The sequence below is a fragment of the Dendrobates tinctorius genome, unplaced genomic scaffold (assembly GCF_039654945.1).
Source record: "Dendrobates tinctorius isolate UK_male_01 unplaced genomic scaffold, ASM3965494v1 ptg000152l, whole genome shotgun sequence".
NCBI lineage: Eukaryota > Metazoa > Chordata > Amphibia > Anura > Dendrobatidae > Dendrobates > Dendrobates tinctorius.
The window spans coordinates 5,288,918-5,361,006 of NW_027361819.1; the positions used below are offsets into that span (position 1 = coordinate 5,288,918).

Here is a 72,089-nt window from a genome sequence, read left to right on the forward strand (position 1 = left end):
TGCCCGCGTCGTCCACCGACTCTAGGGTGGCAGACTGGGCGGAGGAGGCACGTGACATTTGGGATCGCACGCAGGATGCTATCCAGGCCTCCAAGGAGAGAATGAGGGTCTCCGCTGACGTACACAGGCATCCTGCTCTGACCTTCGCCCCTGGCGACTTAGTGTGGCTTTCTGCCCGAAACATCAGGTTGCGGGTTGTATCCGCTAAGTTCGCACCGCGCTATATTGGCCCTTTCAAAGTCCTCGAGCAGATCAACCCTGTGGCCTACCGCCTGGCCCTTCCACCACACTTGGCTATGCAGGCTACTCAGCAGCGAGATTCTCCAGGGACTAAGTCCTCATGTTGGGCCACTGAGCATGCCCGTGGAGTGATCTCCCATTGGAGATCGAAAGTCACGTGCTCAGGTCCTGCTCCTGTTCGGATTGGCCCATCCGGGAAGCCAGGAAGGTCCCTGACGCTCGCGGCTAGTGGCCATGCGCTAGGATAGACTGTATTTTCAGACTATGAGGAGTGAGTGGTGTATGCACGTATGAATGTCTCTGGTGACTGACTCATTATGAAACCCCTACCCTTGGTATGCATGTGTTGTGCAACCTAGCCTGCTAGCGCCCAGGCTTAGGTAGGTCAGAGTTTGAGTCAGGCATTAGCCATCATCAGTGACTCGGCACAACTCCGTGCCCGTGCTCCACACTCCATAGCCAGCGTCTATAGCGGCGCTCGTGGCAGCGACGGACTCTAACCCTGTGTCCTTGGGGTAGAGTTCTGTGGCCGCTTGCTGTGCACTCTTTGGCCGGGCTCTGTGAGTTTAACAGGCTCCGGCATCCACGTTCAGCGGCTGTGGGGCTCTGTGAATTAGCAGAGTCCGCTCCTGTTCCCATTGGGTGATGTAACCCACGTTTGACTGTTTTTATGCCGCTCTATTCTTCCGCCATTACCTAGCAGCAGTGTACCACCTCTGCATGGTGGACCTCGGGCTGCGAACGCACCTACTATTATTTTATAATTTGGTGCGTTCCGCCAGCCCTAACATATAGTTGCCTGGGCCCACCTTCCCCTTTTTGAAGATAGGAACAACATTTGCTCTTCTCCAGTCTTCTGTTCTTCAAGAATTTTCAAAGATTATGGAGAGGGGTTCAAAAAAAATTTCTGCTGTCTCCTTCAATACTCTGGGGTGTAATTCATCTGGGCCTGGAGACTTGAATTCATTTAGGTTAGCTAAATGTTTCCTCACTATCTTTCAGTTTATAGACATCCTGGATTCTTCTATTCCCTTAATCGGACAGTGAACAGCTGATGTTACATTTCCTTTCTGAGAAAAAACAGATGCAAAATAGGAATTTAAAAGTTCGGCCTTCTCAACATCCTGTCTTACCATTTCATCATTTTCATCCTGTAAAAATCCTATAGCATCTTTGACTTTTACTTTTGACATATCCTAAAAATGCTTTTTTATTGCTTTTGACGTCTCTTGCAAGCCTCAATTCATTGTCAGCTTTAGTAATCTGATTTGTGCCCTGCAGGTTCTGCTGACAGCATTATATTCTTCTTTAGATATGCCTCCCTCTTTCCATTTGATAAACACATGCTAAAAAGGAAGAAAGAAATGTTTAAGTTCTGTGTTCATCCATCCTGGTTTCCTTAAACGCTTTCTATTCTTCCTTCTTTTCGGAATGGTTAACAATTGTGCTTTGAGAATTTCACTTTTCAAGATTTCCCATCCTTCCTGGACATTTTTGTCCTTAAGGATATCCAGCCATTGGATCTCTCCAATTCTCTTTCTGAATCCCTTAAAATCTGCCTTTCTGAAATCTAACCTTGACGTCTGAGACTTCACAGGTCTTCCTCCTCTAGTTATCAAAAAATTCTAAAATAGCATGGGCGCTACCTCCTAGGGTCCCAGCCACTTTTACCTCCTCAACCATTTCCTCCCTGTTTATAAGGATTAGATCCAAGGTAGCAGTTCCCCTTGTTTTCTCCCCTACCTTTTGGAAGATAAAGTTGTCAGCAAGAGAGGATAAGAATTTCCTTGACCTGTTAGTTTTGCCTGAGAGAGATTCCCGACAAATGTCTGGATAGTTGAAATCTCCCATGACAACTATGTCATATTTTTTGGAGAACTTGGCCATTTGATGCATAAAGAGTTCATCCATATCTTCAGCTTGCACAGGCGGCCTGTAGTAAATGCCTACAATGGTGTCCTTTCCATTGTTCTGTCCTTGTATTCTTACCCAAACAGTTTCCACAGAACTCCCAGTCTCTGAAGCTTGGATCTCTGTGCAGATATACGCGTTTCTAACATACAATGCGACACCTCCTCGTTTATCAAGTCTGTTTCTCACAAATAAGTTGTATCCTTCTAGCCTTGTATTCCAATCATGTGTATTGTCCCACCAAGTCTCAGTGATTCCAATGACATCATATTTCTTTTCCTGTGTTAGTAGTTCCAATTCTCCTTGTTTGTTGCCCATGCTTTGTGCATTAGTATAGAAACATTTTAGTTTGTGATTGGTTTCTCTTTCTCCAATATTTTTTTTAATTAGATTCTTTCGTCTTTGTTCTTCCTTTCCACTTCTAACTTCCTTTCTCCCTTCTGTCGGGCAGCGCCTTGGAGTGGGCCACCCCGCTGTGGGAGCGTGGGGATCCCCTGGTACTGAGTGCCACCCATTTTCTGGTCACTTTGAAGCAGATGTTCCTGGGGCCTCAGGTCACGCACGACACCGCACTGCAGTTGCTGGCCCTAACCCAGGGTTCGTCTCTGGTCAGTCAGTATGCCATCCTCTTCAGAACTCTGGCCTCAGAGCTTGAGTGGACAGATAAGGTTCTCATACCTATATTCTGGAGAGGCCTGGCTGATCATGTCAAAGACGCCCTGGCCACCAGTGAGGTGCCCACCACTTTGGAGAAGCTCATTATGGTCTCCACCCAAATTAACATTCGCTTCACTGAGCGAGGGCTGGAGCCCTCCAAGTCCCGCCAACAATATAGATTGGCTCCAAACTTTGCTAGAACGCTGGAACCTCTCGGTCAGCCGCCTGAGCCTCCAGAGGCCATGGAGGTGTCTCGCACGGGGTCCAGTCCGCGCGGGTATCTTCAGTCTGTTTCTGTTGTCGGCAGACTGGGCACCTAGCTAACCAGTGCCCACAGCGCCTGGGAAACGCTCCCTTCTAGTGGTTATCGGAGGGGGCCTACTAGACACAGCGACTTTCTCCTCCAAGCTCCTGTTTAAAGGGGCGTTAGAATTTAATTCTTCCACTCTGGTAGTGGAGGTTTGTGTGGACTCTGGATCGGAGGGCAATTTCATGTCGTCTGCATTCGCCCTAGAACACGCAATCCCCCTGGTCCTGCTACCTCAGCCAGTCACTATCAGAGTGGTGAATGGTGCGACACTTCCGTCCCAAATCACCCACCAGATGGCTCCACTGAGACTCTCACTGTCTCCTTCCCCTCAGGAGATGCTGTCTCTTCTTGTCTTGCCCGAAGGTATCGACCAGGTCCTCGTAGGAGTTCCCTGGTTACGAGCTCACTCTCCTCACATAAGAGTGGTCCTCGGGAAAAATCCTCGGTTGGAGCAAGTCCTGCGAGGGTAGGTGTCTGAGGGACTGCGTACAGGTTGCTATCTCTGAGGTTCCCGCAGATCTCCTCGCTTCCCAAGCCGTACTATCAGTATGCAGACGTTTTCTCCAAGAAGGCGGCGGAGACCCTTCCGCCGCACCGCCCTTACGACTGTCCTATTGACCTCTTGCCCGGTGCTGAGCTTCCCCGGTGTCGAGTCTGCCCCCTATCTCTCCCAGAGACAGAAGCCATGTCTCAGTATATCAGGGAGAATCTGGCAAGAGGATTCATTAGGAAGTCGGTGTCTCCGGCGGGAGCGGGATTCTTCTTTGTCCAAAAGAATGGAGAATTACGTCCGTGCATCGATTACAGGGGTCTTAACGCCATAACCGTTAAGAACAAGTATCCTCTGCCCCTGATATCGGAACTGTTTGATAGGCTACGGGGAGCAAGAGTGTTTACTAAGCTTGATCTGCAAGGAGCCTATAACCTGATTCGCATCCGTGAGGGGGACGAATGGAAGACGGCATTTAACACCAGAGAAGGGCACTATAAATACCTGTTGATGCCCTTCGGGCTATGTAATGCGCCAGCCGTCTTCCAAGACTTTGTGAACGATATCTTCCGGGATATGCTTACCACCTCGGTAGTAGTCTATCTGGACGATATTCTCATTTACTCTCCAGATATTGACTCCCACCGGAGAGATGTTCGCAAAGTTTTCGATCTGCGGGCAAACTCCCTTTTCGCCAAGTTGGAGAAATGTGTGTTTGAGCAGGAGTCCTTGCCTTTCCTGGGCTATATCATCTCGGCCCAGGGGTTGGCCATGGATCCTGCCAAACTACAGGCGGTGATGGATTGGCAGGAGCCCCATTCTCTCAAAGCAGTGCAGCGCTTTATGGGGTTCACAAATTACTATCGCCAATTCATCCCCCATTTCTCAACCTTGGTAGCCCTCACCAAGAAGGGTGCAAACCCCAAACTGTGGTCGGAAACTATCTCCAAGGCCTTCGCCGCTATTAAATCCCACTTCGCTAGCGCTCCCATTCTACATCGCCCCGATGTAGATAAGCCCTTCATTCTGGAGGTGGATGCCTCTTCCGTCGGTGTTGGAGCGGTCCAGTTCCAGAATGACTCGCAAGGCCGGAAGCACCCATTATTCTTCTCTAAGACCTTCACACCGGCGGAGAGGAATTATTCCATCGGGGACAGGGAGTTGCTAGCAATGAAGCTGGCCTTCTCAGAGTGGAGACACCTCCTGGAGGGGGCTCGCCATCCTTTCCAGGTGTTCACCGACCTCAAAAATTTGGTCTATCTACAGACTGCCCAGCGGCTGAATTCTCGCCAGGCCAGATGGTCCTTGTTATCCTGATTCCATTTCACCCTGCATTTTCTCTGCGGGGAGAAGAACGTCCGGGCCGACGCTCTTTCTCGCTCCGTGGTGTCATCGGAGGAGCCTCGGCTGATAGTTCCATCGGAGAGTCTGAGGACCGTGGCTCCGGTTGCTCTCAAGTCGGTACCTCCGGGCAAGACTTTTGTCCCTGCCCATCTGCGACCGGAGGTCCTCTCTTGGGCTCATTCGTCCAGGGTGGGGGGACATTTTGGGACCGAACGAACCTCTGATCTCCTGGCGAAGACGTATTGGTGGCCGCATATGGCTCGTGATGTCAGGGACTATATTCAGGCATGCGTCTCTTGTGCCCAGAATCGGTCCTCTCGGCAGCGGCCCGCTGGGTTACTCTATCCCCTGCCGGTAGCGGACAGGCCCTGGGAGATGGTCGGTATGGACTTTGTGGTGGGTCTGCCCAAGTCCAGTGGCAGCACCGTCATTTGGGTGGTCACCGATCATTTCTCCAAGATGGTGCATCTGGTACCACTCTCGCGGCTACCTTCTGCATGGGGCCTGGCAGCGTTGTTTATTAAACATGTTTTCCGCCTGCACGGCATGCCGGATAAGATTGTCAGCGACCGGAGTCCTCAGTTTGCGTCTCAGTTCTGGAGAGAGCTCTGTTCTCTGCTCAGCATTGAGCTAAATCTCTCCTTGGCCTATCATCCTGAGACGAACGGGTTGGTTGAGAGAGCCAAACAGACCCTGGTGACATATCTGCGACATTTTGTCTCGACCAGGCAGGATCATTGGGCATTCTTGCTGCCGTGGGCGGAGTTCGCTTTGAACAACGCTGTGGCCGATTCCACCAGTCAGACCCCATTCCTCTTAAATTACGGCCAGCATCCGCGCGTCCCCGTGCCCATGCCCGCGTCGTCCACCGACTCTAGGGTGGCAGACTGGGCGGAGGAGGCACGTGACATTTGGGATCGCACGCAGGATGCTATCCAGGCCTCCAAGGAGAGAATGAGGGTCTCCGCTGACGTACACAGGCATCCTGCTCTGACCTTCGCCCCTGGCGACTTAGTGTGGCTTTCTGCCCGAAACATCAGGTTGCGGGTTGTATCCGCTAAGTTCGCACCGCGCTATATTGGCCCTTTCAAAGTCCTCGAGCAGATCAACCCTGTGGCCTACCGCCTGGCCCTTCCACCACACTTGGCTATGCAGGCTACTCAGCAGCGAGATTCTCCAGGGACTAAGTCCTCATGTTGGGCCACTGAGCATGCCCGTGGAGTGATCTCCCATTGGAGATCGAAAGTCACGTGCTCAGGTCCTGCTCCTGTTCGGATTGGCCCATCCGGGAAGCCAGGAAGGTCCCTGACGCTCGCGGCTAGTGGCCATGCGCTAGGATAGACTGTATTTTCAGACTATGAGGAGTGAGTGGTGTATGCACGTATGAATGTCTCTGGTGACTGACTCATTATGAAACCCCTACCCTTGGTATGCATGTGTTGTGCAACCTAGCCTGCTAGCGCCCAGGCTTAGGTAGGTCAGAGTTTGAGTCAGGCATTAGCCATCATCAGTGACTCGGCACAACTCCGTGCCCGTGCTCCACACTCCATAGCCAGCGTCTATAGCGGCGCTCGTGGCAGCGACGGACTCTAACCCTGTGTCCTTGGGGTAGAGTTCTGTGGCCGCTTGCTGTGCACTCTTTGGCCGGGCTCTGTGAGTTTAACAGGCTCCGGCATCCACGTTCAGCGGCTGTGGGGCTCTGTGAATTAGCAGAGTCCGCTCCTGTTCCCATTGGGTGATGTAACCCACGTTTGACTGTTTTTATGCCGCTCTATTCTTCCGCCATTACCTAGCAGCAGTGTACCACCTCTGCATGGTGGACCTCGGGCTGCGAACGCACCTACTATTATTTTATAATTTGGTGCGTTCCGCCAGCCCTAACATATAGTTGCCTGGGCCCACCTTCCCCTTTTTGAAGATAGGAACAACATTTGCTCTTCTCCAGTCTTCTGTTCTTCAAGAATTTTCAAAGATTATGGAGAGGGGTTCAAAAAAAATTTCTGCTGTCTCCTTCAATACTCTGGGGTGTAATTCATCTGGGCCTGGAGACTTGAATTCATTTAGGTTAGCTAAATGTTTCCTCACTATCTTTCAGTTTATAGACATCCTGGATTCTTCTATTCCCTTAATCGGACAGTGAACAGCTGATGTTACATTTCCTTTCTGAGAAAAAACAGATGCAAAATAGGAATTTAAAAGTTCGGCCTTCTCAACATCCTGTCTTACCATTTCATCATTTTCATCCTGTAACAATCCTATAGCATCTTTGACTTTTACTTTTGACATATCCTAAAAATGCTTTTTTATTGCTTTTGACGTCTCTTGCAAGCCTCAATTCATTGTCAGCTTTAGTAATCTGATTTGTGCCCTGCAGGTTCTGCTGACAGCATTATATTCTTCTTTAGATATGCCTCCCTCTTTCCATTTGATAAACACATGCTAAAAAGGAAGAAAGAAATGTTTAAGTTCTGTGTTCATCCATCCTGGTTTCCTTAAACGCTTTCTATTCTTCCTTCTTTTCGGAATGGTTAACAATTGTGCTTTGAGAATTTCACTTTTCAAGATTTCCCATCCTTCCTGGACATTTTTGTCCTTAAGGATATCCAGCCATTGGATCTCTCCAATTCTCTTTCTGAATCCCTTAAAATCTGCCTTTCTGAAATCTAACCTTGACGTCTGAGACTTCACAGGTCTTCCTCCTCTAGTTATCAAAAAATTCTAAAATAGCATGGGCGCTACCTCCTAGGGTCCCAGCCACTTTTACCTCCTCAACCATTTCCTCCCTGTTTATAAGGATTAGATCCAAGGTAGCAGTTCCCCTTGTTTTCTCCCCTACCTTTTGGAAGATAAAGTTGTCAGCAAGAGAGGATAAGAATTTCCTTGACCTGTTAGTTTTGCCTGAGAGAGATTCCTGACAAATGTCTGGATAGTTGAAATCTCCCATGACAACTATGTCATATTTTTTGGAGAACTTGGCCATTTGATGCATAAAGAGTTCATCCATATCTTCAGCTTGCACAGGCGGCCTGTAGTAAATGCCTACAATGGTGTCCTTTCCATTGTTCTGTCCTTGTATTCTTACCCAAACAGTTTCCACAGAACTCCCAGTCTCTGAAGCTTGGATCTCTGTGCAGATATACGCGTTTCTAACATACAATGCGACACCTCCTCGTTTATCAAGTCTGTTTCTCACAAATAAGTTGTATCCTTCTAGCCTTGTATTCCAATCATGTGTATTGTCCCACCAAGTCTCAGTGATTCCAATGACATCATATTTCTTTTCCTGTATTAGTAGTTCCAGTTCTTGTTTGTTGCCCATGCTTTGTGCATTAGTATAGAAACATTTTAGTTTGGGATTGGTTTCTCTTTCTCCAATATTTTAATTATTTAGATTTTTTGTCTTTGTTCTTTCCTCCCACTTCTAATAGCAGAGTTCTCAACAGCATTTGTCAGCCTTGCAGCGCTGGGGTCCTGGGTTCAAATCCCACCAAGGACAACATCTGCAAGGAGTTTGTGTGTTCTCCCCGTGTTTGCGTGGGTTTTCTCCGGGTACTACGGTTTCCTCCCACACTCCAAAGACATACTGATAGGGAATCTAGATTGTGAGCCCCATCGGGGACAGTGATGATAATGTGTGCAAACTGTAAAGCGCTGCGGAATATGTTAACGCTATATAAAGATTATTATTATAGGTGTGTGGCTTTTTCTGGCCTTTTGCTTCCCTTCCCACATTGTTCTGGTTTAAAGCTCTCCTTACAAGTGTAGCAAGGCGACTTCCAAATACATGTTTTCCAGTCTTCGTAAGGTGCACCCCATCTCTAGCAAGTAGTCCATCGTATAGGTAATTCACTCTGTGATCCAGAAATCCAAATCCTTGCTGACGGCACCATCGATGTAGCCATTTGTTCACCTGCAGAATCTTATTCCACCTCCTTGTTCCATGGCCATCCACTGGGAGGATGGAAGAGAAGACCACCTGCGCTCCCCGTCCTTTCACTTTCTTGCCTAAGTTTTCAAAGTCACTGCAGATGGTTTCCAGGTCGTTTCTTGCGGTGTCATTGGTCCCCACATGTATTAGCAGGAATGGGTGGTCATCTGTAGGTCTGAAGAGTCCTGATATCCTGTCAGACACATCTATAATTTTTGCACCTGGAAGACGGCACATTTCTCTTGAGGTTATATCCGGTCTGCAGATAGCGGCCTCTGTTCCTCTCAGCAGGGAATCCCTCCTGACCACCACTCTCCGTTTCTTCTTCACAGCTTTTTTCTTTCTCAATACAGAACGACTCTCAAGGCGTACAAGGTTGTTGTTTGTGGGCAAAGTCTTATCCTGATGTGATGATGAGATCTACCTCTCTGGCACAGACATCACCTCTCTACTCTCCAGAATCCCGGAGTGTCTATCATCCATATCCTCCTTCTTCTCCTACAGCTTCCTCAAACTGAATGTAGACAAATCTGAACTGATCATCTTTCCTCCATCTCACAGATCTTCCTTACCCGACCTAGCTATAACAATGACATCACGCTTTCCCCAGTACTGGACGTCCGCTGCCTCGGAGTAACCTTTGACTCTGCCCTGTCCTTCAAACCTCACATCCAAGCTCTTTCTACCTCCTGCCGCCTCCAGCTCAAAAATATTTCCAGAATCCGTCCTTTCCTCATCCCTCACTCTAAAATGCTTATGCATGCCCTCATCATCTCCCGTCTCGACTACTGTAACCTTTTCTGTGGCCTCGCTGCTAACACCCTCGCACCTCTCCAGTCCATCCTTAACTCTGCCGCCCAACTAATTCATCTCCTCGCTACTCCCCTCTGCAAATCTCTTCACTGGCTCCCACTCCCTCAGCGTATCCAGTTCAAATTACTAATACTGACCTACAAGGCCATCTATAACCTGTCTCCTCCATATATCTCTGAACTAATCTCCCGATACCTTCCCCCACGTAATCTCCGGTCCTCCCAAGACCTCCTTCTCTCCTCCACACTTTTTCGCTCCTCACCCAACCGCCTCCAAGACTTCTAATAATAATAATAATCTTTATTTATATAGCGCCAACATATTCCACAGCGCTTTACAGTTGAACAGTTTCAAACACAACAGTCATAAGTAATAACGTTAACAATACAATAATTAAAGCGAAATAAGACGACCCTGCTCGTGGGAGCTTACCATCTACAATGAGGTGGGGGCGATACAAAGCACAGGTTTGTATTTACAATGATGGTCCAGCCATCTTCAGGGGGTGGGGGATAGATGGAGATAGTGAATGGGCTACACACACTCAAGCATAAAATGACTGATTACTGAACGTGATAGGCCGCTCTGAACAAATGTGTTTTGAGCGAGCGCCTAAAACTGCAAATTGTGGATGGTCCTAATATCTTGGGGTAGAGCATTCTAGAGGATTGGCGCAGCACGGGAGAAGTCTTGGAGTCGGGAGTGGGAGGCACAGATTAGGGCAGAGGTTAGTCGAAAGTCATTTGCAGAGCGCAGTGGTCGGTTAGGCCGATAGAAATGAGGGAGGAGATGTAAGGGGGTGCCGCACTGTGGATAGCTTTGTGGGTGAGAACAAGTACTTTGAATTGTATCCTGTAATGAATGGGCAGCCAGTGTAACGACTGGCGAAGAGTGGACGCGTCCGAGAAACGATTAGCCAGATGGACAACCCTGGCTGCTGCACTAAGGATGGACTGGAGAGGGGAGAGTCGAGTGAGGGGGAGGCCAATTAATAGAGCATTACAGTAGTCCAGGCGGGAGTGGATCAGGGCAACAGTGAGGGTTTTTGTTGTTTCCATGGTGAGAAAAGGGCGGATTCTAGAGATGTTCTTTAGGTGTAAGCGGCACGAGCGGGCAAGAGATTGTATATGGGAGGTGAAGGAGAGATCGGAGTCAAACATAACGCCTGCTGTCGGGGTGTTATTATGGTGTCACGCACGGAGAGGGAAATGTCAGATTTAGGGAGGTTAGTAGATGGCGGGAGCAGAAGTAGTTCAGTTTTGGAGAGGTTGAGTTTCAGATAGAGAGCAGACATGATTGTTGGAGACTGCAGACAGTCAGTGGCGTTCTGTAGTACAGCGGGGGTAAGGTCAGGGGATGATGTGTATAGTTGTGTGTAATCAGCATAAAGATGGTACTGAAAGCCAAATCTGCTGATGGTCTGTCCAATTGGGGCTGTTTAGAGAGAGAAGAGAAGGGGGCCAAGGACTGAGCCCTGAGGTACCCCGACAGCAAGAGGAAGAGATGAAGTGGAGCCAGAGAACAGAACACTGAAGGAGCGGTCAGAAAGATAGGAGAGCCAGGAGAGAGCAGTGTCCTTAATGCCTAGTGACTGGAGCCTAGAGAGTAGGAGAGGGTGGTCAACAGTGTCGAAAGCTGCAGAAAGGTCGAGAAGAATGAGCAGATAGTGGTCACCGTTACGTTTTGCTGTCAGAAGGTCATTGGTCACTTTGATGAGTGCAGTTTCTGTCGAATGTAGGGGGCGGAAACCGGACTTCTCCCGAATATCCCCCATCCTCTGGAATTCCATGCGTCAACACGTCCGACTATCAACCACACCCGGATCCTTCAGACGGAACCTGAAAACCCACCTCTTCAGGAAAGGCTACAGCGTGCAATGATCACCGCTGCCTGCTCAAAACTACCGGAGATATCACCTCAACCAACACCGGAACTGCTGCAACCCCCCAACCTACTGTCTCCTTCCCCACCATCCTGTAGCATGTAAGCCCGAAAGGGCAGGGTCTTCTCCCCTCTGTATCAGTCTGTCATTGTTAGTTTACTGTAAGTGACATCTGTAATTTGTATGTAACCCCTTCTCATGTACAGCACCATGGAACCAATGGTACTTTATAAAATAATAATAATCCTTATATAGCGCCATCATATTCCGCAGCGCTTTACAGTCTAACAGTTTCAAAACACAAGTCATGAGTAACAATGATAACAATACAATCATTAACACCTTAACCCTCGAGGGTGGTTTTCAAGTTAATGACCGGGCCAATTTTTACAATTCTGACCACTGTCCCTTTATGAGGTAATAACTCTGGAACGCTTCAACGGATCTCAGCGATTCTGAGATTGTTTTTTTTCGTGACATATTGTACTTCGGCACTCTGAAAACGAGAAGTAGGTGCCCAAGTCAGGTATCCAACCAAACGTTCAGTAACTTAAATCAACTTGGCACTCGGTCCATGAAGCAATTTGACAGTTCCTTTATTTATGTGCATCCAGCCAACAAACAACTTGAACATGTGAGTCTTCCTATGTGGTATATGTCATCAAATGCCCTTGTGGTCTGGCATATGTGGGAGAGACCACACAGTCCGTGAGAGATAGGATCTCACAACATAAGTCCAACCTCAGGTGTAAAAAAAAAAACAAAAAACCTTATCTCCCATTACCATAATAAAAATCACAAGATTTCGCAGTTGAGATTCCAGGTCCTTGAACAGGTTGAGTTCAATAGGAGAGGCCTAAAATAGGGTTAAAATTTTGAAAAAGAGGGAAGCTTACTGGATATTCAACTTACAGACACTGGAACCCAGGGGCCTTAATAGGGACTATGATGTCGCCGCTTTTCTATAAAAAATTGTATGATTTTTGAATGTATTGTTCTTCAGGGTTGTCACTCTTTTTTTCTTGTTCCGTAGAACCGCTAATGTCACCACCTCACTATGCACTGGGCACGGCCGGCCTTGTTTATGGTACAAGTATGCACTCATCTTTCTATTCCACTAGTAAATTTCATTTCTGCTACAATGGTATCCCACATTGCTTACTCGACATTATTTTAACTCCTCATAATCAAATATTTTTTTTCTTTATTTTATTGCAATAGGGTTCAACCACACACCAGTACCCCCTTCTTTTGCCTTTCTTTATAAAAATCCCTTCAAGGGATATATACTTATAACTACATATAATAGCAACAGAATTATATAATGACCACATTGGCAAGGCCTACATTATAGAGGCGCGCATCCCCTTCCTTTGTTTGTACTAAGTTGCTCTGAGTTGCATTATTGCAGCCACATATGGACGTCATCGCATAAGCGCATGCGCGTTTTGCTTCGTTTTCTCGCCACCATGTCACATGACCGCGGTCACGCGTCAGCGACGAGGCTTCCTTCGCCACATAGACACGCACAGAACCAATTGCGCATGCGCCACCCCCCCCTTGTCCCATATTCCAATCACATGACCGCAATACAGCGGCGGTGATTGGATCAGCTCCCCTTATACCCGGAAGTGCTTTACGGGCAGGCAGCGTCACATTCTTCCCTGGACCCAAAAAGGTAAACAGGAGACGAGGCAGTTTACTGTACTCCTACCATCTCAGTGCTCTTACCTGACCCGTTTTCCCTTGCAGCGCTGTTCTTATGCAACACGGTTGCTACTCATATAAGTGCCGGCTCACAAAGTGGGGTTCCACGGGATCCGGTTAGGCTCATTCCACATGCAAATGGTCTCTATTAACCCCGTATAGCCTCTTTACATCATTGGCATACGATTCGCACACTATTTACCATCCATTCTCATTATACAGTGCCTTATTCACTTCAATGGGCCATTAGCTGCCATGCGCCCTGCGTATCAGATTGGAAATGTTGCCATATCCAGGTACAATATGGTTGCGCCTCTATATTTCATTTAGCATTTTCTCCACACCTACCAATTGACAATACGTGTACCTATAAAAGGATGTATTCACTTGTACGTACCCTCTTTCAGCACCATAGGATACCCATCTTGGGATACCCAGCGCACCAGTATATGGGCTTTTTTTCCCAGCTCCTTTCTCTAGGTATTCACGTTATCCCCCGGTTGTCACTGCTCCTCGTATGGTGTTTCGGATCTATAGCGCCATTCATCTCAGATGATCCACTATCTTATTGATTACTTTGATATATGAACCTCATAATGGTATCCTATACCGTACACAATATTGTTGTTCTTTTCCCTTAACTACCATCACAGCACGGACTCTATCTCGCTGCCCATGGAATCCGCTGCCCATGGAATCCTCAGAGTCTCACTGGGCACACTTAGACCAGAGTTCCGGATTCTCTAGTCTTCACGTGTATCACCATCAATTCTTTTTTTCAATGTCAAACTCTATACAGCACACTTATACATCTTGTGACATACGTTCTGTATAAAAATAATTTTTCCAATTTTCGTTAATGGTAACATTGTTTTTTTTATTTTTGAATATATGTTCTAGTCATCACCTATGAAACTGATGTTCTGATGAAGGTCCAGTGTAGGACCGAAAACGTTCAAGTTATTTGTTGTCTGGATACACAAAGGAATTTGGCGAAAATTAGGAAAATTTAGCAATTTTCAAACTTTGAAATTTTATGCCTTTAAAACAAAGAAACGTCACAAAATAGTTAAGAAATAACATTTCCCACATGTCTACTTTATGTCAGCACAATTTTGGAATCAAAATTTTTATTTTTCGTTAGGAAGTGATAAGGGTTAAAAGGTGACCAGCGATTTCTTTTTTTTTTTACAAACTTTACAAAACCATTTTTTTCTTTTTTTTTTAGGGACCCCCTCACATTTGAAGTCACTTTGAGGGGTCTATATGGCAGAAAATATCCCAAAGTGACACCATTCTAAAAACTGCACCCCTCAAGCTGATCAAAATCACATTCAAAAAGTTTATTAACCCTTCAGGTGCTTCACAGGAGCAGAAGCAACGTGGAAGGAAAAAATGAACATTTAACGTTTTAGTCACAAAAATGATCTTTTAGCAACAATATTTTTATCTTCACAAGGTTAAAAGGAGAAAATGCACACACAAAGTTGTTGTACAATTTCTCCTGAGTACGCTAATATCCTATATGTGGGGGGGCAACCACTGTTTGGGCCCACAGCAGAGCTCGGAAGGGAAGGAGTGCCGGGTAACCTTTTTCAATCCAAAATTGGCTGGAATTGAGATCAGACGCCATGTTGCATTTGGAGAGCCCCTGATGTGCCTAAACAGTGGAAACCCCCACCAGTGACCCTATTTTGGAAACTAGACCCCCTAAGAAACTTATCTAGATGTGTGGTGAGCACTTTGAACCCCCCAGTGCTTCACAGAAGTTTATAACGCCCGGGCGTGAAAATAAAAAAAAAATCATTTTTTCCACAAACATGGGCTTCTAGTCCCCAATTTTTTTTATTTTCCCAAGGATAACAGGAGAAATTGGACCCCAAAAGTTGTCAATTGTCTTGAGTACGCTGACACCCCATATGTGGGAGAAAACTACTGTATGGGGACACGTCGGGGCTCAGAAGGGAAGTAGTGACGTTTTGGAATGCAGACTTTGATAGAATGGTCCGCGGGCGTCATGTTCCGCTTGCAGAGCCCCTGTTGTGCCTAAAAGAGTAGAAACCCTCCACATGTGACACCATTTTGGAAACTAGACCCCCTAAGAAACTTATCTAGGTGTGTGCTGAGAACTTTGATCCCCCAAGTGTTTCACTAAAGTTTATAATGCCCAGGCATGAAAATCAAAAATCCTATTTTTTGCCCACAAAAATGATTTTAGTCCCCAATTTTTAATTTTCCCAAGGGTAACAGGATAAATTGGACCCCAAAAGTTGTTGTCCAATTTGTCCCGAGTACGCTGGTACCCCATATGTTGGAGAAAACTACTGTTTGGGCACACCTCGGGGCTCGGAAGGGAAGTAGTGACTTTTTGGAATGCAGACTTTGGTGGAATGGTCTGCGGGCGTCATGTTCCATTTGCAGAGCCCCTGATGTGCCTAAACAGTAAAAAAAAAAAAAACCCCACAAGTGACATCATTTTGGAAACTAGACCCCCCCAAGGAACTTATCTAGATTTGCCCCCTTTTTGGAACTAATTTGTTTCCTGTAAAGTAAATTAGTAGTGCATGGAGGTGTGGTACAATTTGAAGCAATCCTTCATACACAGGCCAGGTTTTTCGGGGCAGGTGTCGCATTGATAAATGATGTCCTTGCATATTCCCCTTTTGTAACACACTCGGCACCTTTTTTGCGACTTAGCTCTTTTTCCAGTTTGCAGGACCTCCCACGGGAAATACTGACCTGGTACGATAAGAGCACCTTCAGTTCCAGAAGTACTAGGGCCCACTCCTTCCTGAGCGCCAAATATCAGGGCCTTAACCACTACCTCCAGGAACTAAAGGTACGACGTATCGTTGTGGCGTGCACATCGTGACAGCAGGAAAGTTTTGAGCATTGCCATTTGTACGAAGTGCATGGGCAGCTTTTTGTACCACACCCTGGCTTTTCTCAAAGCATTGTACGGTGGGAGGAGTTGATCAGAGAGATCGACACCGCCATGATTTTTTTTTGAACCCCACTACAGAGTCCGGTTTCCAGACCTGTGTAGAGGTACCCCGTACAGTGCTGAGGGCCCTGCCATCACCATGTGGGGTGGTCAAGAGAAGGACATCCCTCTTGTCCTTGACCTCCAGCAGGTGGTCGCTACATTGAGGCTCTGCGCTCACCTTTTCTAAGCATCTGCCCAAGTAGCGTTTTCGGGAGGCACCTAGTGCAGAGAGGGATTTGTAGAGTGGGATGCTGGTATAAAAGTTAATGGTGTAGAGGTGATAACCTTTATCCAGCAGTGGGTGCACCAAATCCCACACAATTTTCCCACTCACTCCCAAGGACAGGACACTCGGGGGGGGGGGGTTCAATCCTGGTGTCCTTCCCTTCGTAAACTCTAAACCTGTGAGTGTACCCTGAGGTACGCTCACAGTTTGTAGAGTTTGATTCCGTACCTGGCCCTCTTGCTGGGCAGGTACTGACAGAATCCGGACCTTCCCTTAAAAAGAATTAAGGACTCATCCACGCAGATGTCCCTTGGGGGCACGTACACTTCAGAAAACTTTTTGTTCAAGTGTTCGATGACCGGCCAAACTTTGACCAGTCAAAGTTGGGGTCATCTTGTGGGGGACACTGTGCAGTATCAGTATAATGCAGGAATTTGTGGGTGGCCTCAAAACACGTCCGGGCCATGACCATTCGGAACACAGGAGCGTTATATAAAATATCAACACTCCAATATTGCTGAATTTGGCTTCTTCAGGATCCCCATGTGAAGGACCAGACACCAAAACTGCATAATTTCAACTGCACCTACAGGAGACCAGCTAGAATATGATGAACTGGAGTTTTGTTCCAGAAAACTGACGAGTGTACAAATTAGTTTGCTCCACCATGAGGTTAAGAAAATCCTCAGAGAAAAACTTTGAAAAGTCTCTGTGAGGCCCGTGGTGTCAAACTTGATTCCTGATTCTGCCACAAAATCAGGCATCAGTGGCTCGTAATTTTTGGGGGGCGAGGTCCATACTGGGCCCGCAGTGGGGTGCGCTGGTTCGTCATCATCTGGAATGGTGGGTGCTGCCTCATCCTGTCCTGGGGCGTCTGGATGGCGGTTCCGCAGGACCCGAGGAGGAAGAGGATGAAGAATCTGAAACGTTGGATCCTCTCCCTCGCTATCAGTGTCAAAGGTAAGGAAAGAATATTGATGAAGAGAGATTGGGCAGGGAATCAGGTAACAGTTGTCTTTTTTTCTTCTGTCTTTCTTCAGCAGGGATTGTGGCACCACAAATCCCAGCACAAGAGTTCTGGCTGTGTGACCGCTCTGCAGGAATCCTCAGCTAGAGTGAGGACCCCTGCAGAGGTCACATACAGGTGAGACAGGTCACAGAGCGGTCAAACTGCTGCTGTGATCCAATGATCACATCGATCCCACCAATCACTGCTGGCCTGGTGACCATGGCAACTACCTAGGATTGCTCTGAACCTAGGCAGGTCACCAGCAGGGCACAGAGTGGTCACAGCAGCTGTGCCCTGTGATTGGCACTATCGACAATGACGCCAATCAGCTCCTGCAGGCCCTGTCCTAGAATCAGTGCTATTACAGCACCGATCCAGGCTGGTACCAGCAGGGCACAGCGCGGTAATACCGCTGCTGTAAGCTGCGATTGGCGCGATCGATGCAATCGGGCCAAGCCAGGTGTTGCCAGACACCGGCCTAGGATCGAGTACATCGGTACTCGATCCTAGCCTGGGACCTCATTGTTTCAGGCGCTCTGATTGGCTGAAACAATGAGAGGCTGTGATTGGCTGTTCAATTCTGAACAACCAGTCACAGCGATCGGGAGGCCGGACGGGGAAGGACGCAGCTCAGGATCCCAACACCATCTTCCTACAGGTAAGATGGCGTCAGAATTTTAATGCGATCACCGTGACTTAAGTCGCGATGTCGCATTAAAGGTCATGACGTACTATCCCGTCCATTGGCATTAAGTCCCAGGTCACATGGACCGAATAGTACATCTAAGGTCAGAAAGGGGTTAAAGCAAAATAAGACGGCCCTGCTCATGAGAGCTTACAATCTAAAATGAGGTAGAAGTACAAAATACAGGTGTGTATTTACAATGATGGTCCAACCATCTTGAGGGAGTGAGGGATGGATGGGGATAGTGAATGGGCTACACCCGCCCACTTACACATAGAATGACTGATTAGTGAACGTCATAGGCCACTCTGAAGAGATGCGTTTTGAGGGAGCGCTTAAAACTATGCAAATTGTGGATAGTCCTAATATATTGGGGTAGAGCATTCGAGAGGATTGGCGCAGCCCGGGAGAAGTCTTGGAGTCGGGAGTGAGAGGTACGGATTAGTGCAGAGGTTAGTTGAAAGTCATTTGCAGAGCGCAGCGGTCGGATAGGCCGCTAGACAAATGAGGGAGATGTAGGGGGGTGCCACACTGTGGAGAGCTTTGTGGGTGAGAACAAGTACTTTGAATTGGATCCTATAATGAATGGGCAGCCAATGTAAGGACTGGCGAAGAGCGGACGTGTACCGATTAGCCAGATGGACAACCCTGGCTGCTGCATTAAGTATGAACTGGAGAGGGGAAAGTAGAGTAACGGGTAGGCCAATTAATAGAGCGTTGCAGTAGTCCAGGCCAGAGTGGATCAGGGTGATTGAGGGTTTTTGTTTCCATGGTAAGAAAAGGGCAGATTCTAGAGATGTTTAGGTGTAAGCGGCAAGAGATTGTATATGGGATGTGAAGGAGAGATTGGTGTCAAACATAACACCCAGACAGCGCGCCTGCTGCCAGGGTGTTATGGTGCCACCCACGGAGAGGAAGATGTCAAATTTATAGACGTTAGTAGATGGCGGGAGCAGAAGTTCAGTTTTTGAGAGGTTGAGTTTCAGAGAGCGGACATGATGTTGGAGACTGCAGACAGTCACTGGCGTTCTGTAGTTCAGCGGGGTAAGGTCAGGGGATGACGTGTATAGTTGTTTCATCAGCATAAAGATGGTACTGAAAGCCAAATCTGCTGATGGTCTGTCCAATTGGGGCCGTGTAGAGAAAGGGGCCAAAGACTGAGCCCTGAGGTACCCCGACAGTGAGAGGAAGAGATGAAGTGGAGCCAGCGAACAAAACAATGAAGGAGCGGCCAGAAACATACCAGGAGAGAGCAGTGTCCTTAACACCTAGTGACTGGAGCCTAGAGTAGGAGATGGTGGTCAACAGTGTCGAAAGCTGCAGAAAGGTTGAGAAGAATCAGCAGAGAGTGGTCACCGTTACGTTTTGCGGTCAGGTCATTGGTCACTTTGATGAGTGCAGTTTCAGTCGAATGTAGGGGGCGGAAGCCGGACGGTGAAGGGTCTAGGAGGGAGTGAGTGGAGAGGTAAAGGGTAAGGCGGGAGTAGACTAGGTGTTCCAAAAGTTTAGAGATGAAGGAGAGATTGGAGACTGGTCTGTAGTTTGTGCAGGATGGGTTGAGAGCGGGTTTCTTTAGTATTGGAGTAACGATAGTGTTTGAAGGAGGATGGGAAAATGCCAGAGGAAAGGGAGAGATTAAAGATTGTAGTTAGATGTGAGGTAATGGGGTCGATACTGCATGTAGTCGGACAAGGAGTCTGGCTGGAGACTTCTGTGATGGGTTCAAAATGTGGAGAGTGAGCCAGGGGATACGCAGGGATGGGAGCAGATTTCCTGACGGATATTATCTATTTTCTCTATAAAGTGGGAGGCCAGGTCATCAGCATGAATGTCTGTGATAGGGGCTTGAGTGTTTGGCCTGAGAAGGCAGTGAAAGGTGTCAAAAAGTTTCTTGGGGTTGTTGGCTAGTGAGGAGATCAGGGTGGTGAAGTAGGTCTGTTTGGTGAGGTGAAGGGCAGAGTTATAGGTTCCTAACAAATTTGAAGTGGATGAAGTCTTCTGGTGTGCGGGTTTTCCTCCATAAGCTTTTACTCTTGTGTTTGGAGGCTCTGAGGGTGAGGGGAGCTACTTGGGGTCAAGGTTGCTTCTAGGAGTGTCGTAGTGATGAACAGCCAGACAGGACAGGAAAACGATTGGGGACAGTGATGAGTGTAGGGAGTCTGCAAGTGTGAGGGTTAATGGCTTGTAGATTTCTGATTGTGTGGTAGGTAGAAGTGAGCTGGGGTGGACGAGGATTTGGGAGCGTGGAGGAGAGAATGTTGTGGTCAGAGTGGAAGCGGTGAGTTATTTAGGTAGATTGAACAGAGCCGGACAAAGACCAGGTCAAGGGTGTTACAGTGTGTGTGTTTCAGAGGTTGAAAGCTGTGAGAGGCCAAGAGAAGTGGTTAGTGATAGAAGAAATACATTCTTTGTTCTTCTGCGTAAGAGCCTGGTACTGGTTCCTGACCAGTATTGGTGCTGACCGCCTCCCGATCCTCCTGCTTCTCTGGGTCACATGCTTCCATTCCTGTTTCTTTAGGTGCACTTCGAATGTCTGCTCTCTCTGTAACATGGAGATAATTCTGCTAAGAACACTTCACCTTCCTTAATTATTTTCAATGTGGCTAACCTCTCTTCTAGATTTTGCAACTTTTCCTCCAACAGGGACACAAGCTTGTATTTCTGGCATGTAAAGTTTGGTTATCCACTGTGAACATGTAGCACAAAATGCAGCTCACCAAATGGCTCCTGGCCTCTTCCATATTCTTATTGCTAGAGATATCAAAGTGGTGAAAAATGTGCCAAAATTTGCGCGCCGATAGGCGTGCCGTTTACCGATTTCCTCCTTTCAGCTGCAACGGCCAAAATCCAGTGTTCTTTGAGCTCGCGGAGACGCTTCACTTATCCCAGAAGGCAATGGGAATATGCAAAATCTCTCCTCAGGACTCTTCCCCTGGTTTTTCAACTGTCTCTGGTGCGGTCAGTCATTACGGAGAGCCAGAGGCTGCGCGAGGCGTCCCGGAGCGTCAGAGTAAAGGACACATACAAGTTACTGGTCATTCAACACTTTATTTCCATAAAAAATAAAACAGCAACGATGAACATTATGAACTAAACGTTGTCACTAAACAAAGACATTTCAGCATTTCTTGACAATAACAAGCGAAACTAAACCATTGTAACGCGGCAGCGGCATCAGTCGTGCACGAAGCGCAGAGGTTGGGCATTGAGGCCAGAGTCATGCAGGAATGGGGACAGGTACGGATACAGTTTCTCTGTGAACGTGGCTCTGAACGTGTAGATGGCAGTCATGTCGTCGGCGTTGTAGAAGGAGATCTGACCGCCCTCGTAATCTATGTACACTCCGATCCTCTTGGGCTTGGCGCTCAGGATCAGGGTCCTGGAGGGAGACTCCAGAGCCTTGTAGGCATTGCCATTCCTCAGCCAGATGGCCCAGTAGCCGTTCTTGGGGTTCAGCTTGATCTTCCCCTTGCGGTTGCTGGACTCGCTGGCCATGCCCACATCCCAGGCGGTCTTGTCTCCCACTTCCACCTCCCAGTAATGGCGTCCGGAATCAAAGCCCTGAGATCCCAGGACCAGGATGCACTGGCTGAAGCGTTTGGGGTTATCAGCGAGCGTGAGCTTGTTGTCTCCGTACTTCACGCAGGTCATGTTTTCGGACAGCACGAGGTTGGGGTGCGCAGTGGATGGGTCCAGCAGCATTGGAGTCAGCTCTGAAAGGAAGGAGGAGACAAAAAAAAAAAAAAAAAAGGTCATGGACTTTCTGATTCTTTATTCCAGCTCACAATCTGATACAAATATTGCCCTCTGTTATCAGCCATTTATTTCTCCATGAGTAATGAGCAGAGACCTCAGCCATCCACGTGATCGCTACGCACAAGTACAAACGGCATGGTCTGCACAGAACACATAACCTTGTGCTGTATGCCACTTGACATGACGGTTTACCCCACCAGTCCTTGGGGCCTTGATGAGAACAAACAAAGTGGAAACATTTCACACCTTCTGACTCTTTGGAAGAAAGATGCCAATTACAGCCTGACACTATCTATCAGAAAGAGCACACAAATAGTGTTCAGAGGAAAATAATGTATTCATGGGTAGAGTCGCCATGACCCAGTCACAAACCAAGAATTAGAATATTAACGAGAGGCTGGTCTAGAAACCGGATCCCTGAGAAAATTTATAAATTAGGCCTCTACACATAGAAAGCTGTTCACAGTGAGGGGCAGCCTAGCTGATATGTTCCATTCCATATATCTCCCTCAGGGACAGAATAACAGAATGCAAAGTTCGATATTTCTGTAAGTTTCTCCTTTTTATCACTGTTTTGCATAGTTGCATGTCACTTTATTTCCAGATTTTATACCCTTTTATTGTAAGCACTGTACACCTTTTCTATCAAAGCTTAAAACTTTTAATAAGTCTGAACCTTGTTGTTCTAAAGAATCCATAGCCTTAGAGTGTGTGATCCTGGTGATTGGCACAGAGGTTGAATGCTGGACTGAGAGGAGACAGATTAACCCTTGCAGGCGCAACCCCAAGTCACGTGCTGAGAAGTGGGTACGTGAAAAATTGGTGTCAGCAGTGGGATATACAAATATATTCCCCCTTGTAATTCATGACAGCAGGTCCTTATGGAGCTCTGTACTTACTCGGTACAATGAAGGACCTCATCTGCTTCCACACCGTATACTGGAGGGGTCCTCTGAACGTCCCTTGGCACAGATCCTTGGACAGCAGGCTGTTCCCAGAAGACATCACCTCTTTCTGCTGTGTCTGACACCTGCGGAGACAAGAGCATGAATCTCACTCACCATCCCGCGGCCGGTACCACCGTACCCATCAACAGCCTAAAGCTGCAGCAGAAACTTACTTCTCAATGAAAGACTTGATGTCCTGTATGAAAGATGATTAAGAAAATGATTAATCCGAGGAAAGCAAAGGGGAGCCTGGACATAAAAGATCACCAGACATCGGCACTTACCGTCAGGAAAGAGATGGAGTCTGTGTCGTTCACCCGCTCGTTGGCCATGGTGATGGTCTGCTTAATGTTGTCCTGGTTCTCCTGCATCTTCACCATGTTGGTCTCCATCTCCTTCAGTAGGTTGTCGCCTTGGTCCTGCAGCTGCTCCAGAAGTTTCTCCTCTTGCTCCTTCAGGAAAGTGTGCAAGTTCTTGAATTCATCCAGGATATGCTGCCTGAACTCGGAAATATTGGTCTGCGGGGAAAAAGACAGAAAATGTCGTATGAGATGAAGGGTGGTTGGACGGCAAGTCTCCGGATCACAGGAGTATCTCGCTCACCTTGTGCTGCTCCACCTTCTCATGCTGCTGGTCAGTCAGCTGCTCCGTCACCTTCAGGGTTTCTTCTAATGGGGCAACGATAGCCGACAGCTCTGACTGCGGGTGACGGAATGGTGGTGATTAGGTAAATGTACAATCTGCAGCCATGAGATCTGAGGAGGACTTCCTCACCACTTACCCGGTACAACCCGACAGCATCCAGGATGGGCAGGAAGTTGTGACTGGCGTGTTTGAGCGAGTCGCGGCAGATGACGCAGCTCAGTGTGCCGTCGTCCTTACAGTACAGCTTCAGCCGCTCGTCGTGCTCAGGGCAGTTCTCTGCCAGTTTCGGCTTTGCAGGGGTCAGGGTGGTGGAGCTGCTACCCACTGTCTTCTTCACCAGGTTGGCCAGGGCTCGGTTGGTGGTGTACCTCTTGTCAGTAATGACTTCCTTACAGTCTGGGCAGGTGAAGGAGTCCTGCCCGTCCCAGGACTTGTCAATGCAGTTCCTGCAGAAGTTATGGCCACACTCCACCATGACGGGATCCTTAAAGAGCTCGCTGCACAGGAGGCAGGTCAGTTCTTCAGCAAAGTCCCCGGACGCCATCACCGAATTGTTTTCAGCGTTATCCACTTTCACTTTCTAGAAAAACATACAACATGTGAGGGGACAATTCATGAATGAGAGACGGGGATAATGTGCGTCCTCCGTAGAACAGTCTCCGCAATAACCTGCAGGACTGTCCACCCAGACATGCACTGCTCACACAGAGGACGGTAACAGATAGTGACTCCATCTTAACCGGCCGCCCCCGACCGACCCTGCGAGACTACTGCAAAATAGAAAGAAATGTTTATTGGATGCAGAAAATAGGCATTCAGGGGAAGCCGGGTACGAGGTGCAGGCTGGACGGGCGACACCTGGAATTTGCAGGAAATAAAAGACAAATAAAACACAAAATGGAACAGATGTTATACACAGTATTATGAGGGTCAGACATCCACAGCAATATTCAAGAACCCCCCAGCACCCGATTAAGGATGGACATACACATTATATGGCTGCCAAACGCTTGATCACATCTCCCATACACGGGGCGCTCGCTCCTGTGTGCTCTAAGCTAGCTTCCATCTAAGACATCAGCTGGCAGATTATCTTTGAGAGAACAATGCGATTGGCAGTCTGAAATTGCCAAGAGTGATCGACATCTCTCCTATCAGTTGGCCGTTGACTCCATACACAGAGTGAGCCAACACCGGCGGGTTGAGCCATCTTTAGTCTATGGGACCCTTACAGTGACCACAGCTCGGTCACATGTGGATGTTGCTGGAGATCGGAGAATACCGAATTGTCTGGCAATCGCTCATCTCCACTAAGATAACAAATCAAAACAGAAAAATAAAAATTTCTTCAGTAGTATTATGTCACCTAAGGGGGCATCACAGAAATCAATGACAACCACACAGACCCTGGCTGCTGCCAAAGTGAGTAGATCACTACAGCAGGTAACAGATCGGAGATGCCAAGTCTCACCCCCAAGAATATGGCTGTTGGCTTTTTCGGACACTGCTTTGATAATCGTGCCGCCTCTTCCGTGTTAGCACAATATATAAAATGAGCATTTCAAGCGCGAGGAGTATGGAGACCCCTGGCATGATGTGACCCCCACAGACAGCACCGCGCACCCTTTGTACATGTCTAGAGCTGGTGCCGTGAGCGGAGGAGGCAGCACAGTCATCGGTAGCCCCTAGGATATGAGGAAGATTCAATTTTGGGTGAAAATGACCATTATGGAATTTGCACTTAAATACATAAAATAAACGAGGTCTAATGGCAGAAATCATCCGATGGCAATAAAGGAGTTTCCTCAGATCTTAGGTGAGGCTGGGCAGCCTGGCGGGCACAATCAGGGCATCATTGCCCCGACCTCCCGGCATGGCACCAAACAAAGGTCAGAAGTGAAGGCGAATGGAACACTACAGAAAGTCGGCGCAGCATACCGCGGCGTCACTAACGCAGCGGCCATGGAGTCCCCGAGTATATAGCGCGGCACACACAAGATGAAGGCAAACATGGAGGCATCCTCATGCTCCGACGTAGGGAGAGCATGGCGAGGATTGGAAGACACTACATACCTTGCAATGAATGATTGTTCACAGATTGAAAGTCTGCGGAGTCCGCGACCAGAGAATTAAGAGTAGATTTGTTTATATTAAAAAAAAAAAGAAAAAAAAAAGCACACCCCTTGTACCTGCGTGACACCAGAGGTTTTTTCTTTCAATAATCTATGTCAACATTTGCTTTCAGGCTTCGACACTGCAGAATGGCATCATTACCAGTATCATTCTATTACTATGTTGAATTTGCTGTGTACAAATGTAGCAGAGCTGGGATCGTCATTCGGTGCCACTACAGTAGACTTGTGCGTGATGTCACAACGGCCACAGAACAGCCCGATACATCATAGCACAGAGCCAATATAGTGAAGCCGCGCACCGTGAGACTCCAGCCCTGCTACATCTAAATTACCAGGCCGGCATTGCAGAAATGTGCCAGGTTTATCCAGTCGCCTCTGCACGGTCCAGGCTGTTTGGGACAGACGAGCATGATAGGAAACCACACCTTCAGGAGCTGCAGCATAGTCTGGTATCACGCTCAGACATGGGGAGAATTGCAAAACCCTCCAGACCGGAGGGATTTAACTCTCTAGTGCATGGCTCATTGCCTAGGTTACTGGCCACCCTGCAGTTACCTAGTCAAGGAGTGTGTGCTTGCACGCAGGTTTTGTCTAACCTGCCCGCACCACACTTGATCTGTGCGGCATCCACATTCACCAATGGCGCCTATGCTGGCAGCCTGGGGAAGCGCACGGTTCAGGCCTATGACGCAAACTGTCAATCGGAAGCACACCCCCCTCCCCGGCAAAGCAGGATGCCAAGAAGGGTGTGCTCCGTAAAAAAAGATGATGGGATGCCCCCTACTGTACATGCAGATCAAATATACGAGCACCGCAGACCTGGCTGCCAAAATTCACAGAGTGAGGGGGCAGGCGGCCATGGCCGGAGGATGGTGACTCATGTAGTGAGAAAAAAAAAATATACTAAAAAGTGCCCCCGAGTATGAATATATCACAATCACATGATGGCTATAAAAGTTATAAAACAAAAATTAAGTTACGACACCTATGAGGACAGCTCCCATACAGTCGCGGTGGTACCGCGGGCACAACCCATGTTATCAGGGGTGCAGGCAAAAAGTGCCAGGGAAAAATCCGACTGCACCCCCTTCACATTATGATCGTGGGGGTCCTTGCAGATTGGCACAATACATTGCCTTAAAAAAAAAAATCTGCACATAAATGTGTAAAATCCCACCCTGGCTTAACCCCCGAGCAGCCATTTACATGGACTGAGTACAATCGGCGTCTATTCGGATACGTGCGATAACAGCAGAGGATGTAACCAGTTTATTGGTAGAGACGTGACGCAGAGGCGTGATTACAGAGCGTCCCATTGGCGTGGCGAGCGCTGCGGTGGAGCAGGACTGACACATTTGGGGCTTGCGTTACCTTCGCTTCAGGTTCCTCGTCCTCGTTCTTCCGTTTCTGGGGTGTTTTTCCGTTCTCCGTGATGTCTGAGCCGGTGTCATTGGCCACTTCAGCCTCCTCCTTTACTGGCTTGGGAATCACCAACCGAGTTTTGTCAACCCACTCGTTTTGTCGTCGATTCACTGCGAAAGGGGAAAACCGAACTTACAACATAATTTCATACTTTGACTGTGGGTGTCTGACCAGCCTGAACTTACCATTCGGAGCTTGTGACTGTCGCCTTCACGGGCATTTTGTAGCACGATTGCCCCTTGGAAGCTGCAACAACTGCAAGTATTCGGACAACTCAACCATCGAGAAAAAAACTCATGGTATAAGGATCTTCTGGAAATGTCCGAGAGAACATGCAACTCGTCAAGGGTACGACTGAGCACAAGAAACAATGTGCCCGAAACCGAGACTTCAGAGCTGGATACTCAGAGGGGGAGGAAAAAATGGCAACAGGAGCAAGCACCCGTCATCTCAGGGTGTAGACGGCCGTGATTATAAGGCTGTGGGATTGAGGGGCTCGTAGCCTGTCCTGTAGCCCACTGATGGGAAAGGCAGCACAGGGCATCCACTCTATACGACTGGATACAGCAATCCCCCAATGCCAAAATAAAGAGGAAAAAAGTGGTCGATTTTGGCAGAATAAAGAATCAGTAATTAGCTTGGGGTCCTGTACTACAGAAGACACGGGAATGTCCATAAGGTCAGAGGCAGAGATGAAGCCTTGGGCCTCAGTTATCAGAGCGTACAACTTTCTACAGGACACGCGGGTGTGAAGGATCGTGTTTGGTCATGGATGACCGCTTATTTGTGACTCCTCTTTTCCATGGAAACGCTAACCGATAAAGCCGCCAGAAGTGAGAGACATCAAGAGATAATGGAAAGAGCGAGCCACACGGTATGACACAAGCGGGGCAAGTGCAGCCCCGTGCCCAGTGGACTCCTCACAGAGGTTGCACTGGGCCTGGAGAGAAGGAGGAACAAGAGCGGCTCAAGAGGCCACTGAAGTTACTCGTGTTGAGGAAACCATCCACAAGCAGGACACTGATGAGACTCTCCGGAGCAAGGCATTGCACATCCAGGAATACGGCGCCTTACAAGGAACGGAGGCGTTATCTGCATTCTCACCCACCTCCCCCCTTTATTATAGACGGCGAGCCCCGAGGATTACTTACGACCCGCGTAATGCACGTAGAACTCCTCCCGGCCCGCCTGCTTGTTCATTCGGGTCTTCACGATTTCTGCGTCATCTGGTAGAAAATAAAAAAACAAAGCAAAAGACTCAAGAATCTGCCAAATACAGGCCGCCATATGCTGTCAGTTCTACTAGAGATCAGGGAGTATGGTCTGTCTACTGCGATGACGGAAGAAGCCTTAGGGCCCATCACACATGGTAGAAGACGTCCTATGTCTAGGTGTACACAGGGGATATAAAGGCCATACACCCATTATAATGCCAGGTAAAAAGAATCCCACCAACAATCAATTCAGAACTTTCCCACCTTTAAAGGAAATCTGTCACCCCATTTTTCGAGTATAAGCTGCCGACACCACCATCAGGGGCTTATCTACAGCATTCTGTAATGCTGTAGATAAGCCCTCGATGTAACCTCAAAGATAACAAAAATGAGTTATATTATACTCACACAGGGGCAGTCCGGTCCGATCCGGCGCCTCCCATCTTCTTACGGTGATGTCCTCTTCTTTGTTGCCTGTCGTAGTTCCCGCGCAGAACACTGGAGCAGAGTCCTGCAGTGCGCAGGCGCCGGGAGAGGTCCGTCACCTGCGCAATGCAGTATTCTGCTCTGCCCTCAACAGGGCAGTACGTCTGCGCAGGAGCCACGACAGGCAGCAAAGAAGACGTCACCATTAGAAGATGGAAGGCGCCGGACCGTGACACCCATCGGACCAACACTGGACCCGGACCGCTCCCCGGGTGAGTATAATATAACTCATTTTTCTTATCTTTCAGGTTACATCGCGGGCTTATCTAAAACTAAAAAAGCCACCTTCAGAAGCACTAAGGCTGCATTCTGTGAAGGTGGCTCTTCTGTTTCTGACCCCATTAACAACAAAATATAGACCTTTATAAATCGTTCCTCATACCTGCATTCCGACACAGAGGTATGGTGTGTCCCTCCTACCAGCTGTCCATCAACACCCCTCTACAGTGTCCCTGCACCGCCTCCTTTTGTATTTGCCGCCGTTACATGTTGGGCGCCTGCGCTGTGACAACAGTTCTCGGGCACGCAAAGTGCTCACTGCCCAGGAACTGCCATCAGGCTATCACACCTGCATGTTTCTGCGTCCCCAAATCCGGCCCCGCAGAGAGTTATGAAGTATTCACATTGCGGGGCTGGGGCCTCTGCAACAGTTCCAGGGCAGCGCGCACTATGCAAGCCCGAGAACTGTTGTCACAGCGCAGGGGCCCGACAACATGTAACGGCAAATACAAAAGAAGGAGGCGGTGCAGGGTCGCTGTAGAGGGGGGCTGATGGACAGCTGGGAGGCGGCGACACTCCATACCTGTGTGACAGAATGCAGGTATGAGGAACTATTTATAAAAGTCTATATTTAGGTGTTAATGGGGGTCAGAAACAGAAAAGCCACCTTCACAGAATGCAGCCCTAGTGCTGTTGAAGGTGGCTCTTTTAGTTAAAAACGCCCAATGGGGGGGTGACAAGTTCCCTTTTAAATCCTTGCCCCCCTCCTTTAATTTATGCATAGTAGATAGGGGGATACATGGTAGATAGGGGTTGGGCCTATCACTCACAATAGGAGCCGTCCTGTATATATAAGGGGATACATGGTATATAGGGGTCGGGCCGATCACTCACAATAGGAGCAGTCCTGTATATATAGTGAGATACACGGTATATAGGGGTCGGGCAGATTACTTACGGTAGGAGCCGTCCTGTATATACAGTATATAGGGGGATACGTGGTATAGAGGGGGATATATCACTCACGGTAGGAGCCGTCCTGTATATACAGTATATAGGGGGATACGCGGTATAGAGGGGGATATATCACTCACGGTAGGAGCCGTCCTGTATACACAGTATATAGGGGGTACGCGGTATAGAGGGGGATATATCAGTCACGGTAGGAGCCGTCCTGTATATACAGTATATAGGGGGATACGCGGTATACAGGGGGATATATCACTCACGGTAGGAGCCGTCCTGTATATACAGTATATAGGGGGATACGTGGTATAGAGGGGGATATATCACTCACGGTAGGAGTCGTCCTGTATATACAGTATATAGGGGGATACGCGGTATAGAGGGGGATATATCACTCACGGTAGGAGTCGTCCTGTATATACAGTATATAGGGATACGTGGTATAGAAGGGGATATATCACTCACGGTAGGAGCCGTCCTGTATATACAGTATATAGGGGGGTACGCGGTATAGAGGGGGATATATCACTCACGGTAGCAGCCGTCCTGTATATACAGTATATAGGGGTATACAGGGGTATATATCACTCACGGTAGGAGCTGTCCTGTATATACAGTATATAGGGGGATACGCGGTATAGAGGGGGATATATCACTAACGGTAGGAGTCGTCCTGTATATACAGTATATAGGGGGATACGCTGTATAGAGGGGGATATATCACTCACGGTAGGAGCCGTATTGTATATACAGTATATAGGGGGATACGCGGTATAGAGGGGGATATATCACTCCCGGTAGGAGCCGTGCGGTATATACAGTATATAGGGGTATACAGGGGTATATATCACTCACGGTAGGAGCCGTCCTGTATATACAGTATATAGGGGATACGCGGTATAGAGGGGGATATATCACTCACGGTAGGAGCCGTCCTGTATATACAGTATACAGGGGGATAAGCGGTATAGAGGGGTATATATCACTCACGGTAGGAGCCGTCCTGTATATACAGTATACAGGGGGATACGCGGTATAGAGGGGGATATATCACTCACGGTAGGAGCCGTCCTGTATATGCAGTATACAGGGGGATACGCGGTATACAGGGGTATATATCACTCACGGTAGGAGCCGTCCTGAATATACAGTATATAGGGGGATACGCGGTATAGAGGGGGATATATCACTCACGGTAGGAGACGTCCTGTATATACAGTATATAGGGGGATACGCGGTATAGAGGGGGATATATCACTCACGGTAGGAGCCATCCTGTATATACAGTATATAGGGGGATACGCGGTATAGAGGGGGATATATCACTCACGGTAGGAGCCGTCCTGTATATACAGTATATAGGGGGATACGCGGTATAGAGGGGGATATATCACTCACGGTAGGAGCCGTCCTGTATATACAGTATACAGGGGGATACGCGGTATAGAGGGGGATATATCACTCACGGTAGGAGCCATCCTGTATATACAGTATATAGGGGGATACGCGGTATAGAGGGGGATATATCACTCACGGTAGGAGCCGTCCTGTATATACAGTATATAGAGGGATACGCGGTACAGAGGGGTGTATATCACTCACGGTAGGAGCCGTCCTGTATATACAGTATATAGGGGGATACGCGGTATACAGGGGTATATATCACTCACGGTAGGAGCCGATCTGTAAATAGGGGGATACGCGGTATACAGGGGTATATATCACTCACGGTAGTAGCCGTCCTGTATATAAAGTATACAGGGGGATACGCGGTATATAGGGGGATATATCACTCACGGTAGGAGCCGTCCTGTATATACAGTATACAGGGGGATACGCGGTATACAGGGGGATATATCACTCACGGTAGGAGCCGTCCTGTATATACAGTATATAGGGGGATGCGCGGTATACAGGGGGATATATCACTCACGGTAGGAGCCGTCCTGTATATACAGTATATAGGGGGATGCGCGGTATACAGGGGGATATATCACTCACGGTAGGAGCCGTCCTGTATGTACAGTATATAGGGGGATGCGCGGTATACAGGGGGATATATCACTCACGGTAGGAGCCGTCCTGTATATACAGTATATAGGGGGATACGCGGTATACAGGGGGATATATCACTCGCGGTAGGAGCCGTCCTGTATATACAGTATATAGGGGGATACGCGGTATAGAGGGGGATATATCACTAGCGGTAGGAGCCGTCCTGTATATACAGTATATAGGGGGATACGCGGTATACAAGGGGATATATCACTCGCGGTAGGAGCCGTCCTGTATATACAGTATATAGGGGGATACGCGGTATACAGGGGGATATATCACTCACGGTAGGAGCCGTCCTGTATATACAGTATATAGGGGGATACGCGGTATACAGGGGGATATATCACTCACGGTAGGAGCCGTCCTGTATATACAGTATATAGGGGGATACGCGGTATACAGGGGGATATATCACTCACGGTAGGAGCCGTCCTGTATATACAGTATATAGGGGGATACGCGGTATACAGGGGGATATATCACTCACGGTAGGAGCCGTCCTGTATATACAGTATATAGGGGGATACGCGGTATACAGGGGGATATATCACTCACGGTAGGAGCCGTCCTGTATATACAGTATATAGGAGGATACGCGGTATACAGGGGGATATATCACTCACGGTAGGAGCCGTCCTGTATATACAGTATATAGGGGGATACGTGGTATAGAGGGGGATATATCACTCACGGTAGGAGCCGTCCTGTATATACAGTATATAGGGGGATACGCAGTATACAGGGGGATATATCACTCACGGTAGGAGCCGTCCTGTATATACAGTATATAGGGGGATACGCGGTATACAGGGGGATATATCACTCACGGTAGGAGTCGTCCTGTATATACAGTATATAGGGGGATACGCGGTATAGAGGGGTATATATCACTCACGGTAGGAGCCGTCCTGTATATACAGTATATAGGGGGATACGCAGTATAGAGGGGTATATATCACTCACGGTAGGAGCCGTCCTGTATATACAGTATATAGGGGGATACGCGGTATACAGGGGGATATATCACTCGCGGTAGGAGCCGTCCTGTATATACAGTATATAGGGGGATACGCGGTATAGAGGGGGATATATCACTAGCGGTAGGAGCCGTCCTGTATATACAGTATATAGGGGGATACGCGGTATACAAGGGGATATATCACTCGCGGTAGGAGCCGTCCTGTATATACAGTATATAGGGGGATACGCGGTATACAGGGGGATATATCACTCACGGTAGGAGCCGTCCTGTATATACAGTATATAGGGGGATACGCGGTATACAGGGGGATATATCACTCACGGTAGGAGCCGTCCTGTATATACAGTATATAGGGGGATACGCGGTATACAGGGGGATATATCACTCACGGTAGGAGCCGTCCTGTATATACAGTATATAGGGGGATACGCGGTATACAGGGGGATATATCACTCACGGTAGGAGCCGTCCTGTATATACAGTATATAGGGGGATACGCGGTATACAGGGGGATATATCACTCACGGTAGGAGCCGTCCTGTATATACAGTATATAGGAGGATACGCGGTATACAGGGGGATATATCACTCACGGTAGGAGCCGTCCTGTATATACAGTATATAGGGGGATACGTGGTATAGAGGGGGATATATCACTCACGGTAGGAGCCGTCCTGTATATACAGTATATAGGGGGATACGCAGTATACAGGGGGATATATCACTCACGGTAGGAGCCGTCCTGTATATACAGTATATAGGGGGATACGCGGTATACAGGGGGATATATCACTCACGGTAGGAGTCGTCCTGTATATACAGTATATAGGGGGATACGCGGTATAGAGGGGTATATATCACTCACGGTAGGAGCCGTCCTGTATATACAGTATATAGGGGGATACGCAGTATAGAGGGGTATATATCACTCACGGTAGGAGCCGTCCTGTATATACAGTATATAGGGGGATACGCGGTATACAGGGGGATATATCACTCACGGTAGGAGTCGTCCTGTATATACAGTATATAGGGGGATACGCGGTATACAGGGGGATATATCAGTCACGGTAGGAGCCGTCCTGTATATACACTATATAGGGGGATACGCGGTATAGAGGGGGATATATCACTCACGGTAGGAGCCGTCCTGTATATACAGTATATAGGGGGATACGTGGTATAGAGGGGGATATATCACTCACGGTAGGAGCCGTCCTGTATATACAGTATATAGGGGGATACGCGGTATACAGGGGGATATATCACTCACGGTAGGAGCCGTCCTGTATATACAGTATATAGGGGGATACGCGGTATACAGGGGGATATATCACTCACGGTAGGAGCCGTCCTGTATATACAGTATATAGGGGGATACGCGGTATACAGGGGGATATATCAGTCACGGTAGGAGCCGTCCTGTATATACACTATATAGGGGGATACGCGGTATAGAGGGGGATATATCACTCACGGTAGGAGCCGTCCTGTATATACAGTATATAGGGGAATACGCGGTATAGAGGGGGATATATCACTCACGGTAGGAGCCGTCCTGTATATACAGTATATAGGGGGATACGCGGTATACAGGGGGATATATCACTCACGGTAGGAGCTGTCCTGTATATACAGTATATAGGGGGATACGCGGTATAGAGGGGGATATATCACTCACGGTAGGAGCCGTCCTGTATATACAGTATATAGGGGGATACGCGGTATAGAGGGGGATATATCACTCACGGTAGGAGCCGTCCTGTATATACAGTATATAGGGGGATACGCGGTATACAGGGGGATATATCACTCACGGTAGGAGCCGTCCTGTATATACAGTATATAGGGGGATACGCGGTATAGAGGGGGATATATCACTCACCGTAGGAGCCGTCCTGTATATACAGTATAAAGGGGGATACGCGGTATACAGGGGGATATATCACTCACGGTAGGAGCCGTCCTGTATATACAGTATATAGGAGGATACGCGGTATACAGGGGGATATATCACTCACGGTAGGAGCCGTCCTGTATATACAGTATATAGGGGGATACGCGGTATACAGGGGGATATATCACTCACGGTAGGAGCCGTCCTGTATATACAGTATATAGGAGGATACGCGGTATACAGGGGGATATATCACTCACGGTAGGAGCCGTCCTGTATATACAGTATATAGGGGGATGCGCGGTATAGAGGGGGATATATCACTCACGGTAGGAGCCGTCCTGTATATACAGTATATAGGGGGATGCGCGGTATACAGGGGGATATATCACTCACGGTAGGAGCCGTCCTGTATATACAGTATATAGGGGGATACGCGGTATACAGGGGGATATATCACTCACGGTAGGAGCCGTCATGTATATACAGTATATAAGGGGATACGCGGTATAGAGGGGGATATATCACTCACGGTAGGAGCCGTCCTGTATATACAGTATATAGGGGGATACGCGGTATACAGGGGGATATATCACTCACGGTAGGAGGCGTCCTGTATATACAGTATATAGGGGGATACGCGGTATACAGGGGGATATATCACTCACGGTAGGAGCCGTCCTGTATATACAGTATATAGGGGGATACGCGGTATACAGGGGGATATATCACTCACGGTAGGAGCCGTCCTGTATATACAGTATATAGGGGGATACACGGTATACAGGGGGATATATCACTCACGGTAGGAGCCGTCCTGTATATACAGTATATAGGGGGATACGCGGTATACAGGGGGATATATCACTCACGGTAGGAACCGTCCTGTATATACAGTATATAGGGGGATACGCGGTATACAGGGGGATATATCACTCACGGTAGGAGCCGTCCTGTATATACAGTATATAGGGGGATACGCGGTATAGAGGGGGATATATCACTCACGGTAGGAGCCGTCCTGTATATACAGTATATAGGGGGATACGCGGTATAGAGGGGGATATATCACTCACGGTAGGAGCCGTCCTGTATATACAGTATATAGAGGGATACGCGGTACAGAGGGGTGTATATCACTCACGGTAGGAGCCGTCCTGTATATACAGTATATAGGGGGATACGCGGTATACAGGGGTATATATCACTCACGGTAGGAGCCGATCTGTAAATAGGGGGATACGCGGTATACAGGGGTATATATCACTCACGGTAGTAGCCGTCCTGTATATAAAGTATACAGGGGGATACGCGGTATAGAGGGGGATATATCACTCACGGTAGGAGCCGTCCTGTATATACAGTATACAGGGGGATACGCGGTATACAGGGGGATATATCACTCACGGTAGGAGCCGTCCTGTATATACAGTATATAGGGGGATGCGCGGTATACAGGGGGATATATCACTCACGGTAGGAGCCGTCCTGTATATACAGTATATAGGGGGATGCGCGGTATACAGGGGGATATATCACTCACGGTAGGAGCCGTCCTGTATGTACAGTATATAGGGGGATGCGCGGTATACAGGGGGATATATCACTCACGGTAGGAGCCGTCCTGTATATACAGTATATAGGGGGATACGCGGTATACAGGGGGATATATCACTCGCGGTAGGAGCCGTCCTGTATATACAGTATATAGGGGGATACGCGGTATAGAGGGGGATATATCACTAGCGGTAGGAGCCGTCCTGTATATACAGTATATAGTGGGATACGCGGTATACAAGGGGATATATCACTCGCGGTAGGAGCCGTCCTGTATATACAGTATATAGGGGGATACGCGGTATACAGGGGGATATATCACTCACGGTAGGAGCCGTCCTGTATATACAGTATATAGGGGGATACGCGGTATACAGGGGGATATATCACTCACGGTAGGAGCCGTCCTGTATATACAGTATATAGGGGGATACGCAGTATAGAGGGGTATATATCACTCACGGTAGGAGCCGTCCTGTATATACAGTATATAGGGGGATACGCGGTATACAGGGGGATATATCACTCACGGTAGGAGTCGTCCTGTATATACAGTATATAGGGGGATACGCGGTATACAGGGGGATATATCAGTCACGGTAGGAGCCGTCCTGTATATACACTATATAGGGGGATACGCGGTATAGAGGGGGATATATCACTCACGGTAGGAGCCGTCCTGTATATACAGTATATAGGGGGATACGTGGTATAGAGGGGGATATATCACTCACGGTAGGAGCCGTCCTGTATATACAGTATATAGGGGGATACGCGGTATACAGGGGGATATATCACTCACGGTAGGAGCCGTCCTGTATATACAGTATATAGGGGGATACGCGGTATACAGGGGGATATATCACTCACGGTAGGAGCCGTCCTGTATATACAGTATATAGGGGGATACGCGGTATACAGGGGGATATATCAGTCACGGTAGGAGCCGTCCTGTATATACACTATATAGGGGGATACGCGGTATAGAGGGGGATATATCACTCACGGTAGGAGCCGTCCTGTATATACAGTATATAGGGGAATACGCGGTATAGAGGGGGATATATCACTCACGGTAGGAGCCGTCCTGTATATACAGTATATAGGGGGATACGCGGTATACAGGGGGATATATCACTCACGGTAGGAGCTGTCCTGTATATACAGTATATAGGGGGATACGCGGTATAGAGGGGGATATATCACTCACGGTAGGAGCCGTCCTGTATATACAGTATATAGGGGGATACGCGGTATAGAGGGGGATATATCACTCACGGTAGGAGCCGTCCTGTATATACAGTATATAGGGGGATACGCGGTATACAGGGGGATATATCACTCACGGTAGGAGCCGTCCTGTATATACAGTATATAGGGGGATACGCGGTATAGAGGGGGATATATCACTCACCGTAGGAGCCGTCCTGTATATACAGTATAAAGGGGGATACGCGGTATACAGGGGGATATATCACTCACGGTAGGAGCCGTCCTGTATATACAGTATATAGGGGGATACGCGGTATAGAGGGGGATATATCACTCACGGTAGGAGCCGTCCTGTATATACAGTATATAGGGGGATACGCGGTATACAGGGGGATATATCACTCACGGTAGGAGCCGTCCTGTATATACAGTATATAGGGGGATACGCGGTATACAGGGGGATATATCACTCACGGTAGGAGCCGTCCTGTATATACAGTATATAGGAGGATGCGCGGTATACAGGGGGATATATCACTCACGGTAGGAGCCGTCCTGTATATACAGTATATAGGGGGATGCGCGGTATACAGGGGGATATATCACTCACGGTAGGAGCAGTCCTGTATATACAGTATATAGGGGGATACGCGGTATACAGGGGGATATATCACTCACGGTAGGAGCCGTCCTGTATATACAGTATATAGGAGGATACGCGGTATACAGGGGGATATATCACTCACGGTAGGAGCCGTCCTGTATATACAGTATATAGGGGGATACGCGGTATACAGGGGGATATATCACTCACGGTAGGAGCCGTCCTGTATATACAGTATATAGGAGGATACGCGGTATACAGGGGGATATATCACTCACGGTAGGAGCAGTCCTGTATATACAGTATATAGGGGGATACGCGGTATACAGGGGGATATATCACTCACGGTAGGAGCCGTCCTGTATATACAGTATATAGGGGGATACGCGGTATACAGGGGGATATATCACTCACGGTAGGAGCCGTCCTGTATATACAGTATATAGGGGGATACGCGGTATACAGGGGGATATATCACTCACGGTAGGAGCCGTCCTGTATATACAGTATATAGGGGGATACGCGGTATACAGGGGGATATATCACTCACGGTAGGAGCCGTCCTGTATATACAGTATATAGGGGGATACGCGGTATACAGGGGGATATATCACTCACGGTAGGAGCCGTCCTGTATATACAGTATATAGGAGGATACGCGGTATACAGGGGGATATATCACTCACGGTAGGAGCCGTCCTGTATATACAGTATATAGGGGGATACGTGGTATAGAGGGGGATATATCACTCACGGTAGGAGCCGTCCTGTATATACAGTATATAGGGGGATACGCAGTATACAGGGGGATATATCACTCACGGTAGGAGCCGTCCTGTATATACAGTATATAGGGGGATACGCGGTATACAGGGGGATATATCACTCACGGTAGGAGTCGTCCTGTATATACAGTATATAGGGGGATACGCGGTATAGAGGGGTATATATCACTCACGGTAGGAGCCGTCCTGTATATACAGTATATAGGGGGATACGCAGTATAGAGGGGTATATATCACTCACGGTAGGAGCCGTCCTGTATATACAGTATATAGGGGGATACGCGGTATACAGGGGGATATATCACTCACGGTAGGAGTCGTCCTGTATATACAGTATATAGGGGGATACGCGGTATACAGGGGGATATATCAGTCACGGTAGGAGCCGTCCTGTATATACACTATATAGGGGGATACGCGGTATAGAGGGGGATATATCACTCACGGTAGGAGCCGTCCTGTATATACAGTATATAGGGGGATACGTGGTATAGAGGGGGATATATCACTCACGGTAGGAGCCGTCCTGTATATACAGTATATAGGGGGATACGCGGTATACAGGGGGATATATCACTCACGGTAGGAGCCGTCCTGTATATACAGTATATAGGGGGATACGCGGTATACAGGGGGATATATCACTCACGGTAGGAGCCGTCCTGTATATACAGTATATAGGGGGATACGCGGTATACAGGGGGATATATCAGTCACGGTAGGAGCCGTCCTGTATATACACTATATAGGGGGATACGCGGTATAGAGGGGGATATATCACTCACGGTAGGAGCCGTCCTGTATATACAGTATATAGGGGAATACGCGGTATAGAGGGGGATATATCACTCACGGTAGGAGCCGTCCTGTATATACAGTATATAGGGGGATACGCGGTATACAGGGGGATATATCACTCACGGTAGGAGCTGTCCTGTATATACAGTATATAGGGGGATACGCGGTATAGAGGGGGATATATCACTCACGGTAGGAGCCGTCCTGTATATACAGTATATAGGGGGATACGCGGTATAGAGGGGGATATATCACTCACGGTAGGAGCCGTCCTGTATATACAGTATATAGGGGGATACGCGGTATACAGGGGGATATATCACTCACGGTAGGAGCCGTCCTGTATATACAGTATATAGGGGGATACGCGGTATAGAGGGGGATATATCACTCACCGTAGGAGCCGTCCTGTATATACAGTATAAAGGGGGATACGCGGTATACAGGGGGATATATCACTCACGGTAGGAGCCGTCCTGTATATACAGTATATAGGAGGATACGCGGTATACAGGGGGATATATCACTCACGGTAGGAGCCGTCCTGTATATACAGTATATAGGGGGATACGCGGTATACAGGGGGATATATCACTCACGGTAGGAGCCGTCCTGTATATACAGTATATAGGAGGATACGCGGTATACAGGGGGATATATCACTCACGGTAGGAGCCGTCCTGTATATACAGTATATAGGGGGATGCGCGGTATAGAGGGGGATATATCACTCACGGTAGGAGCCGTCCTGTATATACAGTATATAGGGGGATGCGCGGTATACAGGGGGATATATCACTCACGGTAGGAGCCGTCCTGTATATACAGTATATAGGGGGATACGCGGTATACAGGGGGATATATCACTCACGGTAGGAGCCGTCATGTATATACAGTATATAAGGGGATACGCGGTATAGAGGGGGATATATCACTCACGGTAGGAGCCGTCCTGTATATACAGTATATAGGGGGATACGCGGTATACAGGGGGATATATCACTCACGGTAGGAGGCGTCCTGTATATACAGTATATAGGGGGATACGCGGTATACAGGGGGATATATCACTCACGGTAGGAGCCGTCCTGTATATACAGTATATAGGGGGATACGCGGTATACAGGGGGATATATCACTCACGGTAGGAGCCGTCCTGTATATACAGTATATAGGGGGATACACGGTATACAGGGGGATATATCACTCACGGTAGGAGCCGTCCTGTATATACAGTATATAGGGGGATACGCGGTATACAGGGGGATATATCACTCACGGTAGGAACCGTCCTGTATATACAGTATATAGGGGGATACGCGGTATACAGGGGGATATATCACTCACGGTAGGAGCCGTCCTGTATATACAGTATATAGGGGGATACGCGGTATAGAGGGGGATATATCACTCACGGTAGGAGCCGTCCTGTATATACAGTATATAGGGGGATACGCGGTATAGAGGGGGATATATCACTCACGGTAGGAGCCGTCCTGTATATACAGTATATAGAGGGATACGCGGTACAGAGGGGTGTATATCACTCACGGTAGGAGCCGTCCTGTATATACAGTATATAGGGGGATACGCGGTATACAGGGGTATATATCACTCACGGTAGGAGCCGATCTGTAAATAGGGGGATACGCGGTATACAGGGGTATATATCACTCACGGTAGTAGCCGTCCTGTATATAAAGTATACAGGGGGATACGCGGTATAGAGGGGGATATATCACTCACGGTAGGAGCCGTCCTGTATATACAGTATACAGGGGGATACGCGGTATACAGGGGGATATATCACTCACGGTAGGAGCCGTCCTGTATATACAGTATATAGGGGGATGCGCGGTATACAGGGGGATATATCACTCACGGTAGGAGCCGTCCTGTATATACAGTATATAGGGGGATGCGCGGTATACAGGGGGATATATCACTCACGGTAGGAGCCGTCCTGTATGTACAGTATATAGGGGGATGCGCGGTATACAGGGGGATATATCACTCACGGTAGGAGCCGTCCTGTATATACAGTATATAGGGGGATACGCGGTATACAGGGGGATATATCACTCGCGGTAGGAGCCGTCCTGTATATACAGTATATAGGGGGATACGCGGTATAGAGGGGGATATATCACTAGCGGTAGGAGCCGTCCTGTATATACAGTATATAGTGGGATACGCGGTATACAAGGGGATATATCACTCGCGGTAGGAGCCGTCCTGTATATACAGTATATAGGGGGATACGCGGTATACAGGGGGATATATCACTCACGGTAGGAGCCGTCCTGTATATACAGTATATAGGGGGATACGCGGTATACAGGGGGATATATCACTCACGGTAGGAGCCGTCCTGTATATACAGTATATAGGGGGATACGCAGTATAGAGGGGTATATATCACTCACGGTAGGAGCCGTCCTGTATATACAGTATATAGGGGGATACGCGGTATACAGGGGGATATATCACTCACGGTAGGAGTCGTCCTGTATATACAGTATATAGGGGGATACGCGGTATACAGGGGGATATATCAGTCACGGTAGGAGCCGTCCTGTATATACACTATATAGGGGGATACGCGGTATAGAGGGGGATATATCACTCACGGTAGGAGCCGTCCTGTATATACAGTATATAGGGGGATACGTGGTATAGAGGGGGATATATCACTCACGGTAGGAGCCGTCCTGTATATACAGTATATAGGGGGATACGCGGTATACAGGGGGATATATCACTCACGGTAGGAGCCGTCCTGTATATACAGTATATAGGGGGATACGCGGTATACAGGGGGATATATCACTCACGGTAGGAGCCGTCCTGTATATACAGTATATAGGGGGATACGCGGTATACAGGGGGATATATCAGTCACGGTAGGAGCCGTCCTGTATATACACTATATAGGGGGATACGCGGTATAGAGGGGGATATATCACTCACGGTAGGAGCCGTCCTGTATATACAGTATATAGGGGAATACGCGGTATAGAGGGGGATATATCACTCACGGTAGGAGCCGTCCTGTATATACAGTATATAGGGGGATACGCGGTATACAGGGGGATATATCACTCACGGTAGGAGCTGTCCTGTATATACAGTATATAGGGGGATACGCGGTATAGAGGGGGATATATCACTCACGGTAGGAGCCGTCCTGTATATACAGTATATAGGGGGATACGCGGTATAGAGGGGGATATATCACTCACGGTAGGAGCCGTCCTGTATATACAGTATATAGGGGGATACGCGGTATACAGGGGGATATATCACTCACGGTAGGAGCCGTCCTGTATATACAGTATATAGGGGGATACGCGGTATAGAGGGGGATATATCACTCACCGTAGGAGCCGTCCTGTATATACAGTATAAAGGGGGATACGCGGTATACAGGGGGATATATCACTCACGGTAGGAGCCGTCCTGTATATACAGTATATAGGGGGATACGCGGTATAGAGGGGGATATATCACTCACGGTAGGAGCCGTCCTGTATATACAGTATATAGGGGGATACGCGGTATACAGGGGGATATATCACTCACGGTAGGAGCCGTCCTGTATATACAGTATATAGGGGGATACGCGGTATACAGGGGGATATATCACTCACGGTAGGAGCCGTCCTGTATATACAGTATATAGGAGGATGCGCGGTATACAGGGGGATATATCACTCACGGTAGGAGCCGTCCTGTATATACAGTATATAGGGGGATGCGCGGTATACAGGGGGATATATCACTCACGGTAGGAGCAGTCCTGTATATACAGTATATAGGGGGATACGCGGTATACAGGGGGATATATCACTCACGGTAGGAGCCGTCCTGTATATACAGTATATAGGAGGATACGCGGTATACAGGGGGATATATCACTCACGGTAGGAGCCGTCCTGTATATACAGTATATAGGGGGATACGCGGTATACAGGGGGATATATCACTCACGGTAGGAGCCGTCCTGTATATACAGTATATAGGAGGATACGCGGTATACAGGGGGATATATCACTCACGGTAGGAGCCGTCCTGTATATACAGTATATAGGGGGATGCGCGGTATAGAGGGGGATATATCACTCACGGTAGGAGCCGTCCTGTATATACAGTATATAGGGGGATGCGCGTTATACAGGGGGATATATCACTCACGGTAGGAGCCGTCCTGTATATACAGTATATAGGGGGATACGCGGTATACAGGGGGATATATCACTCACGGTAGGAGCCGTCATGTATATACAGTATATAGGGGGATACGCGGTATAGAGGGGGATATATCACTCACGGTAGGAGCCGTCCTGTATATACAGTATATAGGGGGATACGCGGTATACAGGGGGATATATCACTCACGGTAGGAGCCGTCCTGTATATACAGTATATAGGGGGATACGCGGTATACAGGGGGATATATCACTCACGGTAGGAGCCGTCCTGTATATACAGTATATAGGGGGATACGCGGTATACAGGGGGATATATCACTCACGGTAGGAGACGTCCTGTATATACAGTATATAGGGGGATACGCGGTATACAGGGGGATATATCACTCACGGTAGGAGCCGTCCTGTATATACAGTATATAGGGGGATACGCGGTATACAGGGGGATATATCACTCACGGTAGGAACCGTCCTGTATATACAGTATATAGGGGGATACGCGGTATACAGGGGGATATATCACTCACGGTAGGAGCCGTCCTGTATATACAGTATATAGGGGGATACGCGGTATAGAGGGGGATATATCACTCACGGTAGGAGCCGTCCTGTATATACAGTATATAGAGGGATACGCGGTACAGAGGGGTGTATATCACTCACGGTAGGAGCCGTCCTGTATATACAGTATATAGGGGGATACGCGGTATACAGGGGTATATATCACTCACGGTAGGAGCCGATCTGTAAATAGGGGGATACGCGGTATACAGGGGTATATATCACTCACGGTAGTAGCCGTCCTGTATATAAAGTATACAGGGGGATACGCGGTATAGAGGGGGATATATCACTCACGGTAGGAGCCGTCCTGTATATACAGTATACAGGGGGATACGCGGTATACAGGGGGATATATCACTCACGGTAGGAGCCGTCCTGTATATACAGTATATAGGGGGATGCGCGGTATACAGGGGGATATATCACTCACGGTAGGAGCCGTCCTGTATATACAGTATATAGGGGGATGCGCGGTATACAGGGGGATATATCACTCACGGTAGGAGCCGTCCTGTATGTACAGTATATAGGGGGATGCGCGGTATACAGGGGGATATATCACTCACGGTAGGAGCCGTCCTGTATATACAGTATATAGGGGGATACGCGGTATACAGGGGGATATATCACTCGCGGTAGGAGCCGTCCTGTATATACAGTATATAGGGGGATACGCGGTATAGAGGGGGATATATCACTAGCGGTAGGAGCCGTCCTGTATATACAGTATATAGTGGGATACGCGGTATACAAGGGGATATATCACTCGCGGTAGGAGCCGTCCTGTATATACAGTATATAGGGGGATACGCGGTATACAGGGGGATATATCACTCACGGTAGGAGCCGTCCTGTATATACAGTATATAGGGGGATACGCGGTATACAGGGGGATATATCACTCACGGTAGGAGCCGTCCTGTATATACAGTATATAGGAGGATACGCGGTATACAGGGGGATATATCACTCACGGTAGGAGCCGTCCTGTATATACAGTATATAGGGGGATACGCGGTATAGAGGGGGATATATCACTCACGGTAGGAGCCGTCCTGTATATACAGTATATAGGGGGATACGCGGTATACAGGGGGATATATCACTCACGGTAGGAGCCGTCCTGTATATACAGTATATAGGGGGATACGCGGTATACAGGGGGATATATCACTCACGGTAGGAGCCGTCCTGTATATACAGTATATAGGGGGATACGCGGTATACAGGGGGATATCAGTCACGGTAGGAGCCGTCCTGTATATACACTATATAGGGGGATACGCGGTATAGAGGGGGATATATCACTCACGGTAGGAGCCGTCCTGTATATACAGTATATAGGGGAATACGCGGTATAGAGGGGGATATATCACTCACGGTAGGAGCCGTCCTGTATATACAGTATATAGGGGGATACGCGGTATACAGGGGGATATATCACTCACGGTAGGAGCCGTCCTGTATATACAGTATATAGGGGGATACGCGGTATACAGGGGGATATATCACTCACGGTAGGAGCCGTCCTGTATATACAGTATATAGGGGGATACGCGGTATAGAGGGGGATATATCACTCACGGTAGGAGCCGTCCTGTATATACAGTATATAGGGGGATACGCGGTATAGAGGGGGATATATCACTCACGGTAGGAGCCGTCCTGTATATACAGTATATAGGGGGATACGCGGTATACAGGGGGATATATCACTCACGGTAGGAGCCGTCCTGTATATACAGTATATAGGGGGATACGCGGTATAGAGGGGGATATATCACTCACCGTAGGAGCCGTCCTGTATATACAGTATAAAGGGGGATACGCGGTATACAGGGGGATATATCACTCACGGTAGGAGCCGTCCTGTATATACAGTATATAGGGGGATACGCGGTATAGAGGGGGATATATCACTCACGGTAGGAGCCGTCCTGTATATACAGTATATAGGGGGATACGCGGTATACAGGGGGATATATCACTCACGGTAGGAGCCGTCCTGTATATACAGTATATAGGGGGATATGCGGTATACAGGGGGATATATCACTCACGGTAGGAGCCGTCCTGTATATACAGTATATAGGAGGATGCGCGGTATACAGGGGGATATATCACTCACGGTAGGAGCCGTCCTGTATATACAGTATATAGGGGGATGCGCGGTATACAGGGGGATATATCACTCACGGTAGGAGCAGTCCTGTATATACAGTATATAGGGGGATACGCGGTATACAGGGGGATATATCACTCACGGTAGGAGCCGTCCTGTATATACAGTATATAGGAGGATACGCGGTATACAGGGGGATATATCACTCACGGTAGGAGCCGTCCTGTATATACAGTATATAGGGGGATGCGCGGTATAGAGGGGGATATATCACTCACGGTAGGAGCCGTCCTGTATATACAGTATATAGGGGGATGCGCGGTATACAGGGGGATATATCACTCACGGTAGGAGCCGTCCTGTATATACAGTATATAGGGGGATACGCGGTATACAGGGGGATATATCACTCACGGTAGGAGCCGTCATGTATATACAGTATATACGGGGATACGCGGTATAGAGGGGGATATATCACTCACGGTAGGAGCCGTCCTGTATATACAGTATATAGGGGGATACGCGGTATACAGGGGGATATATCACTCACGGTAGGAGCCGTCCTGTATATACAGTATATAGGGGGATACGCGGTATACAGGGGGATATATCACTCACGGTAGGAGCCGTCCTGTATATACAGTATATAGGGGGATACGCGGTATACAGGGGGATATATCACTCACGGTAGGAGCCGTCCTGTATATACAGTATATAGGGGGATACGCGGTATACAGGGGGATATATCACTCACGGTAGGAGCCGTCCTGTATATACAGTATATAGGGGGATACGCGGTATACAGGGGGATATATCACTCACGGTAGGAACCGTCCTGTATATACAGTATATAGGGGGATACGCGGTATACAGGGGGATATATCACTCACGGTAGGAGCCGTCCTGTATATACAGTATATAGGGGGATACGCGGTATAGAGGGGGATATATCACTCACGGTAGGAGCCGTCCTGTATATACAGTATATAGAGGGATAAGCGGTACAGAGGGGTGTATATCACTCACGGTAGGAGCCGTCCTGTATATACAGTATATAGGGGGATACGCGGTATACAGGGGTATATATCACTCACGGTAGGAGCCGATCTGTAAATAGGGGGATACGCGGTATACAGGGGTATATATCACTCACGGTAGTAGCCGTCCTGTATATAAAGTATACAGGGGGATACGCGGTATAGAGGGGGATATATCACTCACGGTAGGAGCCGTCCTGTATATACAGTATACAGGGGGATACGCGGTATACAGGGGGATATATCACTCACGGTAGGAGCCGTCCTGTATATACAGTATATAGGGGGATGCGCGGTATACAGGGGGATATATCACTCACGGTAGGAGCCGTCCTGTATATACAGTATATAGGGGGATGCGCGGTATACAGGGGGATATATCACTCACGGTAGGAGCCGTCCTGTATGTACAGTATATAGGGGGATGCGCGGTATACAGGGGGATATATCACTCACGGTAGGAGCCGTCCTGTATATACAGTATATAGGGGGATACGCGGTATACAGGGGGATATATCACTCGCGGTAGGAGCCGTCCTGTATATACAGTATATAGGGGGATACGCGGTATAGAGGGGGATATATCACTAGCGGTAGGAGCCGTCCTGTATATACAGTATATAGTGGGATACGCGGTATACAAGGGGATATATCACTCGCGGTAGGAGCCGTCCTGTATATACAGTATATAGGGGGATACGCGGTATACAGGGGGATATATCACTCACGGTAGGAGCCGTCCTGTATATACAGTATATAGGGGGATACGCGGTATACAGGGGGATATATCACTCACGGTAGGAGCCGTCCTGTATATACAGTATATAGGAGGATACGCGGTATACAGGGGGATATATCACTCACGGTAGGAGCCGTCCTGTATATACAGTATATAGGGGGATACGTGGTATAGAGGGGGATATATCACTCACGGTAGGAGCCGTCCTGTATATACAGTATATAGGGGGATACGCGGTATACAGGGGGATATATCACTCACGGTAGGAGCCGTCCTGTATATACAGTATATAGGGGGATACGCGGTATACAGGGGGATATATCACTCACGGTAGGAGCCGTCCTGTATATACAGTATATAGGGGGATACGCGGTATACAGGGGGATATATCAGTCACGGTAGGAGCCGTCCTGTATATACACTATATAGGGGGATACGCGGTATAGAGGGGGATATATCACTCACGGTAGGAGCCGTCCTGTATATACAGTATATAGGGGAATACGCGGTATAGAGGGGGATATATCACTCACGGTAGGAGCCGTCCTGTATATACAGTATATAGGGGGATACGCGGTATACAGGGGGATATATCACTCACGGTAGGAGCCGTCCTGTATATACAGTATATAGGGGGATACGCGGTATACAGGGGGATATATCACTCACGGTAGGAGCCGTCCTGTATATACAGTATATAGGGGGATACGCGGTATAGAGGGGGATATATCACTCACGGTAGGAGCCGTCCTGTATATACAGTATATAGGGGGATACGCGGTATAGAGGGGGATATATCACTCACGGTAGGAGCCGTCCTGTATATACAGTATATAGGGGGATACGCGGTATACAGGGGGATATATCACTCACGGTAGGAGCCGTCCTGTATATACAGTATATAGGGGGATACGCGGTATAGAGGGGGATATATCACTCACGGTAGGAGCCGTCCTGTATATACAGTATAAAGGGGGATACGCGGTATACAGGGGGATATATCACTCACGGTAGGAGCCGTCCTGTATATAGGGGGATACGCGGTATAGAGGGGGATATATCACTCACGGTAGGAGCCGTCATGTATATACAGTATATAGGGGGATACGCGGTATAGAGGGGGATATATCACTCACGGTAGGAGCCGTCCTGTATATACAGTATATAGGGGGATACGCGGTATACAGGGGGATATATCACTCACGGTAGGAGCCGTCCTGTATATACAGTATATAGGGGGATACGCGGTATACAGGGGGATATATCACTCACGGTAGGAGCCGTCCTGTATATACAGTATATAGGGGGATACGCGGTATACAGGGGGATATATCACTCACGGTAGGAACCGTCCTGTATATACAGTATATAGGGGGATACGCGGTATACAGGGGGATATATCACTCACGGTAGGAGCCGTCCTGTATATACAGTATATAGGGGGATACGCGGTATAGAGGGGGATATATCACTCACGGTAGGAGCCGTCCTGTATATACAGTATATAGAGGGATACGCGGTACAGAGGGGTGTATATCACTCACGGTAGGAGCCGTCCTGTATATACAGTATATAGGGGGATACGCGGTATACAGGGGTATATATCACTCACGGTAGGAGCCGATCTGTAAATAGGGGGATACGCGGTATACAGGGGTATATATCACTCACGGTAGTAGCCGTCCTGTATATAAAGTATACAGGGGGATACGCGGTATAGAGGGGGATATATCACTCACGGTAGGAGCCGTCCTGTATATACAGTATACAGGGGGATACGCGGTATACAGGGGGATATATCACTCACGGTAGGAGCCGTCCTGTATATACAGTATATAGGGGGATGCGCGGTATACAGGGGGATATATCACTCACGGTAGGAGCCGTCCTGTATATACAGTATATAGGGGGATGCGCGGTATACAGGGGGATATATCACTCACGGTAGGAGCCGTCCTGTATGTACAGTATATAGGGGGATGCGCGGTATACAGGGGGATATATCACTCACGGTAGGAGCCGTCCTGTATATACAGTATATAGGGGGATACGCGGTATACAGGGGGATATATCACTCGCGGTAGGAGCCGTCCTGTATATACAGTATATAGGGGGATACGCGGTATAGAGGGGGATATATCACTAGCGGTAGGAGCCGTCCTGTATATACAGTATATAGTGGGATACGCGGTATACAAGGGGATATATCACTCGCGGTAGGAGCCGTCCTGTATATACAGTATATAGGGGGATACGCGGTATACAGGGGGATATATCACTCACGGTAGGAGCCGTCCTGTATATACAGTATATAGGGGGATACGCGGTATACAGGGGGATATATCACTCACGGTAGGAGCCGTCCTGTATATACAGTATATAGGAGGATACGCGGTATACAGGGGGATATATCACTCACGGTAGGAGCCGTCCTGTATATACAGTATATAGGGGGATACGTGGTATAGAGGGGGATATATCACTCACGGTAGGAGCCGTCCTGTATATACAGTATATAGGGGGATACGCAGTATACAGGGGGATATATCACTCACGGTAGGAGCCGTCCTGTATATACAGTATATAGGGGGATACGCGGTATACAGGGGGATATATCACTCACGGTAGGAGTCGTCCTGTATATACAGTATATAGGGGGATACGCGGTATAGAGGGGTATATATCACTCACGGTAGGAGCCGTCCTGTATATACAGTATATAGGGGGATACGCGGTATAGAGGGGTATATATCACTCACGGTAGGAGCCGTCCTGTATATACAGTATATAGGGGGATACGCGGTATACAGGGGGATATATCACTCACGGTAGGAGTCGTCCTGTATATACAGTATATAGGGGGATACGCGGTATACAGGGGGATATATCAGTCACGGTAGGAGCCGTCCTGTATATACACTATATAGGGGGATACGCGGTATAGAGGGGGATATATCACTCACGGTAGGAGCCGTCCTGTATATACAGTATATAGGGGGATACGTGGTATAGAGGGGGATATATCACTCACGGTAGGAGCCGTCCTGTATATACAGTATATAGGGGGATACGCGGTATACAGGGGGATATATCACTCACGGTAGGAGCCGTCCTGTATATACAGTATATAGGGGGATACGCGGTATACAGGGGGATATATCACTCACGGTAGGAGCCGTCCTGTATATACAGTATATAGGGGGATACGCGGTATACAGGGGGATATATCAGTCACGGTAGGAGCCGTCCTGTATATACACTATATAGGGGGATACGCGGTATAGAGGGGGATATATCACTCACGGTAGGAGCCATCCTGTATATACAGTATATAGGGGAATACGCGGTATAGAGGGGGATATATCACTCACGGTAGGAGCCGTCCTGTATATACAGTATATAGGGGGATACGCGGTATACAGGGGGATATATCACTCACGGTAGGAGCTGTACTGTATATACAGTATATAGGGGGATACGCGGTATAGAGGGGGATATATCACTCACGGTAGGAGCCGTCCTGTATATACAGTATATAGGGGGATACGCGGTATAGAGGGGGATATATCACTCACGGTAGGAGCCGTCCTGTATATACAGTATATAGGGGGATACGCGGTATACAGGGGGATATATCACTCACGGTAGGAGCCGTCCTGTATATACAGTATATAGGGGGATACGCGGTATAGAGGGGGATATATCACTCACGGTAGGAGCCGTCCTGTATATACAGTATAAAGGGGGATACGCGGTATACAGGGGGATATATCACTCACGGTAGGAGCCGTCCTGTATATACAGTATATAGGAGGATACGCGGTATACAGGGGGATATATCACTCACGGTAGGAGCCGTCCTGTATATACAGTATATAGGGGGATACGCGGTATAGAGGGGGATATATCACTCACGGTAGGAGCCGTCCTGTATATACAGTATATAGGGGGATACGCGGTATACAGGGGGATATATCACTCACGGTAGGAGCCGTCCTGTATATACACTATATAGGGGGATACGCGGTATACAGGGGGATATATCACTCACGGTAGGAGCCGTCCTGTATATACAGTATATAGGAGGATACGCGGTATACAGGGGGATATATCACTCACGGTAGGAGCCGTCCTGTATATACAGTATATAGGGGGATGCGCGGTATACAGGGGGATATATCACTCACGGTAGGAGCAGTCCTGTATATACAGTATATAGGGGGATACGCGGTATACAGGGGGATATATCACTCACGGTAGGAGCCGTCCTGTATATACAGTATATAGGAGGATACGCGGTATACAGGGGGATATATCACTCACGGTAGGAGCCGTCCTGTATATACAGTATATAGGGGGATACGCGGTATACAGGGGGATATATCACTCACGGTAGGAGCCGTCCTGTATATACAGTATATAGGAGGATACGCGGTATACAGGGGGATATATCACTCACGGTAGGAGCCGTCCTGTATATACAGTATATAGGGGGATGCGCGGTATAGAGGGGGATATATCACTCACGGTAGGAGCCGTCCTGTATATACAGTATATAGGGGGATGCGCGGTATACAGGGGGATATATCACTCACGGTAGGAGCCGTCCTGTATATACAGTATATAGGGGGATACGCGGTATACAGGGGGATATATCACTCACGGTAGGAGCCGTCATGTATATACAGTATATAGGGGGATACGCGGTATAGAGGGGGATATATCACTCACGGTAGGAGCCGTCCTGTATATACAGTATATAGGGGGATACGCGGTATACAGGGGGATATATCACTCACGGTAGGAGCCGTCCTGTATATACAGTATATAGGGGGATACGCGGTATACAGGGGGATATATCACTCACGGTAGGAGCCGTCCTGTATATACAGTATATAGGGGGATACGCGGTATACAGGGGGATATATCAATCACGGTAGGAGCCGTCCTGTATATACAGTATATAGGGGGATACACGGTATACAGGGGGATATATCACTCACGGTAGGAGCCGTCCTGTATATACAGTATATAGGGGGATACGCGGTATACAGGGGGATATATCACTCACGGTAGGAACCGTCCTGTATATACAGTATATAGGGGGATACGCGGTATACAGGGGGATATATCACTCACGGTAGGAGCCGTCCTGTATATACAGTATATAGGGGGATACGCGGTATAGAGGGGGATATATCACTCACGGTAGGAGCCGTCCTGTATATACAGTATATAGGGGGATACGCGGTATACAGGGGGATATATCACTCACGGTAGGAGCCGTCCTGTATATACAGTATATAGGGGGATACGCGGTATACAGGGGGATATATCACTCACGGTAGGAGCCGTCCTGTATATACAGTATATAGGGGGATGCGCGGTATACATGGGGACATATCACTCACGGTAGGAGCTGTCCTGTATATACAGTATATAGGGGGATACGCGGTATACAGGGGGATTTATCACTCACGGTAGGAGCCGTCCTGTATATACAGTATATAGGGGGATACGCGGTATACAGGGGGATATATCACTCACGGTAGGAGCAGTCCTGTATATACAGTATATAGGGGGATACGCGGTATACAGGGGGATATATCACTCACGGTAGGAGCCGTCCTGTATATACAGTATATAGGGGGATACGCGGTATACAGGGGGATATATCACTCACGGTAGGAGCCGTCCTGTATATACAGTATATAGGGGGATACGCGGTATAGAGGGGGATATATCACTCACGGTAGGAGCCGTCCTGTATATACAGTATATAGGGGGATACGCGGTATACATGGGGACATATCACTCACGGTAGGAGCCGTCCTGTATATACAGTATATAGGGGGATACGCGGTATACAGGGGGATATATCACTCACGGTAGGAGCCGTCCTGTATATACAGTATATAGGGGGATACGCGGTATACAGGGGGATATATCACTCACGGTAGGAGCCGTCCTGTGTATACAGTATATAGGGGGATACGCGGTATAGAGGGGGATATATCATTCACGGTAGGAGCCGTCCTGTATATACAGTATATAGGGGGATACGCGGTATACAGGGGGATATATCACTCACGGTAGGAGCCGTTCTGTATATACAGTATATAGGGGGATACGCGGTATACAGGGGGATATATCACTCACGGTAGGAGCCGTCCTGTATATACAGTATATAGGGGGATACGCGGTATAGAGGGGGATATATCACTCACGGTAGGAGCCGTCCTGTATATACAGTATATAGGGGGATACGCGGTATAGAGGGGGATATATCACTCACGGTAGGAGCCGTCCTGTATATACAGTATATAGGGGGATACGCGGTATACAGGGGGATATATCACTCACGGTAGGAGCCGTCCTGTATATACAGTATATAGGAGGATACGCGGTATACAGGGGGATATATCACTCACGGTAGGAGCCGTCCTGTATATACAGTATATAGGGGGATACGCGGTATACAGGGGTATATATCACTCACGGTAGGAGCCGTCCTGTATATACAGTATATAGGGGGATACGCGGTATACAGGGGGATATATCACTCACGGTAGGAGCCGTCCTGTATATACAGTATATAGGGGGATACGCTGTATACAGGGGGATATATCACTCACGGTAGGAGCCGTCCTGTATATACAGTATATAGGGGGATACGCGGTATACAGGGGGATATATCACTCACGGTAGGAGCCGTCCTGTATATACAGTATATAGGGGGATACACGGTATACAGGGGGATATATCACTCACGGTAGGAGCCGTCCTGTATATACAGTATATAGGGGGATACACGGTATACAGGGGGATATATCACTCACGGTAGGAGCCGTCCTGTATATACAGTATATAGGGGGATACACGGTATACAGGGGGATATATCACTCACGGTAGGAGCCGTCCTGTATATACAGTATATAGGGGGATACGCGGTATACAGGGGGATATATCACTCACGGTAGGAGCCGTCCTGTATATACAGTATATAGGGGGATACGCGGTATACAGGGGGATATATCACTCACGGTAGGAGCCGTCCTGTATATACAGTATATAGGGGGATACACGGCATACAGGGGGATATATCACTCACGGTAGGAGCCGTCCTGTATATACAGTATATAGGGGGATACGCGGTATAGAGGGGGATATATCACTCACGGTAGGAGCCGTCCTGTATATACAGTATATAGGGGGATACGCGGTATAGAGGGGGATATATCACTCACGGTAGGAGCCGTCCTGTATATACAGTATATAGGGGGATACGCGGTATACAGGGGGATATATCACTCACGGTAGGAGCCGTCCTGTATATACAGTATATAGGGGGATACGCGGTATACAGGGGGATATATCACTCACGGTAGGAGCCGTCCTGTATATACAGTATATAGGGGGATACGCGGTATACAGGGGGATATATCACTCACGGTAGGAGCCGTCCTGTATATACAGTATATAGGGGGATACGCGGTATACAGGGGGATATATCACTCACGGTAGGAGCCGTCCTGTATATACAGTATATAGGGGGATACGCGGTATACAGGGGGATATATCACTCACGGTAGGAGCCGTCCTGTATATACAGTATATAGGGGGATACGCGGTATACAGGGGGATATATCACTCACGGTAGGAGCCGTCCTGTGTATACAGTATATAGGGGGATACGCGGTATACAGGGGGATATATCACTCACGGTAGGAGCCGTCCTGTATATACAGTATATAGGGGGATACGCGGTATACAGGGGGATATATCACTCGCAGTAGGAGCCGTCCTGTATATACAGTATATAGGGGGATACGCGGTATAGAGGGGGATATATCACTCACGGTAGGAGCCGTCCTGTATATACAGTATATAGGGGGATACGCGGTATAGAGGGGGATATATCACTCACGGTAGGAGCCGTCCTGTATATACAGTATATAGGGGGATACGCGGTATAGAGGGGGATATATCACTCACGGTAGGAGCCGTCCTGTATATACAGTATATAGGGGGATACGCGGTATAGAGGGGGATATATCACTCACGGTAGGAGCCGTCCTGTATATACAGTATATAGGGGGATACGCGGTATACAGGGGGATATATCACTCACGGTAGGAGCCGTCCTGTATATACAGTATATAGGGGGATACGCGGTATACAGGGGGATATATCACTCACGGTAGGAGCCGTCCTGTATATACAGTATATAGGGGGATACGCGGTATACAGGGGGATATATCACTCACGGTAGGAGCCGTCCTGTATATACAGTATATAGGGGGATACGCGGTATACAGGGGGATAGATCACTCACGGTAGGAGCCGTCCTGCCTCTTGCACGAGTACGTGGCTCCGATCTGCACGATCACATCTTCCTCCACGTCCCCGTCGTCTCCATCTCCGCCCTCGTCGTCTTCCTCCTCGTCCATGGCCTCCTCGTTGTCCGCCTCGTCCCCGGCCAGGACGTCTTTCTTCTCCAGCTCGGAGACATCGGGTTGTGCTGTGGCGGCCATGGCTGGGGGCTGCGGTACCGGAGAGCGGGGGGCCTGGACACCGTCGTTACCTCACACAGAGGAGGGGGGGCCTGAGCACAGATGCTGGACTGCGCGCCCGATTCTACAGTGCGAACTGCGCATGCGCCTTTCCCAAGCACGTAACGCGTCTTCCGGTTTGTAGGACAATAGTATGGCGGCCTCCGGCCCCGCACGTGGGAGCCACCTGAGCCACCAGCAGAGGGCGCTGCGCACCGGGGGAGGAGCAGGCGGCAGAGCAGCACTCGGCGCATAGATCTGTAGGCCCAGGCGGATGTGCAGCCTCATCTGTGCACACAGGGACTCTATCACCTCAGCCCTGCACCAGACGGAAGCCAGCTGCGGCCTAAAGGAACTAGCAGTGCTGCAGTGTAAAGCATGGTGATGTGCCAGAGGCAGCTGGATGTGATAAACGGCTTCCTGCACTAATAGGCAGCAGTGACATTGGGGCTGATTGGGTTGCTCGCCTATTTGGGGGTTGGCAGATCATCGGTCTCTCTGTGTCACGCGCATGTTTGGGTTGGCAATGCGGAGATGTCATAGAATGGTAGAGTTGGAAGGGACCTCCTGGGCCATCTGGTCCAACCCCCTGCTGAAAGCAGGATTCGCTAAATCATCCCAGTTAGATGTCTGTCCAGCCTCTGTTTGAAGACTTCCATTGAAGGAGAACTCACCACTTCTCGTGGCAGCCTGTTCCACTCATTGATCACTCTAACTGTCAAAAACTTTTTTCTAATATCTAATCTGTGTCTCCTCCCATTCAGTTTCATCCCATTGCTTCTAGTCTTTCCTTGTGCAAATGAGAATAAAGTTGATCCTTCTACAATGTGACAGCCCTTTAGATATTTGTAGACAGCTATTAAGTCTCCTCTCAGTCTTCTCTTTTGCAAACTAAACATTCCCAAATCCTGCAACCTTTCCTCATAAGACAGGGTTTGCAGACCGGTCACCATTCTGGTCGCTCTTTTCTGAACTTGCTCCAGTTTGTTGATGTCTTTTTTAAAATGTGGTGCCCAAAACTGGACACAATATTCCAGATGAGGTCTGACCAAAGAGGAGTAGAGGGAAATAATTACTTCACGTGATCTAGACTGTATGCTTCTGTTAATACATCCTAGAATTGCATTTGCCTTTTTTGCTGCTGCATCACACTGTTGACTCATATTCAGTCTGTGATCTATTAGTATACCCAAGTCTTTTTCACATGTGCTGTCACTTAGGCCTATTCCTCCCATTCTATATATGCTTTTTTCATTTTTATTGCCCAGATGTAGTACTTTGCATTTCTCCCTGTTAAAAACCATTCTGTTAGTTGCTGCCCACTGCTCCAGTTTATTTAAATCTTTTTGAATCCTCTCTCTCTCTTCTCTAGTATTAGCTATCCCTCCTAGCTTTGTGTCATCAGCAAATTTAATCAGTTTACCCTCAATTCCTTCATCTAAATCGTTGATAAAGATGTTGAACAATACAGGGCCCAGGACAGAGCCCTGTGGTACCCCACTTGAGACATTCCTCCAACTGGATGTGCAGCCATTTACGACCACTCTTTGGGTCCGATCACTAAGCCAGTTATGAATCCACCTAACAGTTGCCTTGTCCATTCCATACTTAGTCATTTTTTCAATAAGGATTGTATGAGAGACTTTGTCAAATGCTTTGCTGAAGTCAAGATATACTATATCTACAGCATTTCCTTGATCCACCCAATCAGTAATACCATCATAGAAGGAAATTAAGTTAGTCTGACATGACTTATTAGTTACAAACCCATGCTGACTCTGTTTGATCACTTCATTCTTATCCAGGTACTGACATACATGTTGTTTAATAATTTGTTCAAAGATCTTTCCTGGTATAGAAGTCAGACTCACCGGCCTATAGTTGCCTGGGTCCACCTTCTTCCCCTTTTTGAAGATAGGAACAACATTTGCTCTTCTCCAGTCTTCTGGCACTTCTCCTGTTCTCCAAGAATTTTCAAAGATTATGGAGAGGGGTTCAAAAATTTCTTCTGCTATCTCCTTCAGTACTCTGGGGTGTAATTCATCTGGACCTGGAGACTTGAATACATTTAGGTTAGCTAAGTGTTTCCTCACTATCTTTCTGTTTATAGATATCCTGGATTCTTCTATTCCCTTAATAGGACAGTGAAGAACAGTTGATGTTACATTTCCTTTCTGAGAGAAAACAGATGCAAAATAGGAATTTAAAAGTTCAGCCTTCTCAACATCCTGTCTTACCATTTCATCATTTTCATCCTGTAAAAATCCTATAGCATCTTTGACTTTTCTTTTACTTTTGACATATCCCCAAAATCCTTTATTATTGCTTTTGACATCTCTTGCAAGCCTCAATTCATTTTCAGCTTTAGATAATCTGATTTGTGCCTTGCAGGTTCTGCAGACAGCATTATATTCTTCTTTAGATATGCCTCCTTCTTTCCATTTTATAAACATTTTTTGCTTCCTTTTTAGCATGTGCTTAAGTTCTGTGTTCATCCATCCTGGTTTCCTTAAATGCTTCCTATTCTTCCCTCTTTTCGGAATTGTTAACAACTGTGCTTTGAGAATTTCATTTTTCAAGATTTCCCATCCTTCCTGGACATTTTTGTCTTTAAGGATATCCAGCCATTGGATCCCTCCAATTCTCTTTCTGAATCCCTTAAAATCTGCCTTTCTGAAATCTAACCTTGACGTCTGAGTCTTCACAGGTCTTCCGCCTCTAGTTATCCAAAATTCTAAAATAGCATGGTCGCTACCTCCTAGGGTCCCAGCCACTTTTACCTCCTCAACCATTTCCTCCCTGTTTATAAGGATTAGATCCAAGGTAGCAGTTCCCCTTGTTTTCTCCTTTACCTTTTGGAAGATAAAGTTGTCAGCAAGAGAGGATAAGAATTTCCTTGACCTGTTAGTTTTGCCTGAGAGAGATTCCCAACAAATGTCTGGATAGTTGAAATCTCCCATGACAACTATGTCATATTTTTTGGAGAACTTGGCCATTTGATGCATAAAGAGTTCATCCATATCTTCAGCTTGCACAGGCGGCCTGTAGTAAATGCCTACAATGGTGTCCTTTCCATTGTTCTGTCCTTGTATTCTTACCCAAACAGTTTCCACAGAACTCCCAGTCTCTGAAGCTTCAATCTCTGTGCAGATATACGCGTTTCTAACATACAATGCGACACCCCCTCCTCGTTTATCAAGTCTGTTTCTTGCAAATAAGTTGTATCCTTCTAGTCTTGTATTCCAATCATGTGTATTGTCCCACCAAGTTTCAGTGATTCCAATGACATCATATTTCTTTTCCTGTGTTAGTAGTTCCAATTCTCCTTGTTTGTTGCCCATGCTTTGTGCATTAGTATAGAAACATTTTAGTTTGTGATTGGTTTCTCTTTCTCCAATATTTTTTTTAATTAGATTTTTTCGTCTTTGTTCTTCCTTTCCACTTCTAATAGCAGAGTTCTCAGTAGCATTTGTCAGGTGTATGGCTTTTTCTGGTCTTTTGCTTCCCTTCCCATGTTGTTCTAGTTTAAAGCTCTCCTTACAAGTGTAGCAAGGCGACTTCCAAATACCTGCTTTCCAGTCTTCGTAAGGTGCACCCCATCTCTAGCAAGTAGTCCATCGTATAAGTAGTTCACTCCGTGATCCAGAAATCCAAATCGTTGCTGACGGCACCATCGACGTAGCCAGTTGTTCACCTGCAGAATCTTATTCCACCTCCTTGTTCCATGGCCATCCACTGGGAGGATGGAAGAGAAGACCACCTGCGCCCCCAGTTCTTTCACTTTCTTGCCTAAGTCTTCAAAGTCTCTGCAGATGGTTTCCAGGTCGTTTCTTGCGGTGTCATTTGTCCCCACATGTAGTAGCAGGAATGGGTAGTCATCTGTAGGTCTGAAGAGTCCTGATATCCTGTCAGACACATCTTTAATTTTTGCACCTGGAAGACAGCACATTTCTCTTGAAGTTATATCCGGTCTGCAGATAGCGGCCTCTGTTCCTCTCAACAGGGAATCCCCCATGACCACAACTCTCCGTTTCTTCTTCACAACATTTTTCTTTCTCCATCCAGGAGGACTCTGAAGGCGTACAAGGTTGCTGTTTGTTGGCAAAGTCTTATCCTGATGTATTTCTTCATCGTTTTCCTGCGTGAGAGCCTGGTACTGGTTTCTGAGCAGTATGGGTGCTGACTGCCTCCTGATCCTCTTGCTTCTCTGGGTCACATGTCTCCAATCCTCTGTTTCTTCAGGTGCACTTCGAATTTCTTCTCTTTCTGTAACATGAAGAGATAATTCTGCTCTGTCCAAGAACTCTTCACCTTCCTTAATGATCTTCAACGTAGCTAACCTCTCTTCGAGATTTTGCAACTTTTCCTCCAACAGGGACACAAGCTGCATTTGTGGCATGTGAAGTTTGGCTTTTCCACTGGTAAATCTGTGAACATGTAGCAAGAAATGCAGCTCACCAAATGGCTCCTGGCCTCTTCCATCTTGAGATTTCTTAAAAAGAAGAAAGATGAGCCAAAATTCGCGCGGTTTCTCAGATTTCCTCTTTTCAGCTGCAACGGCCAAAACCCAGTGATCGTTGAGCTCGCGGAGACTCTTCACTTATCCCAGAAGGCACTGCGAATATGCAAATGATCTCCTCAAGACTCTTCCCCTGGTTTCTCCGATTTCCTCTTTTCAGCTGCAACGGCCAAAACCCAGTGATCGTTGAGCTCGCGGAGACTCTTCACTTATCCCAGAAGGCACTGCGAATATGCAAATGATCTCCTCAAGACTCTTCCCCTGGTTTCTCCGATTTCCTCTTTTCAGCTGCAACGGTCAAAACCCAGTGATCGTTGAGCTCGCGGAGACTCTTCACTTATCCCAGAAGGCACTGCGAATATGCAAATGATCTCCTCAAGACTCTTCCCCTGGTTTCTCCGATTTCCTCTTTTCAGCTGCAACGGCCAAAACCCAGTGATCGTTGAGCTCGCGGAGACTCTTCACTTATCCCAGAAGGCACTGCGAATATGCAAATGATCTCCTCAAGACTCTTCCCCTGGTTTCCAGGGGATTCGCTAAATCATCCCAGTCAGATGTCTGTCCAGCCTCTGTTTGAAGACTTCCATTGAAGGAGAACTCACCACTTCTCGTGGCAGCCTGTTCCACTCATTGATCACTCTAACTGTCAAAAAGTTTTTTCTAATATCTAATCTGTGTCTCCTCCCATTCAGTTTCATCCCATTGCTTCTAGTCTTTCCTTGTGCAAATGAGAATAAAGTTGATCCTTCTACAATGTGACAGCCCTTTAGATATTTGTAGACAGCTATTAAGTCTCCTCTCAGTCTTCTCTTTTGCAAACTAAACATTCCCAAATCCTGGAACCTTTCCTCATAAGACAGGGTTTGCAGACCGGTCACCATTCTGGTCGCTCTTTTCTGAACTTGCTCCAGTTTGTTGATGTCTTTTTTAAAATGTGGTGCCCAAAACTGGACACAATATTCCAGATGAGGTCTGACCAAAGAGGAGTAGAGGGAAATAATGACTTCACGTGATCTAGACTGTATGCTTCTGTTAATACATCCTAGAATTGCATTTGCCTTTTTTGCTGCTGCATCACACTGTTGACTCATATTCAGTCTGTGATCTATTAGTATACCCAAGTCTTTTTCACATGTGCTGTCACTTAGCCCTATTCCTCCCATTCTGTATTTGATTTTTTCATTTTTATTGCCCAGATGTAGTACTTTGCATTTCTCCCTGTTAAAAACCATTCTGTTAGTTGCTGCCCACTTCTCCAGTTTATTTAAATCTTTTTGAATCCTCTCTCTCTCTTCTCTAGTATTAGCTATCCCTCCTAGCTTTGTGTCATCAGCAAATTTAATCAGTTTACCCTCAATTCCTTCATCTAAATCGTTGATAAAGATGTTGAACAATACAGGGCCCAGGACAGAGCCCTGTGGTACACCACTTGAGACATTCTTCCAACTGGATGTGCAGCCATTTACGACCACTCTTTGTGTCCGATCACTAAGCCAGTTATGAATCCACCTAACAGTTGCCTTGTCCATTCCATACTTAGTCATTTTTTCAATAAGGATTGTATGAGAGACTTTGTCAAATGCTTTGCTGAAGTTGAGATATACTATATCTACAGCATTTCCTTGATCCACCCAATCAGTGATTCCATCATAGAAGGAAATTAAGTTAGTCTGACATGACTTATTAGTTACAAACCCATGCTGACTCTGTTTAATCACTTCATTCTTATCAAGGTCCTGACATACATGTTGTTTAATAATTTGTTCAAAGATCTTTCCTGGTATAGAAGTGAAACTCACTGGCCTATAGTGTTAGGCATCGGGTTCCTGTCGCTGCACAGCGTGAATCCCGAGCCTTGCTTCCAGCGGTCTCCCATTCCTCTCCAGCCACAGAGGAGGTTGCTCAGCAAACTCGTCGGTCTCGGCGCTCTGTTCAGCAGCGAGATTTTCCAGGGACTAAGTCCTCATGTCGGGCCACTGAGCATGACTGTGGAGTGATCTCCCATTGGAGATCGATGGTCACGTGCTCAGGTCCTGCTCCTGTTGGGATTGGCCCATCCGAGAAGCCAGGAAGGTCCCGGACGCTCACGACGATAAAAGGTTTGCATGGCCGCTCGGCCATGCGCTAGGATAGCCAGTATTTTCAGACTATGAGGAGTGGTGTATGCACGCATGAATGTCTCTGGTGACTGACTCATAATGAAACCCCTACCCTTGGCACGCATGTGTTGTGCAGCCTAGCCTGCTAGCGCCCAGGCTTAGGTAGGTCAGAGTTTGTCAGGCATTAGCCATCGTCAGTGACTCGACACGCCTCCGTGCGCCACACTCCATAGCCAGCGTCTATAGCGGCGCTCGTGGCAACGACGCCGTGCGCTCAGTGGGCCTAGAAGGACTCTAACCCCATGTCCTTGGGGTAGAGTTCTGTGGCCGTTTGCTGTGCGCTCTTTGGCCGGGCTCTGTGAGTTTAACAGGCTCCGGCATCCACGTTCAGCGGCTGTGCGGCTCTGTGAAATAACAGAGTCCGCTGCTGTTCACATTGGGTGACGTAACCCACGTGTGATTGTTTTTACGACGCTCTATTCTTCCGCCATTGTCTAGCAGCAGTGTACCACCTCTGCACGGTGGACCCCGGGCTGCGAACGCACCTACTATTATTTTAAAATTTGGTGCGTTCCGCCTGCACTAACATTATCCTAGCGCCAGGGTCTGGCTAGAAATGGCGGACGAACAGCGACTGCATAGATACATCCAGCAGCTGGAGGGCAGGTTGGCAGCGCTAGAGCATTCCACCTCAGCTGCGGATGTTACTTCGGGCGCTGTTCAAGCAGCTACAGAGTCTGTCGCCCGTGTCTCCACGGCCAGCCCTGCCCCGACCTTGTCTTGCCTCCCGCTGCCCGAAAAGTTCTCGGGTGATAGTGCTTCATGCAGGGGTTTCGTGAGTCAGTGCTCCATTCACCTGGAGTTGCTGGCCACACGATTTCCCTCTGAGCGGGCCAAGATGGGAATTATCATCTCCCTTCTGTCGGGCAGCGCCTTGGAGCGGGCCACCCCGCTGTGGGAGCGTGGGGATCCCCTGGTACTGAGTGCCACCCATTTTCTGGTCACTTTGAAGCAGATGTTCCTGGGGCCTCAGGTCACGCACGACACCGCACTGCAGTTGCTGGCCCTAACCCAGGGTTCGTCTCTGGTCAGTCAGTATGCCATCCTCTTCAGAACTCTGGCCTCAGAGCTTGAGTGGACAGATAAGGTTCTCATACCTATATTCTGGAGAGGCCTGGCTGATCATGTCAAAGACGCCCTGGCCACCAGTGAGGTGCCCACCACTTTGGAGAAGCTCATTATGGTCTCCACCCAAATTAACATTCGCTTCACTGAGCGAGGGTTGGAGCCCTCCAAGTCCCGCCAACAATATAGATTGGCTCCAAACTTTGCTAGACCGCTGGAACCTCTCGGTCAGCCGCCTGAGCCTCCAGAGGCCATGGAGGTGTCTCGCACGGGGTCCAGGGTCCAGTCCGCGCGGGTATATTCAGTCTGTTTCCGTTGTCGGCAGACTGGGCACCTAGCTAACCAGTGCCCACAGCGCCTGGGAAACGCTCCCTTCTAGTGGTTATCGGAGGGGGCCTACTAGACACAGCGACTTTCTCCTCCAAGCTCCTGTTTAAAGGGGCGTTAGAATTTAATTCTTCCACTCTGGTAGTGGAGGTTTGTGTGGACTCTGGATCGGAGGGCAATTTCATGTCGTCTGCCTTCGCCCTACAACACGCAATCCCCCTGGTCCTGCTACCTCAGCCAGTCACTATCAGAGTGGTGAATGGTGTGACACTTCTGTCCCAAATCACCCACCAGATGGCTCCACTGAGACTCTCACTGTCTCCTTCCCCTCAGGAGATGCTGTCTCTTCTTGTCTTGCCCGAAGGTATCGACCAGGTCCTCGTAGGAGTTCCCTGGTTACGAGCTCACTCTCCTCACATAAGAGTGGTCCTCGGGAAAAATCCTCGGTTGGAGCAAGTCCTGCGAGGGTAGGTGTCTGAGGGACTGCGTACAGGTTGCTATCTCTGAGGTTCCCGCAGATCTCCTCGCTTCCCAAGCCGTACTATCAGTATGCAGACGTTTTCTCCAAGAAGGCGGCGGAGACCCTTCCGCCGCACCGCCCTTACGACTGTCCTATTGACCTCTTGCCCGGTGCTGAGCTTCCCCGGTGTTGAGTCTGCCCCCTATCTCTCCCAGAGACAGAAGCCATGTCTCAGTATATCAGGGAGAATCTGGCAAGAGGATTCATTAGGAAGTCGGTGTCTCCGGCGGGAGCGGGATTCTTCTTTGTCCAAAAGAATGGAGAATTACGTCCGTGCATCGATTACAGGGGTCTTAACGCCATAACCGTTAAGAACAAGTATCCTCTGCCCCTGATATCGGAACTGTTTGATAGGCTACGGGGAGCAAGAGTGTTTACTAAGCTTGATCTGCAAGGAGCCTATAACCTGATTCGCATCCGTGAGGGGGACGAATGGAAGACGGCATTTAACACCAGAGAAGGGCACTATAAATACCTGGTGATGCCCTTCGGGCTATGTAATGCGCCAGCCGTCTTCCAAGACTTTGTGAACGATATCTTCCGGGATATGCTTACCACCTCGGTAGTAGTCTATCTGGACGATATTCTCATTTACTCTCCAGATATTGACTCCCACCGGAGAGATGTTCGCAAAGTTTTCGATCTGCGGGCAAACTCCCTTTTCGCCAAGTTGGAGAAATGTGTGTTTGAGCAGGAGTCCTTGCCTTTCCTGGGCTATATCATCTCGGCCCAGGGGTTGGCCATGGATCCTGCCAAACTACAGGCGGTGATGGATTGGCAGGAGCCCCATTCTCTCAAAGCAGTGCAGCGCTTTATGGGGTTCACAAATTACTATCGCCAATTCATCCCCCATTTCTCAACCTTGGTAGCCCTCACCAAGAAGGGTGCAAACCCCAAACTGTGGTCGGAAACTATCTCCAAGGCCTTCGCCGCTATTAAATCCCACTTCGCTAGCGCTCCCATTCTACATCGCCCCGATGTAGATAAGCCCTTCATTCTGGAGGTGGATGCCTCTTCCGTCGGTGTTGGAGCGGTCCAGTTCCAGAATGACTCGCAAGGCCGGAAGCACCCATTATTCTTCTCTAAGACCTTCACACCGGCGGAGAGGAATTATTCCATCGGGGACAGGGAGTTGCTAGCAATGAAGCTGGCCTTCTCAGAGTGGAGACACCTCCTGGAGGGGGCTCGCCATCCTTTCCAGGTGTTCACCGACCACAAAAATTTGGTCTATCTACAGACTGCCCAGCGGCTGAATTCTCGCCAGGCCAGATGGTCCTTGTTCTCCTGATTCCATTTCACCCTGCATTTTCTCTGCGGGGAGAAGAACGTCCGGGCCGACGCTCTTTCTCGCTCCGTGGTGTCATCGGAGGAGCCTCGGCTGATAGTTCCATCGGAGAGTCTGAGGACCATGGCTCCGGTTGCTCTGGAGTCGGTACCTCCGGGCAAGACTTTTGTCCCTGCCCATCTGCGACCGGAGGTCCTCTCTTGGGCTCATTCGTCCAGGGTGGGGGGACATTTTGGGACCGAACGAACCTCTGATCTCCTGGCGAAGACGTATTGGTGGCCGCATATGGCTCGTGATGTCAGGGACTATATTCAGGCGTGCGTCTCTTGTGCCCAGAATCGGTCCTCTCGGCAGCGGCCCGCTGGGTTACTCTATCCCCTGCCGGTAGCGGACAGGCCCTGGGAGATGGTCGGTATGGACTTTGTGGTGGGTCTGCCCAAGTCCAGTGGCAGCACCGTCATTTGGGTGGTCACCGATCATTTCTCCAAGATGGTGCATCTGGTACCACTCTCGCGGCTACCTTCTGCATGGGGCCTGGCAGCGTTGTTTATTAAACATGTTTTCCGCCTGCACGGCATGCCGGATAAGATTGTCAGCGACCGGAGTCCTCAGTTTGCGTCTCAGTTCTGGAGAGAGCTCTGTTCTCTGCTCAGCATTGAGCTAAATCTCTCCTTGGCCTATCATCCTGAGACGAACGGGTTGGTTGAGAGAGCCAAACAGACCCTGGTGACATATCTGCGACATTTTGTCTCGACCAGGCAGGATCATTGGGCATTCTTGCTGCCGTGGGCGGAGTTCGCTTTGAACAACGCTGTGGCCGATTCCACCAGTCAGACCCCATTCCTCTTAAATTACGGCCAGCATCCGCGCGTCCCCGTGCCCATGCCCGCGTCGTCCACCGACTCTAGGGTGGCAGACTGGGCGGAGGAGGCACGTGACATTTGGGATCGCACGCAGGATGCTATCCAGGCCTCCAAGGAGAGAATGAGGGTCTCCGCTGACGTACACAGGCATCCTGCTCAGACCTTCGCCCCTGGCGACTTAGTGTGGCTTTCTGCCCGAAATATCAGGTTGCGGGTTGTATCCGCTAAGTTCGCACCGCGCTATATTGGCCCTTTCAAAGTCCTCGAGCAGATCAACCCTGTGGCCTAATGTCTGGCCCTTCCACCACACTTGGCTATGCAGGCTACTCAGCAGCGAGATTCTCCAGGGACTAAGTCCTCATGTTGGGCCACTGAGCATGCCCGTGGAGTGATCTCCCATTGGAGATCGAAAGTCACGTGCTCAGGTCCTGCTCCTGTTCGGATTGGCCCATCCGGGAAGCCAGGAAGGTCCCTGACGCTCGCGGCTAGTGGCCATGCGCTAGGATAGACTGTATTTTCAGACTATGAGGAGTGAGTGGTGTATGCACGTATGAATGTGGTGACTGACTCATTATGAAACCCCTACCCTTGGTATGCATGTGTTGTGCAACCTAGCCTGCTAGCGCCCAGGCTTAGGTAGGTCAGAGTTTGAGTCAGGCATTAGCCATCATCAGTGACTCGGCACAACTCCGTGCCCGTGCTCCACACTCCATAGCCAGCGTCTATAGCGGCGCTCGTGGCAGCGACGGACTCTAACCCTGTGTCCTTGGGGTAGAGTTCTGTGGCCGCTTGCTGTGCACTCTTTGGCCGGGCTCTGTGAGTTTAACAGGCTCCGGCATCCACGTTCAGCGGCTGTGGGGCTCTGTGAATTAGCAGAGTCCGCTCCTGTTCCCATTGGGTGATGTAACCCACGTTTGACTGTTTTTATGCCGCTCTATTCTTCCGCCATTACCTAGCAGCAGTGTACCACCTCTGCATGGTGGACCTCGGGCTGCGAACGCACCTACTATTATTTTATAATTTGGTGCGTTCCGCCAGCCCTAACATATAGTTGCCTGGGCCCACCTTCCCCTTTTTGAAGATAGGAACAACATTTGCTCTTCTCCAGTCTTCTGTTCTTCAAGAATTTTCAAAGATTATGGAGAGGGGTTCAAAAAAAATTTCTGCTGTCTCCTTCAATACTCTGGGGTGTAATTCATCTGGGCCTGGAGACTTGAATTCATTTAGGTTAGCTAAATGTTTCCTCACTATCTTTCAGTTTATAGACATCCTGGATTCTTCTATTCCCTTAATCGGACAGTGAACAGCTGATGTTACATTTCCTTTCTGAGAAAAACCAGATGTAAAATAGGAATTTAAAAGTTCGGCCTTCTCAACATCCTGTCTTACCATTTCATCATTTTCATCCTGTAAAAATCCTATAGCATCTTTGACTTTTACTTTTGACATATCCTAAAAATGCTTTTTTATTGCTTTTGACGTCTCTTGCAAGCCTCAATTCATTGTCAGCTTTAGTAATCTGATTTGTGCCCTGCAGGTTCTGCTGACAGCATTATAGTCTTCTTTAGATATGCCTCCCTCTTTCCATTTGATAAACACATGCTAAAAAGGAAGAAAGAAATGTTTAAGTTCTGTGTTCATCCATCCTGGCTTCCTTAAATGCTTCCTATTCTTCCCTCTTTTCGGAATTGTTAACAATTGTGCTTTGAGAATTTCACTTTTCAAGATTTCCCATCCTTCCTGGACATTTTTGTCCTTAAGGATATCCAGCCATTGGATCTCTCCAATTCTCTTTCTGAATCCCTTAAAATCTGCCTTTCTGAAATCTAACCTTGACGTCTGAGACTTCACAGGTCTTCCTCCTCTAGTTATCAAAAAATTCTAAAATAGCATGGGCGCTACCTCCTAGGGTCCCAGCCACTTTTACCTCCTCAACCATTTCCTCCCTGTTTATAAGGATTAGATCCAAGGTAGCAGTTCCCCTTGTTTTCTCCCTTACCTTTTGGAAGATAAAGTTGTCAGCAAGAGAGGATAAGAATTTCCTTGACCTGTTAGTTTTGCCTGAGAGAGATTCCCGACAAATGTCAGGATAGTTGAAATCTCCCATGACAACTATGTCATATTTTTTGGAGAACTCGGCCATTTGATGCATAAAGAGTTCATCCATATCTTCAGCTTGCACAGGCGGCCTGTAGTAAATGCCTACAATGGTGTCCTTTCCATTGTTCTGTCCTTGTATTCTTACCCAAACAGTTTCCACAGAACTCCCAGTCTCTGAAGCTTGGATCTCTGTGCAGATATACGCGTTTCTAACATACAATGCGACACCTCCTCATTTATCAAGTCTGTTTCTCACAAATAAGTTGTATCCTTCTAGCCTTGTATTCCAATCATGTGTATTGTCCCACCAAGTGTCAGTGATTCCAATGACATCATATTTCTTTTCCTGTATTAGTAGTTCCAGTTCTTGTTTGTTGCCCATGCTTTGTGCATTAGTATAGAAACATTTTAGTTTGGGATTGGTTTCTCTTTCTCCAATATTTTAATTATTTAGATTTTTTGTCTTTGTTCTTTCCTCCCACTTCTAATAGCAGAGTTCTCAACAGCATTTGTCAGCCTTGCAGCGCTGGGGTCCTGGGTTCAAATCCCACCAAGGACAACATCTGCAAGGAGTTTGTGTGTTCTCCCCGTGTTTGCGTGGGTTTTCTCCGGGTACTACGGTTTCCTCCCACACTCCAAAGACATACTGATAGGGAATCTAGATTGTGAGCCCCATCGGGGACAGTGATGATAATGTGTGCAAACTGTAAAGCGCTGCGGAATATGTTAGCGCTATATAAAGATTATTATTATAGGTGTGTGGCTTTTTCTGGCCTTTTGCTTCCTGTAAAATAATGCATATCCTGTAAAATACTCAGGACTAGTTACCAGATAAAAACATAGTGGTTTATTTGGTTTCTTCCATCAAAGAAAGGTTATTACAGAAAAACAGGTGAATAAAAATAAGTGAAAGAGATATTGTCCATTGTTCATAGCAAAGCAGCATGTATTCTTCTTTCTCTCCGGGAACTCACATGGCAAATGGCGTCTGTCTCTCAGTTCGGCTTCTTCGTAGTCAAGTAACATACCAGCTGTTGAGTTATGTCATCTTGCGTCTGTGTCTCATGATGGTGAGGGAAGAAGAGCGACCTCTACAGTTAGCCATGAATTATATACGTCTCCTAAAGCACGTGGTCTCTACATATATGGAGCTGTCTTTCTACCATGAGCCAAGCTTAAAAATAGCCTATGTCATGTAAGCTAAAGCATTCTACAGAACTGAGTCTTATAAGAAATTAAAGGATTATTAATATTTAACAATTCCCCCTTTTGAGGGAGACAGACATTAATTGGAACCCTCAAATATAACGATCTTTTTTCTTCTTTTCTTCTTCTTTGACAAAATAATTTAATATCAATAATAATAATAATAATATTAGATTACCGTTATAAGTACTCAATGACATAATTGATGTGAATTCATGTTATGGTAAGCCGTGAACAATATTCATATAAAATATGTATAATTATACTTCCCTAAGTCTAAATTGAAGCATCTCAGGTCCAGTCATCATCATCTGATGTCATCTGGTCTTCATTTTGATGTCTTCTGTCTTCTTCTTGGTTCTTTTAAAAACACAGTTTTTCTATAGCATATAGAAATTGTGTTGTGTATCAAATCAAAGTCCATAATTTCAAATGCTAATACGAAAACAAAGTCTATGCAGCTTTAATATCTGTGCAGTGTCACCTTTAAAAACCTAGGCTTACATTGGCTCGCCTTGGATATTCTGGAATCCTCCATCGGTACTGGTCTTTGAACAGGTGTGACGTCTTTGGTCAGCAAAGCAAGGGTTAAAATGACTCTTCCTTGCTAAACATAGCACCATAACCAGTCCTTGTCCTAATGCACAGGACATATGTCAGGGTTGTAGCTTCCTGATAATTACCTTCATTGTTCACCAGCTTTCATCGAAGCTTTTCAGGTGATTGAAAACCTCTGGAACTTGATAAGAACGTGATAACACCGTTCATCTCAGCATCATAGGAGCATCGTCCTCTGGTTGTCAGGTTAGACACTTTAATTGTGACTGTCGGTGGTGGATACTGCACTTGTGACTGTCAGTGGTGGATACTGCACTTGTGACTGTCGGTGGTGGATACTGCACTTGTGACTGTCAGTGGTGGATACTGCACTTGTGATTAACACAGTCTA

The 72,089-nt window shown here is 47.9% G+C and overlaps 1 protein-coding gene across 2 annotated transcripts; it reads right to left on the reverse strand.

Moving 5' to 3' along the window:
• Positions 1-21,220: 21,220 nt before the first annotated feature.
• LOC141050810 (nuclear factor 7, brain-like) lies at positions 21,221-57,206 on the reverse strand. Of its 2 annotated transcripts, none has more exons than XM_073547478.1 (9): positions 56,880-57,206; positions 28,245-28,319; positions 27,043-27,203; positions 23,673-24,116; positions 23,495-23,590; positions 23,176-23,409; positions 23,065-23,087; positions 22,844-22,974; positions 21,221-21,901 (listed from the first exon to the last, which is right to left on the reverse strand). In XM_073547478.1, the coding sequence occupies exons 1-9, from the start codon at positions 57,076-57,078 to the stop codon at positions 21,363-21,365; spliced, it is 1,902 nt and encodes a 633-aa protein (XP_073403579.1). In that variant the 5' UTR covers positions 57,079-57,206; the 3' UTR covers positions 21,221-21,362. The 2 variants fall into 2 exon arrangements, with proteins under 2 accessions (XP_073403579.1, XP_073403580.1); XM_073547479.1 differs by lacking the exon at positions 56,880-57,206 and adding an exon at positions 35,380-35,389.
• Between the last annotated feature and the right edge of the window lie 14,883 nt (positions 57,207-72,089).

Excerpts from the sequence above, each read along its gene's own strand:
- LOC141050810 (XM_073547478.1), bottom strand. The coding sequence starts at position 57,078 with ATGGCCGCCACAGCACAACCCGATGTCTCCGAGCTGGAGAAGAAAGAC. Across the intron at positions 28,320-56,879 it reads GAGGCAGGACGGCTCCTACC|ATGACGCAGAAATCGTGAAG; the intron begins GTGAGTGATCTA and ends ATTTTCTACCAG. Across the intron at positions 27,204-28,244 it reads CTACGTGCATTACGCGGGTC|TGAATCGACGACAAAACGAG; the intron begins GTAAGTAATCCT and ends CCCCTTTCGCAG.